This window comes from Dendrobium catenatum, unplaced genomic scaffold, assembly GCF_001605985.2.
Source record: "Dendrobium catenatum unplaced genomic scaffold, ASM160598v2 fragScaff_scaffold_266, whole genome shotgun sequence".
Classification (NCBI taxonomy): Eukaryota; Viridiplantae; Streptophyta; class Magnoliopsida; order Asparagales; family Orchidaceae; genus Dendrobium; species Dendrobium catenatum.
This window is the reverse complement of record NW_021318728.1, coordinates 379889-451977: the sequence shown is the minus strand read 5'-3', so window position 1 is coordinate 451977 and position 72089 is coordinate 379889. Positions and strand designations below refer to the sequence as shown.

At 33.7% G+C, this 72089-nt stretch overlaps 2 protein-coding genes across 4 annotated transcripts in view; one reads left to right on the top strand and one right to left on the bottom strand.

The window, feature by feature from the left end:
* LOC110103337 overlaps nt 1–5554 on the bottom strand; it is an 18353-nt gene extending 12799 nt beyond the window's left edge. Inside the window, exon 1 of the mRNA XM_028693398.1 lies at nt 5511–5554. The gene's annotated coding sequence lies outside the window, so the exon portion shown is untranslated. The remainder of the gene's footprint in view (nt 1–5510) is intronic.
* Nucleotides 5555–36821: 31267 nt separating this feature from the next.
* On the top strand, nt 36822–42633 carry LOC110103339 (protein TWIN LOV 1). 3 transcript variants are annotated; one of them, XM_020832008.2, is made up of 7 exons: nt 36822–37605; nt 37713–37923; nt 38017–38093; nt 38950–39029; nt 39124–39179; nt 39268–39331; nt 42283–42633. In XM_020832008.2, the coding sequence occupies exons 1-7, from the start codon at nt 36960–36962 to the stop codon at nt 42439–42441; spliced, it is 1293 nt and encodes a 430-aa protein (XP_020687667.1). In that variant the 5' UTR covers nt 36822–36959; the 3' UTR covers nt 42442–42633. The 3 variants fall into 3 exon arrangements, with proteins under 3 accessions (XP_020687667.1, XP_028549230.1, XP_020687668.1); XM_028693397.1 differs by having other exon boundaries at nt 39268–39326; nt 42283–42526; XM_020832009.2 differs by having other exon boundaries at nt 36823–37605; nt 38029–38093; nt 42283–42526.
* The last annotated feature ends 29456 nt before the right edge of the window (nt 42634–72089 follow it).

Genomic DNA, 72089 nt, shown 5'->3' with positions numbered 1-72089 from the left:
ATGCCCGGGTGAGGGGTCTAGGGTTATCTTATTACCTAAACATTTATCTCATATATCGAACTTATGGCTTCTATTAAAAGTTGCACGGAGATGGATCTTACAACCTAGTTCTTATAAACAAGGATACCCAAAGGTTTTAATTTGATCGTGTGTTTGTTGAGTTGACAATCCATTGTTTGACACCAAACTTTGGTTTTGACACTTACCGATGGTTTTAGTTGTTGTGAAGCTAGTGTTTTGCTACAGTACTTTGCTACACCAGTGTTTTTACTATAGTATTTTTTTATTACTCTTTGGTAGCTTCTTTTCAGTACCAGTAGTCTTGCTCTTTTTTCTGCTTTAGCATTTAATTTGATATTTATTTAATTGTGATGCTTAATGAATTTAATTTATTTATTGCAGGAGCTTGTGATACTTTGGAGCTTTGTCTAGGAATACTGAGTTTGTAAAGTTGAGTTGGAGTATTGTTTGGAGAGTTTTAAGAGTTAAGCTATTTGTACAGGATTGGGTTGTACATGTCAAATAGTGAAAAACATTCTTCCCATTCCATTTTATTTATTGTCTTTTTATTTTATTTAACAAAGAACTCTATTTTGATTAATTAATTTAATTAACCAAAAGTCTCAAATTTTTTAAATAACAGCTCTCGAATTTTAATTAACCAATTTCATTAATCAATTTTAATTAATTAATTTTGACTAATTAATTTTTTTTATTAATTAAATGACTTTTTTATCAATTTTAATTACGTAATTAATTTTTTAATTAACTAATTAATTCAGATTAATTAATTCTAATTGATAAATTATTTTTAATTAATTTCAACTAATTACTTAGTATTAATTAATCAACCTCAATTAATTAATTAGTTTTATTTAATTAATCTAAATTAATTAGTTAATTTTTATTAATTAATTTCAATTAATTAAAGGAAAATTATTTGCTTTTCCAATTGCCCCTAACAAAAACTTGTATTTTCTAAGGAAATTTCGACCAGCCTCCCGGCGTCCCCTCCCCATCGAGGGAGACAAATCGAGCACGGCGCTTGCCTAATATTCTTCCTACTCCGACATAAGTCAATTGCGCGTAGGTCTCGATTTCAGAACCCATCACCTGGCAGGATCTAAGATACGACGGCCCGTGGTCTTTATTTTAAAAATCATACTGCCCCAATATCACAAGGATCGTTATGGCGTGGGGTCTTCCATTTTCAAACCATCCCGAGCCATGAGAACTAAGGTCCGTTTGACGGCGCCTCTGAGGAAGTTCTTTGACACCTGTTTTAAAATACTTCTTATTCTTTCTAATTTTATTTTCTTTTATTTTCATTTCATTTCATATACATATATAATTTCTTATAATATTTATATAATATCATACAATTTTATAAGATATAATATACATTAAATATATAAGATATCATATAATAGAGAGGGAGAGAGGAGTCCAATAGGGCATGGTTGGGTTCGGCTAGGGTAGCCGTTGAAGGATCGAAATCGAAGTGCGACAAAGGAGCCGAAGAAAGACTCGTGAAGTCTCTATACCTCCTGTTAAGCAACAAAGTTGGACAGGAAAAGGGAGTCGAAAGAGAGAAATCGAACGGCAACAAAGGAGCTGAAGTCAGACAACCACGAAGGAACCGAAGAAGCAACGGTGCAATCTTTGCACCTCCTGCGAACTGAAGTCGAACAGTAATGAAGGATCGGAACAAGCGACTCGTGCAATCTCTGCACCTCTTGCGAAGTGACGAAACCAAACAGCACAGACGAAAAGAGAAGATGAAAGGTGAACCCTAGACGCCTCCTGCGAAGCAACGAAGTCGAACAGCGACGTTGAATTCGAAGGAGCGAGGATTGCGATCTCTGCGCCTCCTACGAAGCAACGAGGCCGAACAGCATGAAGGAGTCGAAGAAGCCACGCGATCCCTTTTTTTTTATCACTCCTACCGATCATTTTAAAGGAATAAACAGGCGGTTACCTCATTTTGAACGAAGGGTTGCTTCATTTGGAGGCAAGTCGTTCGAGGTGGGGCCGAAGACAGGTAAATTGCTTCATATTGCTTTGATTTTTTACTTCATTTTTTTTTATAGTCACCTAAGAGATCTGACACTTTAGGATTTAACTATTGCAAATGAAACCAATAGAATGATCCAAATAATGAAATCAAATAGAGGTTACACTTTAGTGTTAGACAGGTCCAAATGAAAATAATGGACATAAGCTCCAAGAGAACTAACACTTATCCTTATTGATCACTTTTTGGTATGACTGTTGCAAAAGCAATAGGACATAAGGTCTAGGAGAACCAACACTTTAGGGGTTTGGCTGTTGCAAATGAGATTAAAGGGAAGATCAAGTAATGGGATATAACAGAGCGTGAAACTTAGTGTTTGGCTGTATCAAAGCAATAGGACATAAGCTCTAAGAGAACTAACATTTTTAGGGTTTGACGGTTGCAAATAAAATTAAAGGGAAGATCAAGTAATGGGATATAACAGAGCTTACACCATAGTGTTCATTTTAGTTTTTGGTTGGTACAAAGGAAATTAAAGGAATGAATACAGCAAATGAAATTAAAGGGAAGATCAAGTAATGGGATATCACAATAGGACATAAGCTCTAAGTAATGGGATGAGCAAAAGCAATATGACATAAGTTTAATGAGAAAAAAAAAACTTTAGGGTTTGCCTGTTGCAAATGAAATTACAGGGAAGATCAAGTAATGAGATATAACAGAGCTTACATCTTAGAGTTCATTTTAGTGTTTGGCTGATTCAAAATTAAAGGAATGACTGTTGCAAATGAAATTAAAGAGGAGATCAAGCAATGGCGTATCACAATAGGGCATAAGCTCTGAGTAATGGTATGAGCAAAAGCAATAGGACATAAGCTCTAAGAGAACTAACACTTTAGGGTTTGACTGTTGCAAATGAAATTGAAGGGAAAATCAAGTAATAGGATATAACAAAGCTTACACCTTAGCGTTCATTTTAGTGTTTGGTTGTTTCAAAGGAAATTAAAAGAATGATCGAATAAAGTGATAGGATTTAAGAAAACTTGCACTTTTGAATTCAACTATCACAAAATGAAATTAATAGAATGGCAAAGTAAAATAATGAGATCTAAAAGAGCTCACCCATTAAGGTTTGACTACTGCAAATGAAACTATTTGAATGGTCTAGTAGTAAAGTAATGGGATTTTGAGAAAGAGAAATCATGCGAACGGCAATGTAGAAGGAAAGAGAGAGGGAGAAAAAGTGAAAGAAATGCAAGTTGAGCAAGTACAAGAAAATGAGTGAGAGACAAAGAGCGGGCAAGGGATCGAGCAGGAGTCATCTCATCATAAAAAGTTCCCCTTCAACAAAGGAAATGAGTGAGGGTATCAAGCAAGGTGAATGCGTTGGTCTCAGAGGTAAAATTAAACTAATATTTTTATCATCAAATCAAGAAATTATAAAATTAGTTTTAGTTTACAAAGAAATCTTGCTAGGGTTTTGGTAATTAGTTTGCAAAAGGAAAAGAATATATATATATATATATATTATTATAATATATAGAGAGAGAGAGAGAGAGAGAGAGAAAGAGAGAGGGAGGAATAATATTTTAATATTACTTGTGAATTAGAAAATCTGAAAATTTCACATTACGCACTTTGATATTTATTTGCAAAAAGAGTAGCAACACTTAATTTTTTAAATAGAATAAAATTAATAAAGTCAGTAATAATAAGAAAATATAAATTTCAGTTATGAAAGCTTTATGTTTTCATGTCACAAAACTTAAATAAAAAAAAGTTGATTGTTGTAAGATTTAAGAAAAATTCATAAAAGCAAAATAAAAGAAATTTAAATGTTATGCTGTGTATATTTGAAATAAATGTTTAAAGGTTAATAGTCTAATTGTAATAATATATTAAACATTAAATTAAATAGTTGCAAACCTTGAATAGGGCTGGGTATTTAAATAAAAGCAAAGATTAATCAAATTATATAAAAGATATGAGTTCATATTACACTATAGATTAGCATGAATATCACATGTGAATAATTATAGACATTAAACTAAAGGAGGTGGAGTTTAAGGATTAAAGGGCAAGACAACCCATAGTGATGATATCATTCCTCTAAATTAAATGCATCAATTAGTATTGACACTAGTTATTTCAAATTCAAATATGATTTATCTATATCATTGAAAATAATTCATCATGTTGAAATGAACGATATATATTTCATGACATGCTCCAATTTTTTATATTATAATATACAATGTGCATTATATAAAATTGTTCAATGATAAGAAAAATGCAAATAAAACGATCTATATGGAAATGTTTGTATGTGTATGTTGATCAATGGAGTTCATCCCTTATGGTACTAGTTAGAGACGCTTGCACTTGCATGTATAATGATTAACAATTTGTAGATTTTGAAAATGATATTGGTATATCTTAAAGGATACATTTAGATGGCATCGTGATGATTATCTTATATAAAAATGAAACAAATAATGCAAAATAAGATATGATCCTTTCCTATCCTTGTTATCACCATAGGAAGTAATGATCAAAGTCCTTTTTATATTTTCATATTTGAATAAAATAAAAATTTTCTATTAATTTATTATCATACATGGTGTTTCTCTCTTTTGAGTTATAATGATTTAGATCCATAATTTACCATTGAGTTGAGTTTACAACTCAACGTTATTATTTAATAAATATTTAGAAGAAATGATGTTAAGAATTAAATAAGTGAGAGAAGATAGTTTGTGCATTGTCGACATAAAGCAACAAGTGAAATGTTTTTATGTTTTATGAATATTGTGTAAACAATAGCATATTTGTGGTTATTTTGAAATAGAATGAAATTCAAGAATTAGTAGCTATTTATATGAATTAGAAATTGATTTTAGAAGGAAATTTATAAACGATTGTTTCAATATTATTTAATATTAATAGAAATATCTAAATTTTTGTCTGATAGCCAGTTCCCACCTTGATATTCCATGCACCCAGGTTGGCGCGTGACATTGGCTGCTCCAATCAAAATTAATGGAATGATTGAATCAAATAACATAATATAAAGAGAGTTTACACTTTAGGGTTTGAATGTTACGAATGAAATTAATAGAAATGGTTAAGTAATAGGATCCAAGAGAGCTTAGATGTTAGGGCTTGACTGTTACAAGTAAAATTAATGGAGCAATCGGGTTATGTAATTGCATCCAAGAAAGCTTACACATTCGGGTTTGACTGTAGTAAATGAAACTAATGCCAATGCAGGAGTAACGTAGTGGAATCTAAGAGCTTGCACGTTAGGGATTCATTGTTGCAAACGAATTTAAGAAAGCTAAAGTAAAGCACAGGGTCCTAAGAGAACACGCTGCAAATGAAATTTATGGGCATGATAAAGTTATAGGATCCAAGAGAGTTTACACTTTAGAATTTCAAAATTGCAAGAAAATTTAATTAATGATTGAGTTGAGGAATGCGATCTAAGAGAGCGTACATTTTAGGGTTTGGCAAACAAGTGCAAAAGTGGCCTTCTTGTTGATGTAACATTGAATTTCTTCAAATAAATAAAAAAAATATCATCTTCATCGCCCTTTTTTTTTAATATTATCTTCATCACCTTTTACTTAATTTTGTGTTAAAATAGTTCATCAAATATTTTTTTTTTTTTTCCTTTATAGGTTTTTATATTTGTTGATACTCAAACCTATCAATCCACTTTTCATAACAAAATTATATCACTAATTATGTACATCTTCTTTGTCATTGAGGGTAATGTAGATCCTACCAATCCCATGAATGACTTTTTTTTTTCTAGGGAGATCCTATCCATCTTCATCATATCTTTAATATTGATGATTTCGAGAGGGTTATTTACATGTCATTTACATCATTAATGTCCTTTCTCAATAAGATCCCATCACAACTTTAATTCATTGTATCTCATTTCAAGAACGTAAGAAATGATGTTGTGTGGCAAAGTGATGAAGAGATATTTTAGTAAAAAAAAAAATTGCATACATACCATTTTATTTCATGATATTTACATATTTAATATTCAAAACATTAATATTACAAGCATACCATCTATATACAACTTTAATATCAAATACATCACTCCTATAATTCATTTCTATCATTCATATCATCTTATAAACTTTAATATTTCATTCCATGCACCCAAATTTGTTCTATGAGTGGTAGGCATGTAATATTAATATTTTGAGTGTTAGATATGTAAATAGCATGAAATAAAGTGGTATGTATGTAAATCCCTCATAATAAAAATGTTAGATATGTAGATAGTATTGTTTTAAGTGCCGTGTATGTAAATCCATCTTTTGTTTTTAAAATCTTTCATTGAAGTGTAATGTATTTTGATATTGTATTATGATTTTTTCAATTTATAATTTGGACTTCAATGGCATCCTTATCATGTATCTAATTATGTTATAAATTCAACCTTAAGTTAAAATCTTTATAAAATTGGGTACATTCTGACGATAATAAGGACATGCCCTATTGGATGGCATGTTAAAATAGATTGGAAGATGTATACTACAGAAAATCATGCTATTTTCGTTGGATTTTTTTTCGGCGGGATATTTGTTGTCGGAATTATCGACAGTTTAGGTGTTGTCGGTTTTAAATATATTGGCAGCAATTTTCGATGGAAATTTTTGTTTGGAATGCTACCAGGAAAGGCCATATTTTCATTATTTCGTTCCTTCTTTCGTTATTTCACGTGAAAGTTGAAACACCTCTCTCTTAGTCGACTCACATGAAATAGATCTCGTACCATGCTCCTCCTTCCCCCAGCATTATCGTTCATATTGTTATTCCTCGGGCTTCGTCGTCAAGATCATTTTCGTTCATCGTAGCTCTGCTATGGATGTTCGCATCGCATTCCTCCACTCGATCCTCTCGGCAAGCCTCTACCGGTTTTAGTTTTTTGTGGGCATTTAGGATCAATGCAGATTATTATTTTGGTTTTATGATTTAAAGATTCACTATGGACATGATTTTTATGTTGAAATAATTAATGAAATTCCTATATAGAGCAAAAAAAAGGATTTTCATCCTATTTTATTGAGAAGACATTTGATTGGGTATGTGAAAATTGATTTGGCATACATTAAGGAAAAGTGTCTCAAAGTATATCGAAGTTATTAAAATTAGTATGATAGAATATTTAATAGTATTAAAAGTAGTTGTAGAGTAACCATAAAGTTCCCAATCATGTTTGGATTGCATCAAAGAAAATCCATGCTAGTATGTTTTTGCTTTAGTCATAAAGAGGCTTATAAAAAATATTTGAAGTTACAGGTTTTATTTTTAGCAAATGGTAAATCTAATCGATGAGATATTAGTGAAAATAAGTAGAAAATTAAAATAATAGAGAGAATATTTTGAAGTTAAAGGGCTCAGAATTAGTTGAATAAAGATTGGATATATGACATGTAATTTTAATAGGTGAGATATTAGAAACTATTAGCCAATATTACTATAAAATAAGGTTCAAGCACATGTGTGATGTGATGAAGTAAGTTGGATCTTTATATAGAAGAATGATGAAATAAATAAGGAGTTATCTTCGAAAATAAGAGCTTGGTCACTGAAATGGTGAAATATCTATTGTATAATAATAGAAGATCATGATAACTTTAAAGATAAATTTTAGAATATTGTGATTAGAGCAATAATGTATGGATTTGAATGTCATTGTTAGAGAAGGAAGTCATAAATAAATTTGAGTGTGACATAAATGAGAATTTCAATATGTATGTGTTGCAAAATTAGGAAAGTTAGAATGTAGATCTTTTTTTAAGCAACTCATTAACACACCTCATAAGATCAGCATGTTCTAGTAGATTAGGTATCAATGAAATATGAAACTGAAACATATACATATTATGAAGGGTTTCTTCACTTAGAGGTTCATATGAGACTAATAAGATTGTCATCATAGTAGTATGATTCATATCAAATGCACATTCATATTTATATAGGTCAAATTGATCAAGAAATTATGTAAGCCTGAGCTGGGGTAAGTTAACATGGAAGACATTATTTAACATTTGCCAAACTAAAAGTTGTGCAATGTATCAAGTCATCTAAAGTTGCATATCGACTAGTATTTGTGAAGTTTCTTTAGATATGGACACTTTAAGTACATTGTTGGTATTGTACAACAAAGTAGCAAACCTTCTTTTGTCATGTTGTTATTTGATATTAATTTTGACCCAATGTTTACATGTGGGATTTTATAGCTCAAGTTTTATATGGATATTCGAAATCAAATATATGTTTATATACATTAAGAGTCAGGCGAGAGACCGCTCTAAATTGGTGAGAAAGTATTGGCTGACCTGAATAGAGTTTTGGGCAGCCTAGATTATGTTAGTATGAGGGATCAGAATAGACAAAACAGAACTTCTGATTTCAGGGGCATGGGTAGCTCCCTCCATACTATGGGCTCAGTTCCACACATTGAGCACATGCGATGATTGGTAAGAAATTTAACATATAATTCATATCATCTAAGATTTTAGTGATTTGTTAAGTTATGAATAATAATCTAAGTATATTACAAAAAAAGATGTTGGGTAAAGAACCCACTACTGTTGAGTTGCACAATCGCACACACCAATGCTGGGAGGACTAATAGTGGGTGGACCATCGAACGAGAAAAGAATTTGTGAGTCTCTAAGTTATAAATATTAATACAAATGTTACAAAATGACACATATAATTATTAATGTTAGGCTATTTTTTCTAGGAGTATACACGATTTTGAGATATTTAGGTTGGAGCTGGTAAGAGATTCTCAGTGGGATCAACATATTATTCTGACAACCGCATATGGTCATAGGCAGGAGGTGAAATGTAGAATGGGAGAGTTTATGGACTAGGTTTATAGGCATACAAATTTTAGTTTAAAAAATGATTTACTATTAAAATTTAAGAACATTTTTGAAAAGAAGTTTCTTGTGTAGTATTCTCAGACTTTATATTTATTGGTTTAATGTATTTTGTTGGAGCACATGCAAAAATTTATGCAGTCACACATTGTTCTCATATATTATATTCAGGCATTTGATACACTTGTTAGAGCACATGTGGGCTTTTTAAATTCTTATTAAAGTAATGTACATGCTTATCGGGATAGTGACTTGCTTCTCATGGTGATAGCACTCTTCTCAGAGCAATCACTTACTTCCCAAAGTTGTTGCACGCATCTTAGAGGTGTCGGCATCCCATTCGATGCTTCATATTTAAATTCAGAGAATTATCTTTTAATGCAATAGGGGCATTTTAAAATATTTAAATATATCTTTTGCTCAAGTGATTGTCATTTGAAAGTGCACAAGCTTTCATTTTAAATTCAAGCAGCGCCTTCTGTCCGCTTGGATGAGTTTTGTGGATCCGGTGGCGTTTTAAGTTTATTGGAATTGGACTGAATTTGCAACATTGATGCACCTATTTCTTTAATGGGTTTCAATGATGTTGAGATAATATTTCCTCCTACATTCAATGCTTTTTTGGACGACATGTTGCCATATGTTTCTAAGCTTTTTTTAGTGGCTTTGTGAAGAAATTATGTAGCACCAAGCACTATACACTTCATCACAGTGTTCCAGCAATGAACTTCTGAAATAACTTTAGTTGGAATGTCTTTAAACATTCCAAGAAACTTAAAGCTAGCATGATTATGAATAGCAATAACCTCCATAATTGGAATATGAATATTTCCTGTAATCCAATACTTCAAGTTTTATTTTAGTATCAGCTGCAAATTTTCTATCTTGATTACATAGGAGGATCCTAAGTTCTTTAAAAAGAAATCCTTCCACAAAGCCAAATCATTAGTGGAGCAAGACAGTTGGTTTTGCATCTTTCTCTTAATCAAAATTACAAAGATATGACCCGTTTCAAAATTGAATTGGTTTCTTATCTTCATTTGTTCTCTCTCAAATTCTAACACTACAGAAAAATCATCTATTATCGACGGCATTTTCCAGTGAAAATTGATCATTTTATGACTGATTGTGAATTTACCACCGGCTTTCTGGCGGAAAATTTTCCGCCGGTAAAAACCATATAGGAAAATTTTTTCTGATGGCCTTCTTCTGACGAAAAATATTTCAGGCAGCTATTCGGCCACCGAAAAATTAAAAAAAAAAGCAGCTCGATCGCTACCCTCCCGTACATGCGAAATGCCTACCGTGGGATTCAAACTCCTCCTGTTGAAAATTCAATGACTCAACCGTTTTGTTGAGAAGGAAAATATGTTAAAAATTTTACTATTTTATATTTAAACTATAATTATATGAAATTTAAAATAAAAAATAATTAAACTAAAATATTAGAATAAATAATAAGTTATTAAATTAATACTTAATGAAACTAAAGTTTTAAACTATTAAAATAAGTAAAATTAACAATGAAGTTTAAAATGAGAATTAAAAGATATAATTAATTTAAAATTAAAATTAAAAATTAAAAATAAAGTATTAAATTTAAAAATTATTTAAAAACCGTCGGAAAATGATGGCGGCATTAAAAGCACCAAAAAAACAACTTGAAAAATCATTTCATCATATTTCATCGTAAAAACGCTGGAAATCCATTAGCCGGAATTCCACCTAAAAATTTCACGGGCAATGAATAATTTGGTTTACATGTCACAATTAGAACACATCCTCAGAAGAGAACTTAATAATGCGTCTCCCTGCTTCGCGTCTTTTACAAGATCAATGAAAGTAACAAAACCAGTTGGAGCTTTATTAAGTTTATGCACAACCACCTCTACTTTCTTCCAATTCATCCATTTTACTTTTATCCTGCTCCTCATCATTCTCCCAAATTTCATTCAGCACAAATAAGAACATTTTGAGCATTATCTCAGTCCAAAGACTACCTTGAAGTAACTCGAGTGTCTCCAAACGAGACATCTCCTTCTTAAGAGAGTCTAAGATATCTGCAACGACTTTTTTTTTTTTCATCAAAGTTGTTGGAAACACAAACCTACATTTTTAAGATCAAACTTCTTTGTCATTTCATATTTATAGATACGTACGTTGCATGAGGGGAGAGAATTGCGTGAGGTGCAAATGAGGAGAAGAGATGTGGAGCTGGGTTCGGTTCGGCTTTTGGAGCGTCGAGTGGCGGAGCTGCTATGCAGGCCGGAATGTGAGAGGAGCCGCTGGAGCAGATCATAAAGGGAGAGGACTGATTCGCCTCCGTGCACGTTCAAATTCCCCACAGAAATTTTTTTTTGTAGTGAGATTGTTTTATGTGGAATTCAAATGTATTAGGAGGCGAATCTGGACATGCCACATCATCGGATGCACTGGGCCCCGGTGATGTGGCATACCCGGATTCACCTCCGAACATGTTCGGATTCCGCCAAGGGCAGAACTCGCGGAGCCGCTTTGGGGCTAGGGGGGGAATTGCCCCCCTCAAAAAATATTTTTTAATATTTTTTTATTATACTCTTATTTAGATGAGTTTTAGTCTTTATTACAAGAGTTTTTAGGTAATTGACCCCCCCCCCTAAAAATATTAAAATGCAACTGTTTTTAGGCAATTGCCCCGTCTCAATATAATTAAATATATTATGTAGATGTGTTATTGTTAGGGAATGCTGAACCAAATAGAAAGAGAAATAGTAAATCAAAATTTATTTCGGGGGCGCTGCCCTCAGAAACCCCCGCAAGGGCGCTGCCCCTTGACCCCGCAATCTGATCAGGCAGGTCGAACCCCATCAGAGGGCGCTGCGCCCTTGGACCCCCGACATATATTCGAACAGTTGTTTATAAATTTGTCCCTCTTAAAAATTATGACTGATTCTGCCCCTGAATTATGCAGAGGAGGAGGTGGAAAGTTTGGGCTGCAGATCAGAGAGTGTATTTGCATGGAGGACACGTACATAAAAGAAATTCGGCAAAACGTACTTAAGGCGAGCACGTGGATTGAAAATGGGAGAGTGCTGTAGAAGAAAGCACGTTGCTTTGAGGCTCTAGATGGTGAGGAGAATAAGTTATATTTTATTGAGATTATGGATTTGTCAGAACACTGTGCCATTTGACACGACAAGAGTAATTTAAAGCATCTTAGACAATGAAATTTTAGGATTTTGAAGAGTAATTTAAATATATAACATTCATCCTAAGGTAAACAATGAAATTTGAAGCATCTTAGACACGACAAGATGTATCTCTTATCCTCTTGGGTGAGTGAAATTATTCTGTACGGATACGAATGTCATTCGGAGAAAAATCAGAATGTGTTACGTCACTCATTTGTTGTGTACTGAGTGATGTGGCGAGTTCTGATTCGCCTCGAGACGGTCCAGCGTCCACAAAAAATATTTTTTCCTTGATTGAGGTGATACTTTATAGTATCTCAAAATAAATAAGAGGCCGTTTCAAGATTTTTTAAAAATTATTTAAGGATTTGTAATACAAAACTTTATTTTAAATTTGATATCATTTCAAGTTAGGAAGTTTACCATTCTTTGTAAATTTAAGAGTTCATTAAAAATTTAGTTGATATTTTTCTAATTTATTAACTATTATTGAATTTTTAATTCTTAAGTCATTTTTTAATTAAATATAGAGTTTGTTTTATTTATTTTAGTTTTGCATAATCTCTAAGAAGTTATGAAATAATTCTTTAAGGTTGTTGCGTCCTGGAGTATTCGCGGTGGTAGAGAAATATAAAGTTTAATGTCTTAACGTTGTACGAAGATCCAGCACACACATAGATAATGAGAGAGAGTCTGACATTTATGAGACACCAATATTTTTATGTGGAAAACCCCTGAAAAAAGGGGAGAAAACCACGGGGCCTAGCCAAGTTTGAATGAATTTACTAGTATTGTAGTTAATTACAAATGAGGCCCTTCCTTGGGGGAAGGCCTTAGCTTGATGTACATCTTATAGAGTACATTACATAGTGAAAACACAAAGAATCATTATTGACGTGTTCGATTGGTCAGAATAACCATTATCTAGTGACGGAGGTCAGAAGAATCATAGTCGGCGGGTGCGGAGGTCATAAAAACCTTTGTCTTGCGACAGAGGTCGAAAATACTGTAGTCGGTGGGCGACGTAAGTCAAGAGGATCGTAGTCGATTGGTGACGGATGTCGGAATGACTGTAATCAGTGGACAACGTAAGTCAGGAGGACCATATATAGTCGGTGGGCGACGTAGGTTGGAAGGACTGTTGTATGGCGATGAAGGTTAGAAGGATGGTGTTAGCTAGAAATCCAACATCATATAGATGTCCGGCGAAAGTCCGACAACAGGAAGAAGTCCGGCATCGGGTAAAAACTTGTTGATGAGCGGAGGTCCTGCGTTGGGTAGAATTTCGACGTTAGTTGGCGGTTGAGGAGAACTCCAGCGTCACTTGTAGTTCAGGTGAAATTCTAGCGTCAATTGGAGGTCGGGAAGAATTTCGGCGTCACTTGGAGGTCGAGCGAAATTCCGGCGTTACTTGGAGTTGGGGTGAAACTCCGACGTCACTTGAAAGCTGGGCAGAATTCCGACGTCACTTGAAAGTCGGGCGGAACTCCGATATCACTTGGGCAGAATTTCGATGGCGGTGGTCGAGGAGGATTTTCTTCCCTCCTATCATCCTTCTCTTCTTTTCTCCTTATTCTCTTCTTCTTTTTGCTTCGATCCCCTCTCATGAGAAATGAGTGATCTATTTATAGATATTATGGAGTGGCATGACTTTTAAATAGGTGAGAGATGAGAGGTAAATAGGGAGTGGTCGGATAGATGGCCGATATTGAATCCCTTGATAGTGTACCTTTCGTTAGACATTTTAAGGTCGTAATGATGTTGGAATTCATAAATCTTGGGCTCGTTAGATTTGTCTCGTCGAGCCGCTCGATTCGACTATAAGCACGTTATGTTTGGAAACCGTTTGGTAACTCAAATTGTGGTTCGAACTTTCCAACAACACTTCAGGTCATTGATTTGGGCTCCTTTGAGCTCGGATCGAGTTGAATTTGATGTCGTTGGGTTTGTATTTCCGAGACACTCAGTTTGACTGAAAGTTTGATGAAATCGAAGTTCAGGGGATCCCAAATTTAATTTTTGAAGTTTTCAGCTTGTTTTGCCTCAAGATTCGTGCCTGATCATGATAATTTTTCGATGATATATCAAAGGTTTAGAGCAATCATAGGAATATCTCATAAAAAATTAAGAATTATTTTAATTTTTTATTTTTAAGATTATTTTTTATTATCTAATGTGTAATTGGTTTTTTTTCTAGAACCAAAATAGACTCTATAAAAAAGAATATGCTGCAAAAAATATCCATTAAATTTTTACTCCATGTTTTCGGTTGAATTTTAAAATTTGAATAAAAAATCATTATTATATTATATGAATAAAAATAATAATTTTAAAATTTTACTCCATTAAATTTTGAATTTATAGAATTATCTTCGTTCGCATAAGCTATCTAAAGGGCGAATATTAATCTCTTGTTTATGAAAGAATAAGATGCTATTTTCTTATACAGAATATCTCCATCAAATCTACATTGGAAAAATAATTTAAAAATTATTTGACACGTCGTCAGCCGTCGGGTGGCGAGTCGGTGTGAGAGTTGCTGTTTCCTGTTTGGAAATCAACAGCGGATGTACGATTTGATGAGTATGACATAGCGATGGATATATTGATAACATCTCCACGCAGGAACACGTAATCCACAAAAAAAGTCAACCGAGATCCGATTGGAGCTTCCGAACAGATGAATCATTTACTCCAGTTATTTATTGCCACGTGGAAAACTCGCCAGGAAGGAAACTGTGGGACCCACTTACCTTCGCTAGTTGCAACCTCACGTTGCTACTGCCTTGTCATAATGAGGTGCATAGAGCTCTCGAGGTGAGAATCCTTTCACTATTGATTCTGGGGCATCACATTAACATTGTACGAAGATCCAGCACACACACAGATAAGGAGAGAGGGTCTAACATTTATGAGACACCAATATTTTTATGTGAAAAACCCCTGAAAAAAGGGGGGAAAACCACGGGGCCTAGCCAAGTTTGAATGAATTTACTAGTATTGTAGTTAATTACAAATGAGGCCCTTCCTTGGGGGAAGGCCTTAGATTGATGTACATCTTATAGAGTACATTACATAGTGAGAACACAAAGAATCATTATTGACGTGTTTGATTGGTCAGAAGAACCATTATCTGGTGACGGAGGTCAGAAGAATCGTAGTCGGCGGGTGCGGAGGTCATAAAGACCTTTGTCTGACGACAGAGGTCGGAAATACTGTAGTCGGTGGGCGACGTAAGTCAAGAGGACCGTATTCGATTGGCAACGGAGGTCGGAAGGACTGTAATCAGTGGGCGACGTAAGTTAGGAGGATCATAGTCGGTGGGCGACGTAGGTCGGAAGGACTGTTGTCGGGCGATGAAGGTTAGAAGGATGGTGTTAGCTAGAAATTTAACATCATATAGATGTCCGGCGAAAGTCCGACAACAGGAAGAAGTCCGGCGTCGGGTAAAAACTTGTTGATGAGCGGAGGTCCTGCGTTGGGTAGAATTTCGACGTTAGTTGGCGGTCGAGGAGAACTCCAGCGTTACTTGGAGTTAAGGTGAAATTCTAGCGTCAATTGGAGGTCGGGCAGAATTTCGGCGTCACTTGGAGGTCGAGCAAAATTCCGGCGTTACTTGGAGTTGGGGTGAAACTCCGACGTCACTTGAAAGCTGGACAGAATTCCGACGTCACTTGAAAGTCGGGCGGAACTCCGATATCACTTGAGCAGAATTTCGATAGCGGTGGTCGAGGAGGATTTTCTTCCCTCCTATCATCCTTCTCTTCTTTTCTTCTTATTCTCTTCTTCTTCTTGCTTCGATCCCCTCTCATGAGAAATGAGTGGTCTATTTATAGATATTATGGAGTGGCATGACCTGTAAATATGTGAGAGATCAGAGGTAAATAGGGATTGGTCGGATAGACGACCGATATTGAATCATCCCTTGATCGTGTACCTTTCGTTAAGCATTTTAAGGTCGTAATGATATTGGAATTCAGAAATCTTGGGCTCGTTAGATTTGTCTCGTCGAGCCGCTTGATTCGACTATAAGCACGTTATGTTTGGAAACCGTTGGTAACTCAAATTGTGGTTCGAACTTTCCAACAACACTTCAGGTCCTTGATTTGGACTCCTTTGAGCTCGGATTGAGTTGAATTTGATGTCGTTGGGTTCGTATTTCCGAGACTCTCAATTTGACTGTAAGTTTGCTGAAATCAGAGTTCAGGAGATCCCAAATTTAATTTTTAAAGTTTTCAGCTTGATTTTGCCTCGAGATTCCTGTCCAATCAAGATAATTTTTTTATTATATATCAAAGGTTGAGAACAATCTTAGGAATATCTCATAAAAATTAATAATTATTTTAATTTTTTATTATCTAATGAGTAATTGCTTTTTTTTCTTGAACCAAAATAGTCTCTATGTAAAAAATATGTTATAAATAATATCCATTAAATTTTTAATCCAGTTTCGGTTGAATTTTAAAAATTTAAAAATTGAATAAAAAATCATTATTATATTATACGAATAAAAATAAAAATATTAAATTTTTACTCAATTAAATTTTGAATATATAAAATTATCTTTGTCACATAAGCTATCTAAAGGGCGCATATTAATCTCTTGTTTATAAAAGAATAGGATGCTATTTTGTTATACAGAATATCTTTATCAAATCTATACTGGAAAAATAATAATTTAAGAATTATTTGACACGTCGTCAGCCGTCGGGTGGCGAGTCGGTGTGAGAGTTGCTGTTTCCTGTTTGGAAATCAACAGCGGATGTACGATTTGAGGAGTATGACACAGCGATGGATATATTGATAACATCTCCACGCAGGAACACGTACTCCACAAAAAAAGTCAACCGAGATCCGATTGGAGCTTCCGAACAGATGAATCATTTACTCCAGTTATTTATTGCCACGTGGAAAACTCGCCAGGAAGGACACTGTGGGACCCACTTACCTTCGCTAGTTGCAACCTCACGTTGCTACTGCCTTGTCATAATGAGGTGCATAGAGCTCTCACCTCGACAACGACCTTAAGGATCGAGACAGTGAATAATTTTGGAGTTCATAAAATAACAGTTCGCTAATAAATATGAACTCCATAATAAACTAGATTATTCATAAATAAGACAATGAGCTAAGGGAATAAATTTGCTATAGTAAAAGATATTTTTTAATTAAATTATTTAGAAACTTTTTAATTTAAAAATAAACATTATTTATATTTCATCAAATTCTTCTCCTGTTCTTGTGCATGTTATCTAAAAAAATGAAGAAGCGGAACTCATAAATTCTACTAAGAAAATAGTCTTTGGCAGCACTTTTTTTTAACCTTACAACAGCGCTTAAAACCCCTACAATAGTTTTAACAACGGTTTATGAACCGCCACACATCCGCTGTATTTGCTAACGCTGCAAGCAGCTTTCGCAACGCTAATTAAATCGCTGCTGTAGCCCGTGATGTCGCATCGCTTTCAATAGAAGCAGTTTTAACCGCTACAAATTAGCTGGGCAATGAGCCTACAACAACAGTTCTAACATCTAGAAATTTTGAGGAAGTATATGTAGCAGGGGTTATAATCGTTGCAATGTTACATTTTGAAAGATTTGCAACGGTAAAAACCGCTGCCATATTGGTATTTAAAAAAATATATATTTTAAACATATGCAAACTTCATTACAAAGTACAATATTAACATTAAGTGTATAATACTAACTCAATATCCACAAATCTCAGCCATACAATTGAATTTATTCACAAATCTCATAAAATTTAAGATAGGAAAATCTTTCAAGGGAATACTTTTTGCAAAAGGGACAATAGATTGCATAAAATAAAAAAAAAAACTTAAAAATGAAATTATAACTATTTATACTCAAACAATTTTGAACTAAATAGTGCACTTGACCCATATATTCAACATTAATATGGATAAATGTCTTAATTGGCTTAAAACTCAAACCATATAAACTTTCTGCTACCATCTCAATGGCGGCAGTCCCTAAAAACAAGAGTAAAAGAAGGTAAACTATGTTTATAAGCTGAAAACAAAGTGAAAGTGCACTTCTATCACAATGTAGTGAATAGTATGATATGTAAGCTCTAAATAATAAAAATAGAAAGTTGCTTTTGGTTTATGCAATATTCATAACATGTTAAAACATGTACTTCTGTCATTGAAATAGAGTTATATGTAGAAAGAAAAGCTCAAAATATATTTATGAAATTTATTAGTTGTTTTTAGAATGCAAGCATCAGTGCCGACGTCCGCGTCGGCGCCCGCCTCATTGTTGGCCTCAGCGTCGGCAAAATTTTTTAGGGTTAGTGATTTGCAAAAGAGATTTTCATTGTTGTTTCCTTTCTTCCATTAAATTTCTAATTTTAGGAATTAATATAAAAAAACAAGAAGAAGATGAGAAGAAGAGGAAGAAGAATATGAAGAAGAAGAATGAGAAGAAGAAGAGGAAGAAGATGAAGAGACTCAACGTGATCACGAAGGACCGTCGATCTGGATTCGCCTATGAGATGCGACGTCGCTCGGCGGCTATCGAGCACGGAGCGTCTTTCAGAAAGGAGAGGGAATTAGGGATTCCGAATTGAGAGGGAACTAGGTATTTGGCTAAGTCATGGAATCTTGAAACCAGTGCGAAAGATAAGATTTGGCACGGCCAGTTTAATTTCCGCTGTAACAAAATCGATGCGAAAAGGGTTATTTTTTGGTAGTGAAAGTTCTCTAAGCTGAATTACATACATGGCCAATAGTCTTTTCTCCTTAAACAAATATTTGTTTTTAATTTATTTATTTTTTGACGTGCTGAGATGAGCGGTGGATAAAATGTGCAAACTTATGTTTCTATAACATATTTTTATTTGTCCATATTAGAGAGAAATTAAAAAATCAAAAAATTTCTGAAATGATTTAACGGACGACTTGCTACAGTACTTTTAAAACTTTTAATCCTTTTTTTAATGCTGACTGGCCTAGTAAGTCGCCAGTTAAACGGACGACTTTGCCTATTTTATACTTATTTTAAAATTTTCCCTAATAAGATTGACACGCATTGTCGGGGGGGGGCGGCCACAAAAACCCTAATGGAAATATAGTAAAATATGAATATGAAATTATTTTAATTTAAATTTGATCATTAAAATTCTTCTATTTGATGTAATATACTTGAAATGGTTTTGAGTTCTACGGATGGTTGTAAAATAAATTTTAGGGGCTATTTGTATTTTTTTGGGTACATAATATAAAAAAAATGTAATATATTTGAAATGATTTTGAGTTTTATGGACGTTTGTAAAATAAATTTTAGGGGCTATTTGGTTTGTTGGTGGTGGGGGAAATAAATCACTTACTCTCTTAATCTATGATACAACCCCTTGTCAGCTTTCATTTTATTTGTTACAAGTTTTTTACATTTCAAGTCTTCAATCCACCTTCTACTTGGACAATACAATGCTTTAGCTGTAGAGAGAGAAATATTAATGGGGTAAAATATTGAAAGAGAGAGGAAGGAATGACTTTCCATTGTGGAAGGAATGATGAAAAACTGATTGTTTTAGTGGCCTAACAGAGCAACAAGCTTGCCATCTAGGAAACTTGCTCTAATTTTTATAATTATTCATTTTAAAGTTATTTATTAATCCAAAGAAGCCACCAACATCTTTTTCTGGACACATGAAGAGCAACAATGGTTCATTTTCCCCTTTGCTCCTCTCTTGCAACTCACTACTCATGATCCCGAGCACGACTTTCATTTTCCCGCTCCTTTGTCTCCCCCAAATGAAGACCGCCCGTGGCAGATGTTTACGTCTTCTAAGCTCTAAGAGCTATGTAATTTGGATTCTTAATTTTGATCTTAAAGCTCCTCTTGGCTTTAGTAACGAGACAAAAAAATAAAACTATTTTAATGTATTCTAAACATCCAAATGAGATGATAAATATAATTATTTTAATTTAAGGCCCCACCCCCCCCCGAATAAAATTTATGGCTCCGCCCAACGACTCATTCAGTAGACACAATTACATGACCATCATTACAAATAAGGTTGATAAATGCCATCGTACCAGCATCAAATAATGCCATCATCAATAAGCTTAATGCACACCATTGACATCAATGTCAATGCATGTTATTACCAAAAGGATGATATACACCATTAACATGATTTTTTATGCACATAATCCCTAATAACATCTATGCACACTATTGACACTAATGCTGAAACACATCATTACCAATAAAGTTAATATATACCATTTACACCAATATTAATGCATGTGAACATCAATATTATTTACAGTAATGTCGCTGCTTTTCATTACAAATAAAGTTGATGCATGCCATCAACATAAATGTTAATGCTAACTAAAGCCAATAAGGTCAATGCACACTATCAACATAATAACTTTACCAATTATTTCCAATAAAGTCAATCCATGCCATCGACATTATAATACTAATGTTAATAAAATTGAATTATGTCATCAACTCCATGTTAATGCACAAATCATTATCACCAACATTTACATACATAATCACCATATGTCATTAACACTAATAATGATGCACACTATTGCTACTAATTTCAGTGCATGTCGTCGAAACTGACTCTGATGCTTACTATCACTACTAAGGCTAATACCACCCATTATTACCAACCCTCAACAATCTATATCACTAATAAGATTAATGTATACAATTAACACCAATGTCGATGCCTATCGATACCAACAAATTAATCGCCCATCATTGTCACTTGAAGGGTATATCATATCTAAGACTAAGAGTGTGAATTAGTGTGCTTTTAAAAATATTTTGAAATTTTGAAATCTTATTTTATTTTTCAAAAAAAAAAAAAATGTGAAGTGTGCCTAGCAAGAAGTAAACAAAATATACTTTTCTTTGGAGAAATCAAGACACATGTTTATATATAATAAGCTCCACACAAAAAATTAAAAATTATTTAACTTGCACTAATTTTAATTTTTAAATCATAGTGCGCGTATTGTGCATCATTACAAAGCATTCAAATTATAAAGAAAAGTGCAATTATAATAAAAGTATAGAACATAAAAGAAATACAAATTCATATATTGTGGTTCAACATAATAGCTTTTGTCCACTCCATCAGTCCTCCTCTTGAGAAGTCCACTCTCCTCTCTTTTTTCTATCACAAGGAAAAGAAACCTTTGTCCATAACAAGTAATGAAGAAATCATATATCCTCTTCTACTCCAAAGCAAGAAGAACTCTTCCACTCCCCAGCCAATCAGATAGTCACATTAAGTTTTCCCCAATGCTCTAAAAGATCTAAGATCTCTTAAAAACATAAAATCACTGCTCTCAAACCAATAAAATCTTTAAACATGATGAATATAAGGCATAAAAAGGAAGATGATAACCAATATGTGTTTTTCTCTCTTTCTCTTATTAGAAGTTCTCTTTCTCTCATGGTTATAAGTGGTAGCATAACGAGCTTATAGCATGAAGGACTCTCTCACAAATTTAGGGATTTAAAAATAACTTTTATATCAAATGCTTTAAGTAAATATCTCTAATTTCTATTGAAAAGGTGATGGAATATGGGAAGCTTTTAGACCAACTATAAGTAGTTAGAGCAAGAAACAAAGTTGACCCATCATAAGGAGCATGATGAAATTCATAAAATAAATGATCTACTTAGGTTTTGAGTTTTTAAATATATTAAATTTTATTTTATAAATTTTGATGTTGTGTCTTAATTATATAACCTAATGTGAGAAATTTTGGAAATTTAAATTTCATTGGAGTTTAAATTTTTTAATATTGGGGGCATATTCTATAATCATTAGAGAAATAATCAATTACATGGAATACATGAATTGATAATTTCTTCCCATATGTGTTATGATGGCCAAGGGGTGGAATGATTTCTTTCCCCCAATTAAAACTACCCCCAAACCCTCACCAACTCTTTCTTCTCCGTCATTTCCTTCTTTTTCCTTATTTACATTAGTGTTTGATATGAAACTTTATATTTACTAGAATGATAAATGAATGAATGTTTGTAGATTGAATAAAAAGTTGGAGTATATTCTAAGAAGTGGAGGCTTGGTGAGGAGTCGCACTGAAGGAGACACCATGATAACACTAACATTTGTGACCAACTAAATGGTTGTAAAAGGATAAATGTTATGATAGAAAATGATAACTAGTGACCTCTTATTCTAGCGTTCAGATTGTTGTAAAAATATTTATCATAAATATGATTAGCAACTAGATACGTCTTACATAATACCTAGAGAGATTGATCAGAGAAAATGAAATATGATGTAACAAAATTTTCACTTGCAAAGGGAGAGATAAATTCTATCACAAAATAATAATGTCTTTGTCCTATCCTGAATAGCCATCTCAAAATATGTTAAAATATTCTTAGAATGGGATTCAGTACCTCCCTCAATCTATCTCTTTGGTGAGTAATAGGATTGTCTTTATTTTATACAATCTTTTTATTTTTTTACTGTAAGATCATAGGTTTACTCATCCTCTATCTCTCCATAAAATTTTCTTCCCATTCCTTCCACAAAATCCAAATCCAAACCCCATGTTGGGCTATGGGCTAAGGCCAAGGCTAACAAAACATAGTTTTATTCTACTTACCATTTGACTAACCTAAACCTTTTAAAAATTTTATGAAAAAAAGTGTTTAATATACAAATATGCCCCTACCACTTGTAAGTGCTTTCATAATTTTCATAACCCTAAACCTATCAACTAAAGTCAAATATTTTTCCTAAAATTGGTTAAAAAAATAAAAAAAAAATTGAAAAAAAAAAAAAAATCTAAAATTGGCCTAGGTTCCTACATGTCCTAACCTTTTTTATAAAACCAAGAAAAAAAAATCAATAGTGATAAAAAATTCATGAAATTTCCAAAGCATTTCTAGCACACTTACCTAAAAATTTTATTTATTTTTAGTGGTGACCTAGGGTTAAGGCATAGGATTTTTTTTAAGAGGCTTGAGAAGGTATGAATAGAGGTGTGGAAGCTTTGAATGATGGTTTGGATGAGTGGGTCCAAGGGATCTTTCAAGAAAAAAGTTGGCCAATTGAAGGTGGAACCCAAACCTTAAAAAACCCTACATCTAACTTTAGGTTTTTTATTTGGGGATCTAGGCAACTCTAGGGCTTAAGAGTAAAATGGGAGATGAAGGATACCAAGAATTCAAAGAGGCGAGTTTTTAAGGGATTCATCCCAAGGCCCTTCTTGGGAAAATATGATTAAAGAAATGTAGAGAGAATCATATAATCTTGATGACAAAAATATTGTATTGAATCTTGAACATATCATTAGAGAGAAAGTTTCCCTCATTGAAAAAAATCAAGAATTGTGTAGAGAATGTTGATATGGCTGTTCTAATAACCTAGATGATAAATCAAACCCCTTTTGTTATATTTATTCCACTTAGAGTTTCTCATAAGATAATGCCATTTGAATCTCAGATGATTCTTATCCTAACGTACTCAACCCATTATTGTACTCCAATATATTCTACTCCACTACAACTAACTCTTGTATAGCTCATGTTAAATGTATTAAGACTTATGCACCTCCTATATTTATATTTCTAGATGTATCTATTAAAAATTCGTTCACATCACTTTTAATTTCACCTCTTTATTATTCACATGTTAGATCAATGGTTAAAAACCTACAATATAAATTCAATAAGGGAATTCTACTCTAAAGAAACGAATATCCTACCTTGAGAAGTATGAGTTAGTCCTTTATCCTAAAGGATTTGTTTCTCCACCCTTCAGTTCAATGGTAATGGCAATCCTTTCCAATGTATAGCTTAGTATAAATATGACACCTCTTGAATCAGTATATGGTTCTATATATTCTGACCCTACTTGATTTGAGGTAATCCACTATTTTTTTGCATTTAGAACTCTTTTGCATGTGTTTATATATATATATATATATTATATATATATATATATATATATATATATGATAAATGAATACTATTTTGCCTAAAGTTTTTTTTTTTGGTATACTCAAAGTTATTTTGTAGCTTTGTGCTCTAAGGGTTATTTGGTTTAAAGTTTAAGTGGATGAATAATTATGAATAATTTTCAAAACTTAGTTCATGAGATTGGCCTATTGCAAACCAACATGATATGATCTAACATGTTTATGGGTATTGGGTTGGGTTGTGATAATAAAGCTTTATATGTTGCAACATTATCAATATTGATGCTCTTCTTTTGCGTATATTCATGACATCTTTATCAAAGTTTTCTTTTAAATCATATGCAAACCTATAAATATTTCCTTTAAGATATTTAAAAAACTTAAATAAGTCTTCATCAAAAGTTTTGCTGGTGTGCATAGACATGTTATTATACATGACTTCGTGACTAGTCAATAAAAACTTTTCAAAACTCTAATTAATTTTATTTTAAGGTGATAAAATTTATCAATTAATTGTGAACATCTCCTCTAGAGCATATCATCATGCTATTCTTACACCGCACCTTATGACTTAATGCTTTAATATTTAAGTTTTATTGTGTTCACACTTTTGAAAAGTTGCTAGCCTTAATGGCAACGCGTTTTCTTTAAAATTGAAAGAAGAAACTGACCAATATAAGGCAAAGAAGAGGCTTACTCAACCTTCAACATTTAAGAAAGGTGGAGAAGAAACAATATTATCTACTTCCATCAAGAATGTTAAAGAGAAAAAGGCAATATTTACAACTAAGCTAACTAAATATGTGATTCCTTCTCCTAAAAAACCCCAACAAACTCTTCAAGAGAGGTTTAGTAAAGCTTACTTAAAAAAAAGTTGAAGTAAAAAATAATTTTAAAGTACTTATACAATCAAATATGATGCTCTCAGAAACCAAGCTCGACGGGGACAATAAAACAAATAAATAATAGTATTATCCTTATCATTAATTGTTGGGGCATACCATCAATGATTGTACTTGTTGGTATACGCAAGCCTGACATTATATTTTGATAATTATAGATATTATATTATATATTTTTCTAGTATATCACTAACTATTTTAGGTGCAACATATAATGAGCATCATTAAAGAATGAAGACTCAAGCATTGTAACATTAGTGTATAAGTTAGTCGGTGTTTTATAGAGTATGTACTTTTTGTTTTTTTAGTCATTTTTTTATCAGGAGTATGTTGGCTGATAACAATATATACAAATATAAGGAGTAAAATATAATATTTAAATTTTTCTGCTAATCTTACTACATAATTTAAATTTAATTATATGATATGTTCAAATAGAAATTAATTAAAATGCTTAATTAAATGAGATAATTAATATTGGGCTATAACAAATTGTACTGTATGATCACCACATCGTACATGACGATTAGCTATTTTGAAAAATCCCACCATTGGATTCTAATTACTTAAATCAGGAAGATTTAAAATTTGAAAATTGAATTGATCTTACTGTATGAATATTAATTAAAATTGACTAATTTAATCCTAAGAATTAATGAATCAAATCAAATTTTATCATCATTAATTATTATATTATACGATAAGACTATCATACAGTTCAATTCCCCCAAAACACTCATTGAACTAACTTTAGTTCATTCTGGATGATATGTGATTTGATATAACTACTTATACTAGAATACCATCCATTGTACTGTATGATCTTTGATAGAGATGAGCTAATCGTAATATATGATCAATGAATTATCCTATACGATCATAGTACTTAATATTAAAAATTAAGGTTTTTAAAAGCCCACTTTATAAACTCATGATATATCTTTAGTGACAGAGTTCTTGAAAAGTCAGAGATGTTTTCTTCTTGGGAGAGAGCTTTGAGAATCCACTTCACAAGGGAGAGCGAGGAGGTGAGGTTGAAATAATGAGTTTTCTTTGAGGGAGTAAAGGGGTGTGAAGGGATTCACAAAGTTTCTCCAACTAGCCTGCCCCTCGGGTCCTCCAATTGTGTTTTGGTAGAGCTATTATAGAGGAGCTCTATGAAGAAGAGTCTTTGGGGTGAAAGACTCACTAGCCAAGGAGGCTAGGCATCTACATTTTCATTGAGCTGGGAGGCGAAATGAAGAATTGGCATCTCCGTTGGAACGAGAAGTTAAAGGAGTGACAACATCTTCGCTGGGCTTGGAGATGAAATGAGGGATCGACATCTCCATAGAGTAAGGAGATAAAGGAGGGATGACAACATCTCCTCAAGCCACTATAAATCTAGTTTGTGTACTCTTTAGTTTCTTGCAATTTATTTTCTGCACTCTAGTTTGCTTTTGGTTTTCTTTGTGGAAGATTTTTTAGTTTACTTTTAATTATCTTTGTAAAAAAATCCATTAGTTTACTTTTGATAATCTTTGTGAAAAAATCTGTTAGTTTACTTTTGCTTATCTTTGTGAAAGAATTTTTTGATGATAAATCTCTGATTGAAGTTTTTTTTAGAAATTAAAAATAAAAATAAAAAATATTTAGTTTCTAAAAGTAAAAAAAAATCTTATTTGCTTTTGATTTTGATTTGAATATTTTATTCTCTTAAACGCTTTCGCATGTATGATGTTTGATCCTAAGAAAAAAAATTAAAAATATCAATTCACCCCTATCTTGGTGTGCCATAACACTTTCAGTACTATATTTAAAAATTGGCTTGAATGCCAGTATAAGGAAGGTAAGATTGAGAATATTGAATAATTTCTCAAAAAAGACTTCTAAATTTTTTTTCATATCAGTCAATTAATTTTCTTTGAGATCAATATATAACACAAGTTCCTCAGTTGTCTTGATGATGGTTAGTCTTATACCATATCTTTTTCTTATTGTATAGTTCTTATCAATATATCCAATGGTTATGATTGACATTTTCCATAAACCCATCATTCATGTCATCTTATTTTTTATAATTTTGGTTAGACATAGAACTTGTATGACTTAATGATAATGAAATGATATATCCATCATTTGAATATATTCATTCTATGGTCATTCATATGATTAATGTTTTTGATATTTAGAGTAATGATGAAGAAGAGAAAGAAAACCTTACTCTTAAAAATAGTATTTGTGATATTGACCTCAATATTGTTCTCTAACCATGAAAAATTTTTCAAGGTCCTAAGAATTTTCTGGATTTTTTCACTCTCAAAAATAATATTGTTCTAAAAAATAGTATTTCTCAAACCTAAATCTTTTTTAGTATATTTAATCTAATAAATATTAAAGGAGTGCTTCTTGTCAAGGATCCTTTTATGGTTACATTCACATATGATGATCCTTTTTTAAAAGAAATCATAGATTAGAACATTGAACGTAGCTTTATATGTTAATATCTTGATTTATGATAATACTTTGAATTGTATTTTGGTAAATCCTAGGTCCTAAGTCAATTTGTGATTGTTTGCACTGTTGAGTTCTTATCTTTGAATATAAAATAATTATGCTGAAACAAGCTAATGCAATGTGGCTTCAATTTGGAAGGTAAAAAAGTCCATTTGCTTCGTTACTCAACCCTTACAGTTTGGTGAGATCAAAATAAAGGCCAAATTAGATGTCATTGATGCCAATATGTTCTTTCCTCTTAAGACAACCATGGATACATGAATATTAAAATGTGCCAATCACCTTACATAAAAGTGTATGAAATGCACTCATAGTGGTTAAGAGTTCTATATCTTGGGTGATTTACAACCTTTATTTGTAAATGAAATCAATATTTATGATCACACCAAATATTTGATGTAGGAAAAAGATAATTCATTCAATCTCTCCTCCTTCAAATTTTGATTATATGAAAATTCCTCTACTTTCAGTTATACCCTTTTCAAAAAGAGGAGGCAAAATGGAAATAAGAGGAAGAGGTCAAGTTTTAACACCTTTGAAATTATAACTAGATGAAGATAGATTTCAAACACTTCATTTTGACATGGTTCTTTTAGTGATATTGATAAGGAGACTCATTAAGTTATAAATGAGGACTACTTCTCTTAGGATGCTTAAAAATTTTAAGATATGCAATTTGGAAGAAGATCATATGACGACATACTTCCAAATTTTGATACATTGCCTAGCTATATTTCAACCTCCTTAATTTAACTAATGACATATATCAAATGAAGTTCCTAAACCAAAAAAAAATTAGTGCATGATTGCTTATATTCTCTTATATCATCATTGTTTACAATAAAAACCCAAAAAATATCCTCAAGATAGTTTTAATATGGTTTACAGTGTGCTAGTGTGACGCATTAAGTCGCTCTAGACTATGAATCCTTTTTTCAGAGGAAGTGGAAGCTATTTCTAATTCTTATTTTTCTTCACCCTTACTCAATAATTTGTTGACATCAAAGATTGTTAAAAAATCAAGCTAAGTTAGGTTTAAAGGTGCAACATTAAAACCATCTATAAATATAGGGGATTAGGTTTTTGTAGGAAACTAAAGTTTCCTAGAATTAGGAGATCTAATTCTTCCAAATTAGCAAAGGTGTTGATGAAACATATGAAATTTCTCCTGAAGATGTCAATATATCCTTGGATATGGGAGAGGATACTTAAGATAAATCTAGATACAAGGGGTGATCCCAGAAGCCAATTCATGATGGGGCCCCGCGTCACGTGCCCCCATTGTATCTACATAGTTAGTTACTTAATACATGAATTAAAAAAATTGGCATCTAAACCTAAAATTTTTAGCAATTCGTACCTCCTCCGCATCTGCGAGTCCACTCTCCATGTACCTTCCATATAAATTTTTTTTTCTTCCCAACTTCAATCCTATTGCTAGCACTTGAAATTTTCCTCTGGCAAAGCCTCAATCTTCCTCTATCCTCTATAGAGTGTGATTAGCCGCTCGATCTTCCTCCACACTCCACATTTGCAAGGTTTATTTTATCTCTCTCTCTCTCTCTCTCTCTCTCTCTCTCTCTCTCACGCAATAGCTCTAGCTAAGAAGATTAAAAGGTTAAAAAGTGAAAATGGTGGAATGATTTTAAAAAAAAGTACAATGAAACTTTTTTCACTATATCATGTTGAAAAGTGAATTTGTTTCAAATCATGATTTTACATTTAATAAATTAGGAAGAGAGAGTAGAACACATTTCGAGATTTTTTTTTTAATCTTCATTTTCACATTTAACCTGACCCGATATGTGGAGCTGGGACAACATAGAGCACGGGTTGAGCATGGTTGGATGGGACGTGGGTGTGGTGGTCATGTTATCAGTAGAGGATACGGGTGCGATACATGTAGCTGGTGGGAGAGAGATGCAGCATGCGGTACATGAAGGAGGAAGACATGCAAAATGCACGATGTGTTGTGGAGTAGGGTCTGTGAGCGCATCGCATGGGGGTCTGGAAGTGAGGAAGCTGTGCTGGAGGGAGGTGTGCTAGTGCGTGTTGGAGTACACATGTCATTTTTGGGTTAGCAAGTTGACTTGGACTTGTCCTCGTTTTTCAAATGGGTCAAAAATTAGAACATGAATTCGACCTGTTTGTTATACGGGGTAACCCAAAACCAGATTTTTTAGGTTGGGTCGTAAGTTGACACACATACAGTACAGTGACACTATTTTATAATTTATTTCAAAATAGTATAACACCTTTTAAATTAAAATAAGGGATCTTGAATTAACCTGATTATTACATTTCAAAAAAAAAATTTGTTCATAAATAGTTTATAAAAGTGATACTAATATATTAGAGTCGTGGACTATGCTAGGAGGATTGCAATCTTTGATTTAAGTATGTTCTTATTTTTTAACTATCATTTTTGGATATGATGAAATCAAATATATATATTTGTATGAATTTCATTAAATAGTTTTTTTATATTAGATATGGAGAGATTTTTTAAAAGAAAAAGTGAATCCGTGTTGACAATATTTGCAACAATAATAATATAAAATCCAAACAAATTCATTTGGAACTCATTATTGATGAAATCCGTTTAGATCTGAGAACAAGAAAAAAAAATTGATTGTCATACAAATGAGAGGGATATGGTGCAAAGATATTATTTGTAAAATGGACCTTATTAGCTTCAAGACCATGTTTCCACAAACATTAATTAGAATAAATTATGAAGATACTATATTGCACTAAATTTCCAAATACATTTGAAACATTAAACGGACCTTATTAGCCTCACATCCAATCTATTTAGTAGATGTCAACCATTCATGGTGTTGGCTAAGAAAAATTTTCAAATACATTGGTACAAGTTTTTCCAAGATGCATTCGATAACATTAAGAAATGCTTACTAAACCCTCCAATATTAACATCTCCAATACTAGGGAAACACCTTATATTATATATATTAACCCTTGATAAATTAGTAGGGGTTTTCTTGCATAAGTTAATGAACAAGGTAATCAAAATGTCATGTTCTATCTCAATTAAAGGTTCATACTCACTAAAATGAAATATCTTTCTATTGGGAAATACTATATTGCACTAAATTTTGTACTTCAAAAGTTAAGGCCTTATATGTTGATTTATAAGATTAGCTAAATCTTGTGTGTCAATTCCCTATAATAATTAATAATTGGATTGACTCTTTCAAGTCAACTAACTAGGTGGGTAATGTTACTACTTCAATTTGACATTACATATGTACCCTAGAAAGCTATCAAGTGAAATAATTGGCTTATTTTCTTGTGGTATTATCACATACCAGCTGATTCTCATTCAAATGACATCTTACTCAATGAGCAAACCTTTTATATTGAGAATCAAGAATATGAATAAATTTTGGTGGCACTTCTTTTGTGGAAGTTAATAATTTAGATGAAATTATTCAAATCAAAGCAAGAATTAGACTGAAATTCATATCTTCAAATAGAGGAAGTATATCATATTCTTATGCTTTAATAGTTCCTTATATTAATAATAAGGCATGATACAAAGCCCTCATTACATGCTTAGAATTGGCCATTTTATGAACGAATATTAGTATAATCAACGTTTATGATGATTCTCAATTAATCATTAACCATGTATTTAAATTTACTAAGTGTCAATATTCAACCTTTATGCTTACAATCAAAAGGTTTTACTTCTTCTTAAAGGTATTCCTAGTGTTACTATGAGCTTAAAAAATGCCTATGGCACAATAGTTTATGACTGCTTGTAGTTGATTAATATGCTTTGTAAGCCCACAAACATCAATATAAGGAAACTTAAGTGTAATATATCTCAGATATTCTTGCTATAAGGATCCAAATATAATTTATTTTAATTTTTGGGGTTGAGATTTCCTAAAAGAGCAAGCTCCTAAGGTTAATTACATCTTGAGTATGTCCGAGAATACTCTTGATTATGAAGTTAATGCTTGTGTTTAAATCATGCATATTTAATATAGGTTTAGTCAAGTTAAAGTTAGAATTGGTCTTATAGGGCTCTCTATAAAGGATCAAGGAAGGATGTTCTTATCAATCAAGAAATGTAGACTCAAAATTTTTGAAAAGGATTCAAAAGGGTGACTTTTAACTTTATATTGAATATAAGGATGTGTCTAAGATTGATGTGTAGTGTCATGTGGTAGCACTTATCTAGAGTAAAAGAAATTATTAGATTTAGGAAAGTGAGGACTAACCTACTAAGTGGGTATGATGCCCTCGATCAAAATTTTTTGATTCCATTATTTTGGGTTCATTAGTATCCTTAATATAATTAATCATGTGGTGGCCTAGGGATCATTATTAACAATCATTGGTTACCTTATTCAAAGGATCTAATAAACTAAGCAGGTGGGCCTAGTCTTACGTTAAGAGATAGAAATTACACTTCGTTATGATATGTGGGAGAAACCTAAGTTGGACTTTGTGTGATGGTATATGCCAAGGCTGATAATACTACCTAGGCTCTAAGGTTAATGGATAAGAAAGGAAGGTATCTCTCTATATGGCGGAGACAACAACCTAAATTGGTCTTATAACTCAATTTTGTGGGGTTTAAAATGTCTGAATATCTCCTTAATATAATAGAGAAGATGAGATGGATATGGAAGATCCAGACATCTCTTCACTGTAGTAGAGAAAACATCTAAGAAACGTGACTTACAATTTGGTCATGTGGGACAAATCTCCTTAGTGTGATAGAGGTGATGTCAAAATATGGCTTATAATTTATTAGCATATAACTAAACAAGCTCATGCACTTTCTCAATATTTTAAAGGAGATATCAAAAATTGGACCTACAACTTGTCATGTGTAACCAATAAAAGCCTAAATATATTTTCAATGTGGTTAATAAGACATCAAATTATGATGAGAATCATGAATATCTCATCAATATAGTGGATCAGACATCCAAGGAATTTGAATTACAATTCGATTGAGTGGGATTAAGCAAGCCTAACCATATATATCCTCAATATGATAAAGTAGATATTAAAATGGTACTTATAACTTGGTCATGTGTGACCATAAAAGCCCAACTATCTTCTCAATATAGTAGAGAAGATAGAAGCTTAGACATACATCTTCCATGAGTAAGGAATGCCATCTAATTCGCCCTATCAGTGTAAAGGGCACCATTCCTTAAGGAAAAAGAGATGGATATATCCTAAACTTACAACAAAAAGAAGAGGCCTATATACAACCTATGTTTAAGATATAAATCCTATGGTGCATGGATCATAGTGCATGTGAACTCAAAAGGGTATGACATGATGAGTGTCAAAAAGGCTAGATATTGCATGATATATAAAATTGATGTAATAATTTTTTAATTAAGAATATTAACAATAACTTTCAAAAAAATTATTAAATAAATTACTTACAAATTCTTTATTAATTAAATTAAAAAATGCACCCTCCCACAATGTATTGTTGACTAGGCAAAACATGATTGATATTTAAGGAATATGTGATGATTTACTTTTTCTTATACTTCCTTTGCATAATTAAAAAAAAAAAGTTATAATATATTTTATTATTCATTTAAAAAAGTGAATTATTTTTTTGACATCCTCAATTTGCATGTTGCAAGTTATTTATTTGGATACTATCATTTGAATTGGCTTTCCTTTATTATTTAATTTTCTTTGAATATCTCAATGTACTTTTCTTTATTTATTTATAAAAACTTTAGAAGAAAGTATTCTAATTATAATATCATTATTAGAAATTTTAAAACATATAAACTTATTCTTAGATGAATAGAATATATATATTAATTAATTATTTATATATTATATTCCTATTAAAATAAATTTAAGAACTTAAAAACTCATCAAAAATAAAAAAAAAATAATATTTATAGCAATTAATAATTTAAACAAAATATACATAATTTAGTAAATATAAAGATATAGTAAATCTTCTACAACGTGAAAAAATTCATTACATGTTAAATGTATTCAACTCACTAGAGGCTAATCTGGACGTGCATTCATCTAATTCACAATACATTGGGATTGACATGGCAATCGAATAGCTTTCGATGTCATTTGAACACCGCACAAAATAATCTCTCTCAATAATGGAAGTTTGTTTCCCTAATAATTTATTAGTTTGAAATTCAATTAAAAAAAAGTTATAAGTCTTTACGTTCTTATCTATTGACCTAAGTGTAAAAAAAAACTATAAAATATATTTAAAATTATAGAAATATATGATACGGTCTTCAACACGTAGCTCGAATTAATCTGACTTGTAATTTATTTTTAATTATTTTTCTCAGAAGTTTGGACAGGAACAAAAGCTTTAGTTACGTTAAGGTATGAATTACTATGATAAGATTTAGCCTAAGCTAAGGGTCGGTTTTGTCTTTTTTATATTTTATGAAGATATTTGTTTCTTATATTATTATTTTTTAATTTTGAAAAAATCAAATTATTTTAAGAATAAATAATATTTAGTATTTTTAATTATTTAAAAATAAAAAATAATATGAGGCGGCTACAAACGACCTGCCCCCACTATTGTTGTTGCTGGCAGCTCTCATCACCATCAATAGTCATCATCGCCAGTATTTTTTTAACTGGAACTCGTTGCCAACGCGTTGTTATTGAGTATTGTTGCGTGCGAGAATATACGCGGCGGTAGAGTTTGTAAATTCGCGTCCTACGTTTGCACGAGTAATTTCACACACAACAAAAAGAGAAAGTGAACACAATGTTTTTACGTGGAAAGCGAAAAAAAGGGAAAAACCACGGGCCTCGCCCAGTTGTAAAGTTCCACTAGTGATTTTGCAGATTATAGATTGCTGATTCGTCCCACATTTGGGATAATCATAATAACAATTTTGTTTCTCCCAGGAAGTTTACAAAATTCTGCGAATTCCTGCGTTTCCTGAAAATCCGGCAGAGTTCGCGCGTCTTCAGGCGGCAGGAAAACTCCGCGTTGGTGGTGAAGAGTGAGGAATCTCATAATTCCCCTTTCTCCTTCTCCTTCTCTTCTTCTTCTCTCTTTACTGGTCCTTTGTGTAGAATGAGGGCTCTATTTTAAGTTTTTTTTTGGAGTGGCAGCCCGTAAATTATGCTGTGAGATCAAGGGCAAACAGGGAGTGTTTGAATGGACGGCCGATATCGATCCTTTTGATCATGCACGTTGTTGGATATTGAAGCCGTTATGATGTCGGAATTCGATGTGATCTTAGGCCTGTTGGGATTCGTCTCGTCGAGCCGTTCGATTCAGAGTTGCCTCGTCAAAATCGGAAGACCGTTTTGGTACTTCAAATTCGGTTTGACCTTCTCACAGCGCTTTGAACCTTAATTCGGACTATTTGGGCTCGGATTGGGTTTGATCTTGTTGTCTTGGTTTGTTCTTCGAGACGCTTCGTTTGTGTAGATCGCTGCATCGGCAGTTCATCATGCTCCCGAATTAATTTTTAGTTCCCAACTAGCTTTTACCTCAGATTCTGCCGCATCAGCTAATTTTTGGAGTACGATCGTATTCATTGTATCTTCCTGGGTTAACCATGAATTCTTGATTGAGCTCGATTCACTTTTGACTTAAGTTTAATAATTTGATTAACTTAATCAGTCTTAGCTTGTAGCTCGAGCTTTATTCAATGAGTTGAGCCGCTCAGGAGTTCAGCCTCGATTCTTAATAAGACTACAATAACACAAGCATATCAGCATTATCCACATGCTGGTTAGTTATACTAAATCTTTTTTTTTTCTCCATTTGTGTTCATTTTAAGAGTTAACATTTCATTCTAATATGCAATAATAATAAAAAATCATTTCTAATACTTTTTATTTCCAAATAAACTCTTTACGTATGTCTCTACCTTTTTTAACATAGGTCAAATCCAATACCATATGCTCATCCTAACTGAGCAATCGAATGGCCGATCATAATTATTGTGAACAAAACCATCTAAGTGACTCTCTTTTTCTTATATGCCATTGGAGCTAGGGGTGTAATGGTTTGATTCAAGTTCAAGTACTCTGCTCAATTTGGATATGCTTGTTCATTCTTACTCAAGCTCGAGTTGCTCTACTCAAGGCTCATTTAACGAAGCTTCGATTTTTATTTTTTTTTAATACTACAATTGTTTAAAAATGTTAAAAGTATTTTAACAATACTTATTTAAAATTAATTTTGAATTATGTTTTAATTAATCGAGTGGCTCAACAAAACTTTCGAACCGCTAAGCTAGCTGAAGGCTCGTTTAAATAGAAGAGCTTTGAATGCTTGATTATATGCTCGTTGCTCCGAACTCGAGAGCTCGATAAGCATCGACTGTGAAACTCATTAACAGTTGAGAGCAAGCAATCCGTGCGAAACTGGTTCAGCTCACGTAATCCCTAACTCGCAAGCTACTCCAACTTTTTTACGTCTATACATGTTACATTTGTCTCTAAGAGTAAAACCATCTACCGCTGAGTATCCTCATCTTTGCATATTACTAATTTTAGCTTCTATTTTAACTTTTATGAAAGATAAGAATACTATTATGATTCAAGCGATTCATATTATAAATGATAAATAAAATTATAAGAAGAAAACTAAGTAAACAAACTATATAAAAAATAGAATATAATATTTAAATATTTTTTAACAACCTTGTAGTTAAAACCTTGAATGCTAATATATTTTATTTAAATATTTTTTAAAAGAGCTCTCTTGCGAGCTAATGAGTCAAATCAACGTTGGCTCAAGCTTGGATTATTAATTTATCAAGCTTGACTAACGAGCCATTTATTTAGCCTAACTAACTCATAAATGACTTGACTCTCTTACACTCTGCCTCTTTGCTAATAGTCATTGTAATCATCATTGGAATCACTATCGGCCCCATCATCGACAATGCCATTGTTCCTGACACCGGATTTCAAGCATCATATAAGATATTCAATAAAATAAAAATAATATTATTTTATATATTTAATTTTTTTATTATATCTAAAAAAAAAATAATTGAGAGTAATCCTACATGACGCCTAATTATTGATATGACTGATAAGACTATATTAAAAATGAATAATATTACTTTTGAATAAAATCTTAATAACTGGATGGAGAAAAATGAATTGAAATATTCTTATTAAAATTTAATTATAAATATAATATATAGATAGTAAAATAAATAAATTCTTAAGAAAATTTATTTATTAAATTTTAATTAAAATATCCGCTCAAAATTTGTTTCTAATTGGATGAGCATGAAGCGTCAGGTGGCTTTGTCCAACCAATTAAACAGTGAACAGACTGCTCTAATGCACATAAATAAATAGATTTATGAATTTTCGGATAAACCGCCTCGAAACGGTCGGCTTATTTCTTTAATCAGATCCTTAAACCGATTGAGCAGCTTCGAAGTAAGCCCTCGCGCTCTCGTTCTTCTTCTATTGGAGATTTCCTCACCAATCTCAGTGCTCCCTACGAGCATATGGTTGCATTTTGCTGCCTTCCGATCGGCGGTGTTGACGAGTGTTGTGCTGGGCGGGGCAAGAGCAGTTTGCCATCGCCGTTGGCGGCGGCGGTAGCGGCGATGGGAAGCAACGAGACGCATCTTCTTGAATCCCTCACTTCCCGCTATTCGGAATGGATTATGGAGGCCCTCGACGATCTGCCGCATGATCTCAGCTTCCTCATCACCGATCCGTACATAGCAGGCCACCCAATCGTCTTTGCGAGCCGCGGGTTTCTTTCGGTATCGGGTTTTTCACGCGAGGAGGTCGTGGGCCTGAATGGGAGGATATTTCAGGGCCCAGATACTGACCGGAGGTCGGTGATGGAGATTAGGGAGGCGATTCGGGAGGAGAGGGCGATGCAGATTAGTATATTGAACTATCGGAAGGATGGGACGTCGTACTGGATTCTATTCCAGCTTTGTCCGGTTTTTGGAAGAGACGATGGCAGGCTAGTTCACTTTGTGTCTGTGCAAGTACCGATCCCTCGGCGGGTTTTGAGCTGCACGCGACTTGCGGTGAGGGGAGGACTATTGTTCGGGGCGTGTAGGAATGAGGTGCGCTCTGATCTAGAGTTCCGGTGTAGTCTTCCCTTCGATTCATATGACGATTCGGATAATAGAGGTACACGGTGTTTTAGCGAAGGATCCGTTGGAATGCTGTCCGTTTAGTTACCTGACTGCATTGAGCTGATTTTGTTGAGGAATTTTATCTCATCTAGTCGATTGCAGGCTTGGAGGGGGAAGAGCGGAGGGAGGCTGGTGATCGAGAGAAGCAGAAAGCAGTAGATGGCGTTACAGAGATACTATCGAAGCTGGCGCAGTATAGTAAGCTTACGGGCAGAGTTGTCTGTGGAAATAGATGTAGTCCCAAGGCTGGCACAGCTTCTCTGTCTTCATCCTTGTGCACTTCTCTCGGTAGAATCAAACAGAGCTTTGTATTGTGAGTTTTGCAAAAACGTGTTTGTTGTAGGGCTAGGATATATCAATATACAACTGTCTTTTTCCATTGTTTGAAATGTTGAAGGATATATAGTTTGTCTTACAGGACTGATCCTCTTTTACCTGATATGCCAATCGTCTATGCTAGTGACACCTTCTTAAGTCTGACAGGTGCTTCCCTCTTCCCTTTCACGCTTTATTTTCTGGTTTGTGTAAAGAAAATGATATTATGGCTTCTTTGGGATAGCTTTTTTTACTTCTTTTTAAAGCAATTTTTTTGTAAAAAAATTCTTGAACATAAAATTTTTATACTAAAATGCTGCTTTCAAAAACAATAAAAAAGCTGTCCCAAAATAAGCCTAATAATCTCTATGGTAATCATATATTGTCATCAATTCTTATTATTGCATTGTTATCCACTTCATTTTAAAGCTGTTTGGTTATTCTGTGTGCCGCGAACATGCATGCATCCTGCATCCTTGGGAAAAAAATATATGGACTGTGACAATAAAATTCAGATTTCTCCCTTTGTTTAAATTAGAAATATTGGTAAATTTATGCCATGAAACGTGAGTTTTATATTAATAACTCTAGATTATGTTCTTGGATTGATGAACCTATTGCACATGTACTCCAAGTGAAGGGTAGGGTCAATTGGCCTTGAAAATCAAATTACGATCAATGTTTTTTGATGCTCATGATGAGATACTAATCTCAAATTGTTAGTCGTAAACTAAATGGATATCTTCTATTATTGCAATGTAATAGTACAAACTCTTTCTTTTGCACCTTTTGTGTGTGAATTAATAGTTGACTGGGTTTTTCTTGGAAGAAATCATGGCTAGTGTTGCTTGGTCAACCTTTTTACCTGTTCTATTCTCACAGCACCGGGTTGAAAGAAGAATGGGTGGTGTGATGTTATAGAACAAGGAATTCTCTATTGCGACAAAAGTAAATTTTATGTGATAGCTTCAAGATAAATTTAAGAATAATTAGGCTTAGTCAACAACTATTCTTACATCTGCAGGTTACACTAGAGATGAAGTTTTAGGAAGGAATTGCAGGTTCTTAGGCGGACCTAACACAGCTGTTGAGGCCTTGCAACAGGTATTATTGGCAGAAAAACAGGTCATCCATTTAGTGGATTTGTATTTCTTGGTATTCTTTTTATCTGATATAATATATTTATTCCATTTTGCAGATAAAAGAAAGTATTCTTGCCGAAAAAGCTTGCACAGTCCGGATTCTGAATTACAGGTGCATGACCTAGTCAATTTTCTCAGCTTGAAAAGTATTAACTCTTTTTGGGTCCTTAATCATGTTTTTTTTTTAAATTAAAATCCAGGAAAGATGGAACTTCTTTCTGGAATCTTCTACATATATCACCTGTTCGAAATTCATCTGGCAAGGTCCCATCCTTGAACTTAAACTCCTATCATCTTTTGATAACTTTAGTTTGGTTTAATTTGATATACTCTTCTGTATAAGCGCTGCTGAGAGTGTTTTGTTCACTTATTTACGCTCTTAAAACAACAAAGATCCGTCAACTGTATAATTTTTGGAAAGCTGAAAGCATACATCATTTTCTTCCTAGAAGTAAAAGTATGGATGCTTATTGAGTTCAACAATTTTAAACCGCTGCAATTTGTAGGATTCCTCTGGACAATAATTTTTAAAGGAGATTCCTTGCTGTAAGGAATGGTGAATCATCGCTTATCACAGATAGAAATCCCTGTGAATGACATGGTGTCATGCGCCAAATGTCTAATGGAATAATTGTGCCTAATTTTATTTATCTCATTATCAAAATTTGCATACACTATAGTCACTAAACATCCAAAATTTTAGAAAGTAAGATATAACTTGCATTCATATTTCACTCCAAAAGAATTATATACATTAATCCAATACATTTCAGTGCATCCAAAATATGTAACTAATTGATTGGATTAATCAAAATAAATACTTTTAACTTTGAACTTGTCCCGAACTGGACCCTGATTTCAACCCATTCTAATCTACTTAGCTTCTGCTTTCTCTTTTCCCTTTCTTGAAATAACATGTAAATAACAAAATGAGCAAACTTTTTGCTCAGTAGGCTATCCAAGTCCTATTGAAGGAATCAAAGTTTACAATTGTATTTAGATAAATACACAAAATAATAAAAGATTTCACAATTTACATTGGATAATATTTATGGGTGGAAAAGAAGATGACTTTAACATTCATAAAATATTAACATGTGATTTACTTATACTTATACACTTAATTTTATCAAAATGGTACATATAGATTACTTGGGCTTGAACATATATTTGAAATGCATTATCCCAGAATATTTCTGAACTTAAACATTACTTGAATTTGAAAAATTGCATCAGAAATATAAACCATAATGTAACTTAAGAATCACTTGAACTTGAATGTTAACATCAGAAACTTTATCTTTTGTATAACTTGACTTTGAATATAGGTGTCAATATACATTACTTGATAAACTTGTAATTCAATATATGAAATATGATATGCACATATCCCGATGCCTGTTTATAACTCTAATTTCACTTATACTTTGACTTGGTCAACTCACACTTGCACAAGGCCGATTGAGCAAAAAGAATAGATACAAAAACATATACATGTAAGGGCCCTTATAGTATTACTTGTAGTGTACTTGATCATCTCTCAGATCATCACTTCCGTCGTATGAACATGATATGCACATGCATATATTAACATGTCTAATACACATATACAACATTTAACATGAACCTGGACATACATGAATTGCCACATGTACGACATTTCAGGAGAGAATATATGTAAAATTTGCATGCATACTCAAACATTTTCCATTCAGAGCTATTCATAGAGGTTATTTAAAATATTATTTTAAAGTAATGATTGCACTGTAGTCGATGCTAGAAGTGTTAGGGATGTTGAAACAGGTTGATGAGTCTGGTTCTGGTCCAATCTGAAATTAACTTAATTCAAATTCAGTCAACCCGAACCAGACCTGTTTAATAAATGAGTCAAAAATACCAACATGAATTCGACCTGTTAGCAACCTAAATGACCCAACTTGACCTGTTAACCCATTTTATTTATTTTTTTAATAACCTATTGACTATAAATTTTAGAACATTTGATTAAAAACAAGAAGATTATACTTACAAGTAAAAAATAATATTAAGCATGTCATTTTTGGGTCAAAAAATGGGCTTGCTGGTCAACCTGAATCTGAACTGTTTATAAATGGGTTAAAAAATCTAACCCGAAACTTACCCATTTATTAACGGGTCAACCTGAACCTAAAATTTTTGGCTCGGATTTGGATCGGATTGGCAAGTCGTGTGATTTTTTGATACCTTCAAAAATGCCACATACTTTATAAAATACTCAATATTTTACATACACAAAGTCAACTGGTATAAATTTACTTTTTTACTATAAAATGATCAGAAAGAAGTATTGTACAATTTACCAAAAACTACATGATAGAAAGTTTCTTAAACTTAATAAAACCACATTTTTTTTCAAATCTACCCATACAAACTTCAAAATTGAAATCAGAAATAGGGTATTAGGAGCCTATCTTAATACAAGCAATTCCCAAAACTGGCCTAACATACGAATCCCACTCTGTGCCATCCAAATCCTAAATTTATCTTTTCTCTCTCCTCTTTTTCTCTTATCCTCTCTCTCGACCTCTCTCCCAATTTTTTTGGTGAGTGGCAATTGGAATGGGTTAAATGAAATGCTTTTAGATATTTATTTAAAAATATAAGTTTCGATTCGGCATTGTGGCGCTCCTTCCCACAGCGCCACAGCGCTCGGTGCAAAATTTTTAGATGTTGTAGATGGAGAGCTTGACGCTGCAGCACCTACTTCCAGCATCGCTGCCGAAGTACCTTCCCCTCCATACAATTTTCAGATGCTGTAGATGGAGGGCTTGACGCTGCAGCACCTACTTCCAGCATCGCTGCCGAAGTACCTTCCCCTCCATACAGAGAGGGCAACGCCATAGCAATGCCAAGCATAGCACCGCAACACTCTCAATAAACTTTTTCATTGAACATTTTCTATTCTTTCTAATTCAATTCCAAATCTTTTAGACTTAATTAAACATTTAACAATCCAAACATCACAAATATTTATCTTTTATGTGGGCAAACACAAAATTCTTACCGGGTTGGTTCTAGTAGACTAGTTTTTATAGTAGTAATTACGAATGGACTGTGATTTATTATTCAGTAGGTAAATTCCCTATAAATATTTTATCTGATTCCACTGTTGCGCACATGAAGTTGGTGAGTTGAGAGTGAAGCATCCTTTTAACTTTTCTATGTTCCATGGGCAGATTGCATTTTATGTTGGAGTTCAGATAGATGAGGGATTGAAGAATGATGAGCATGGGCTGAGCCCATCGATCAGGCAGCTTGGTGCTGTGGGTGCAGTCAAGGTAGCTGTGAGGAGCTTATCTTCAAGTGCAGGGCCATCTTCAAGGTCCACTTCATAGTATATACTGTAATTGTAAGATAGAGCAGGTAAATTCATGGCCTAGCTGCCAAATTGTACTCTCTTCGAGACAAAAAAAAAAAAAAGTCACCTGGTGCTCAAGCGCTCAATTCCAAGATCTTCTTCAGTTGTAACATGTTACATTAATAAATGAGGTTAGTTTCAATGAAAGTTGAAGCCCATCAGTTCTGAATATGTTTTTCACTACCTGCAAGCCCTTCTTTGGTTTCCACAGCTCCATTAAAAATCTCAACTCGGTTTTGTACATTCCATACAAAATAACTGACCATCATGATAAACTTTATTCTTTCGTTTTCCAAATATGAATCCGTTTATAAGATTTTGTCTGAATTAATCAAATAGTAGCTGTAATGAGAGGTCATTGCAACACACATTTCTGTTTTTGTTACGCCATTGCAATACGCAGTACAGTTTGGCTTATCCAAGTTAAGATTTTGTTAGCCTGCTTTTGAGTTAACCCATGTGATATTCAAAGATGTCCTTTTCATATATTATATAAACATTGTATGAGAATTTTTTATGTAATAATTTTGATGCAAATTTAACATTGCTGGTGATGAATTCTTCCTGATCATCATCCGCTTGTTGCCCTTGATATTAGCTTGGTTTCCCTCTTTAGAGTTTAAGTGAAGAGTTTGTGAAAATAAAGGAGAGGATTGGACCTGTTGCAATAGTGCGGGCTTTATTGCGTGAATGCTGTAGAAGATTGGAATTTCAGGGAGGGTAAGATAGTGATTGGAATCCACTTTTCATATGAATTTAGTGAGGGAGAGGAGAGATAGGGGAGATAGAATAAAGGGGAAGTCTTTGGAATCTCCTCTTATGAAGTGTTTTGAATTCCTTAATACGTGCATGCTTCCCCAAAGGGGGAGCTTTCAGTCCCTGAACTTCTCTAGCTTTCCATATCCTTCTGATTAGGAGTTCGAGCGACCTCCGGTGAGCTGTGCATGATGAGAAGTGAACTGTTGATCCAGTGCATCCCAGAGCTCGAGTTCTTTAGCAAATTTATTCACCAAGGGCTGGTGAACTGTCAGCCATCAAAACCCATATAAAATATAACGTAGATCCAAACTAGGTTGACCAGAAACCTATTCATATTTGGTAACTGCAGGGTTATCATGGATTATATTTGGAAAATGGTAAGTGAACATCATTGATGAGAGAATATAGAAGATTGTTATCATCAGATGGAATCGAAGGAATATTTCTTTTCAATTGTATATGTCATCCCAAATCATTGAAGTATTGTGTGCTCACCAAGGAAGAAGAATGCCATGCAACATCAAAAAGCTGCTCTTTCATTTCTATTGATAAAGAGCAGCCCTCAATCCAATTATCTAATCAATATTTGATGCCCATAAAAAAAAAAGATCAACCATCAAAGCTCAAGGTAAGAAGGAATCTAAGAAGATGCAAGGACTAAGGATAAGGAGCAAAGCAATTTAATATAATTTTAATTTTATGTTTATGTGTGTGTTAAATATTTTAAGAAACTTTATTATGATGATTTTGAATAGTACTACCAATTACAAAGTGAAAATGTAAAATTCAAAATTTTGATGAATTGAATTTTGGATTTTTAAATCTTGGAGGGAATGTGATGATAATTTATGTACACATATTTATTTGAATGAATTAATTCAAAATAAATATGAACCTCTACTTCATTGGCCGGCCAAGACAAGGAGATGGTAGTTATTGAAAGTTACAACACACTCTCTCTTACACTTGTGTGGCCACCTCCCCTCTCTTCTTTTCCTTCCTTTTATATAATTCAAATGTAATATGTGAAATTATTTAAGCCTGATGGAATGAAGAGAAAAATAACTTCATTGTGCTTGCAAAATTTGGAGTTTCTCTTGAGAAGAGGAGGTTTGGTGGCCGGCCTTCAAACTTAAGGAGGTTTGGTGATCTTTTTAACCTTGCTATATTGGTGAGTAGGAATTGCTTGTACTTTTTAATTAAAATTTTTTCTTTGTTGTAGAACTCTTATACAGTTACCACTTACCACCTCACTATCCCACATTGATTCCCCAACATTCTCCCCATAAAATCCCATCATAAATCCTACTTAAATCTCTTAGCCAACCTTGGACAAAATTTGACCGAGTTAGATTCTAGCCCTCATCTGACAAATCAAAACTCCTTGAAAATTAATAAGAATCTACAGGATTTTTCTTAAGGTACTCTTCTTCCATTTTCAAGTATTTTCAAGTTTTGGAGTTCCCACCATTTGAAGCCTTTAAAACAGTCATATTGTCAAAATTCATCCAGATTCCAAAACCCTTACATTGCACCTTCCTTTGTATGGAACATCAACACCACCAAATTTCCAACCTTCCGAAGGCTTATACATCATTCCTAACATATTTTGGAAGATTCACAAGCTAAAACATAACAACCCAAGTAGCCTAAACCCAATTGGGGCCACACTAAAGTTATTATCAGAGCCTAGGGTGGAGAGCTATGATGCACAGACACGGACACGACGACACGGGACACGTCAATTATTGAAAATATTGGACATGGACACGGGTTAGACACAGTATTATAGATATTATATTTTAAAAACAGTGTATAAAAATGAATAAGTATAATTTTAAAAATAATTTAGAAATAATAAGTCATTTAATTAGAATTTGTGCTTAAAATGATTAATATTAGGATGTCGAGAGTCGGGCGTTGATGTCGTTTATCAGTCATCGAGAGAGGAGATGACAATTTTGTCGAGAGTTGGGCATTGATGTTATGCAGCAAATATTAGATGCCAATGTTAATAGGGCATTTATCCTCGATGTTGAGAGGACGTTGGTCGTCGATGTTGAGAAGGCTTTGGACAAAGATGAGATGTCAAGTTGTGGGTGTAGAAATTGCTAGCATCGAGTATTAATGTAAAGACGATGTCAGACTTTGATATGGAGATTATTTTGAAAAGTTGATGTTGTAACAATGTCAGACGTCGATGTTGAGATGACATCGGGCATTGTTGTGAATTCAAAGTTGTAGCCGCTAAAGAGAAATGAAAATGAGAATATTCAATAAATGAGACATTAAGTGCGGGTGATTGATTTGGTGTTGTGGATAGGAAATAATAAATTTAGATTTTATATTTTAAATTTTAAATAAGTAAAAATTTTATATGTGCCAATATAATTACGATTTTAACTTATCTTACCTTTATGTTGTTAGGATAAAATCATATTAGAAAGGGAGTGATTCACTTACCTAGGTTCTTATCAATAGTAGACGTACACATTGCAAGCTTAGGTTTTATTGAAAATTTTTTCAAGCAATCTTATGTTACTCAAATTTAATTGTTCCTTACATTAAAGTGAAGGATTTAAAAATTTTAAAACAACATTTTAAGCATATTTTCGAAATTTACAGCAAGCTTTGATTTCATGTTTTAATAAAAATATAATTTTTTTCCTCCCCATGTATTACATTTATAGTATATTCACCGTACATACAACATGTCATTAAAATTTACTAGCATTAATCATGTGAAAAATTTATCTACAAGGCCAGAGGTTACCTTTACTAAATCAAGAAACCTTCCAAAAATTACAAGAGATAATTATGAGTTTAACTACACACTTGTAAGCCCTGAGCAGCACCAACTTACATGTCCAACCATTTGTCCCATGAAGAAGGACAATGTAGAAGCACAAAACCTATGATGGTGTGTTTAATCCTAATAGATTTCTTGAAATATCACTATAGGAAAATGCGATATTACCGGCGGATACCTGGTAACAACAAAAAAATGCTGGAAATAATACCTTTCCGGTACATTTCCGACGCAAATTTTTCTGACGGTAATTCGCGCGTAGGAAAGAAAACACCGGCGAAATTTTACGCCAGAAACATTTCTAGTGGTTTTTCCGACGAAATGCCGACAAAAAAAAAAAAAAATCAGTCGACGCCTTTTTCGTTGCTGTATTCCGAAAAAAGATACGCCTGTATTTCCGGCGGAAAGTATACATTGGAATTACTGGAGCATAATACGCCGGCTAATAGACGTCGTTCCGTTGGCTTACGTTATCGTCGCAAATTCTGCCGAAAATCTGTAGCATAAACAAAATAAAAACAACATTCCTTTTAAAACTGATTTTCACAATTAAACCTGCAAAGAAAATAAAACAACAACACTATATACATTCATACAACCACTTCAAATCAAGAACATCACCAATTACATTATCAAACATAAACATTTAAGCAATAATATAAACAAGAAGAGTATCATCAACAAATATCAAATAATACAAAAAAAAAACAAGATGTCCAATGAACAAATAACTAAACATGTCCAAAAACACATAAATATAGATGTCCACATCAGTAAAATAAATAACATCTACTCTGATTCAGTCTCCTCATGATGCTGTACTCCGACTACTCATCTGCTCTCGCATCTTTCGCATTTCCTCTAACATTTGAGCTTGTTGTATCTGCATATGTTGCTGCATCTCCAGCCACCTCTGATATACTCACCCAAATGAATGAGTTTTTTAATTGATATTAAATGGATGACTATCAAAGAACTGCCTTTGTTAAGATAAAATTAATAGGTCATGCCAAAATTTATTGGAATATCATCTTAGCTAAAGAGGCAAGGCTTAGTAGAACCTTTTTAAAATGGATGAAAAAAAAATACCGAGGGCTAAATACTGTGCTGGGAGTCATGAAAAAAAAACTGCATGAGCTGCTCAAGGGAACATGTAGGTAGTGGACTACATAAACACATGTGAGGACCTTGTGGCTATGACCAATTACCTTGATCAAGATTGACAACTAGCCAATAAATTCATAGTTTGTTTTAGGAGTGATATAAAAAATGAGGTTGAGCTTCAAGGTTTCCATACCCTTGAAGATGCTTTTCACAATGCTTTACTTCTTGAAAAATATAAGAAAACATCATCTGCATTTAGATCTCGGTGTCAAACATCCACATACCCAGGTTCCTCATTTCAAATCCAAAGGTTTACTGCTAGAGTTGGCTCTTCATTTTCTAATTCCCCCACCCAAGAAGATCACCAATGAACTACTTCTAAGAGAACAAAAGAGGTTGTTTATTTTGCTACCAAAAAGGACACGCGCAAAATCATTATAAAGCATAAATTATGCTATTAGAGGAGGAAGATGAAAAAGTGAAATAAGTTGAGGATATCCATGATGACACTCTTTTGCCAGCCTGTTGAAGATCAAGTCAGTACTAGGATGGGTATGATGGTGGTTAGGGATGAAGATTAGAGGAGAAATATTTTCTCCGTATTTATTATGTGTAAGGATAAAAGATGCAAATTAGTTATTAATAAGGGTAGTGGCAAGTATCTACCATCAATACTCAACTTTCAAAAGCCAACTTAAGCCATAACCCCATCCTGATTCATCACTGTGTGTTAGGTGAACCACACTTCATTATCCATCACATCTAGGTGCCTAGTACCTATTAAGTTAGGTATCTATGAGTACCATATATGGTGTGAGATGCTTTAAATGAAATAGCACATATACTCTTAGGGAGACCATAATTATTTGATAGGGATATCAAATATTTTGGAAGGGAGAACATTTATGCATTACAATTCAATGGAAAAATGTTAGGAAATACTTGACTTCGCAAGTAATCCAAGAGGAAATACTTGAGTTCGCAAGCAACTCTAACAATAATTGATAAAAACAGCGGGAATAATGCCAAAATCTTGAGGAAATCAATCCAAAATGATAAATTGTAATAAATGAATCAAAGTAAAAGCAAACACAAAGTAAGATACAATTGATCCTCAATTCGAGAGGAGGATCGTTCTCTCCCAATCTCTAGACAATGAATCTAGAGCCCAAGACGTCAAAGAAAAACTCCAAAAGAACAACTCAAAGCATCTTTAAATACATATCTTCCTAATAAAAAGTCAATAAAAAGCTTCCTAAAATAAACCAATTCAAAATAGTTTCCTATGTGTTAGCTGCCCCCTTCCTTCTCTCTAATTTCTGTCCTAGGGGGGGCCTACAAGCTTGGGCGCCTGATTTAAGGAGGCGGCTTAGCCCGCCTTCTATAAATCTGAACCTTCCCATTTGGACGGTTCAGGAAGAATCGTATCAATACCCCTTTTCCAAAGAATTACCTTGTCCTCAAGGTGAGAATTAGGAAACTGATATTTCATCATCTCATAAGGTTCCCACATAGCCTCGTAGTCCGGAAGGCTTTTTCACTTGATCAACACTTCTTTAGCTCCATCTCCCCTCTGGCGAACCCCCATCATGTCTAAGGGTTCCAAAATCACCTCTAAGTCCTCTATGAGTGCCACTAGTAACTCTGAGCTAGCTGCATAATCTCCAATTGCCATTCTTAAATGGGATACATGGAAAACCGGATGTTTAGTTGTCGTTGGTGGTAATTTTAGCCAATATGCTACCACTCTGATCTTCTCCAATACTTCATAAGGTCCAAAATACCTTGGAGCAAGCTTCTCATTCCTCTTATTGGCGACTGTCTTCTGTCTGTATGGTCGGAGCTTCAAGAACATCCTCTCCCCTACTTCGAACTGGATGTTCTTCCTATATCCATCAGCTTGTTTCTTCATAATCTGTTGTGCTCTCAATAGATGTCTCTTCAACTCCTCTAACACTTTGTCCCTCTCCTCCAAGTACTCCTCCACTGTAAAAACTATAATATTGTTACTCCCAAAGTGCACCAAGTGAGGAAGGATCCCTTCCGTACAACACCTTGAATGAGGTCATTTGAGAAGCAGAATGATAAGAGGTGTTGTATCAGTACTTGGCCCATGATAGCCACTTGGCCCATAGCATGGGTGTCTCCAATACAAAACATCTCAGGTAGGTCTCCAAGCTCCTATTAACCACTTTTTTTTGGCCATCCGTAAGTGGGTGGTAGGCGGTGTTCCTCTTCAGAAATGTCCCATGTAATTTGAACAGCTCCCTCCAAAAGTGGTTGAGGAACATCTCTTCTCTATTTGATACTATCGCTTTTGGTATTCCATGCAATATGACCACCTCTCTTATAAAGGCTAAAGCCACTGTCACCGTGGTGTATGGATGTTAGAGGGGAATGAAATTAGCATACTTGCTCAATCTGTCCACCACCACCAGAATTACCGTGAAACCTTTTGAACGGGATAGCCCATCTATGAAGTCTATGGATATATCCTCCCATACTCGTCCCGATAAGGCCAACGACTGTAGTAATCCTTATGATGACATAGCCAGGTATTTGTTCCTCTGATAGACCTCACACCTGGCCACCATCTCCTCCACATCTCTGTGCGTCCCCTTTCAGTACAGCTCCGAGGTAACCTCCTGTATGTCTTCTGTACCCCTGAATGACCCCCAACAATGCTCTCATGAAATTCCTGGATTAAGTTTGGAATGTGGATTGAGGTTCGGGACATCACAAACCTCCCCTGATACAGCAGTCTGTCCCCTTCCAATGAGTACCATGGGTGATTACCCCCTTCCCTTAGTAAATCTTTCCTGATATTTCCCATCTCCTCATCCCTAGCACTCTCCTCCTTGATGGCCTCTGAATCTAGCATCAAAGGAATCGATACTGTCACTGTCTGCAGCTCCCCCATATATCTGGACAAGGAATCTGCTGACTTGTTCTTCACTCCTGGCTTGTACTGGATTTCGAAATCATATCTCAACAATTTGGACAACCACCACTGATGCTCCTCAGTCACCATTCATTGCTCCAACAAGTACTTCAGGCTCCTTTGATCGGTTCTGATAATGAAATGTCTGCCTAATAGGTAGGGTCGCCACTTTTGGATGGCTAAGAAGATGGCGATCAACTCTCTCATAGACTGATTTCAGCCTAGCTCTGGCTCTTAACACCTGGCTGAAGTTGGCAATGGGTTGATAATTTTGAATGAGTGATGCCCTCAGTCTGTACCATGAAGCATCTGTCTCCACTAGGAAGGCTTGAGTGAAGTTTGGTAAAGTTAAGACTGGTATCCGACACGTATCAATGGCGTGTCGGAGGCGTATCCGTGTATCGATATATCAGATACAATACGCCTTCATAAATAGGTGTATCGGTGCAACGTAGATCCGAGTCTTCTTGAAGGGAGTTTACCTGGTATAGCAGAAGGCCAAAGTTGAAATTGAAGGGTTGACCCCCAACCAGGCTTCGGATGACTCTCCTTTAGATTTTGATGTTGATGAGATAGAGAGTGAACTGCAAAGGCCTTTGCCCATGAGGCAGATGATAAGATTGTAAATTGAATAGTTTTTATTTTCCACAAATTGTATCACTTTATCTTTCTTAGTGAGTGTTTTGTATTAGGCGTTTGTATTTACATGTGTTATCTTCTATGATTTAGTGAAGAATTGCTGATGCTTTTACTTGACTAGTGAAATATATTTCAGTACTCTTATTCAACTCGAGTGGATTTCATTCATGCTCTTTTAAGTCATTCGACTTATCTGAGGTTGTTAGTTACAACATTATACGATGCATTCTAACCCGTGTGGAGAAACTTGGATTGGATCCCCTTTGGGATCGAACATCCAGTGATTGAGATTCAGGCTTCTCGAATCAAGGATTTCAAGATCTAAATGACACTCATCATGGATGTTTGACCTTCTCGATGTTGTTCATTATAGCATTATATAATGCTATTTAACTTGTATGGAAGAGGCTGGATCGAATCCCCCTGGACTGATCATCCAGTGATTGAGATGCAACAAAGAGTGCGTGTGTCTCGAATCAAGGATATTAAAATTAAGTGACACCCACCTAGAATTTTTGACCTATCCAAGTTTGTTAATTAAATCATTATTTGATGCTTTTTAACCTGTATGGAAGAGGTCGGATCGAATTCCCCTGGGGTTGATCGTCTAATGATTGAGTTGCAATAATAATTGCGTATTATTCGAATCAAGAAATTCAAGATGGAAGTTCACATCATATATGAAATTATCATTGTGATCTTACTTGAAGAATGTGATAATGTAACTAAATGAAGGAACAGAGTTTTTCTGTATTAAATAATGTCATACTTCCCTGATATAACTCAGGGATAAAGAAGTTACAAACATCATAGATAACACAGGAGATAAACGACATTCAACACTGAAAACATACAACACTTAAAACAAGTAGTACTACTATTCTCTACTGATAGTACTTGTAGAGATTCTCTACATTCCAGGTCCGAGGGAGCATCCTTATCTCAACATTCTTCAATTTGAAAGTTTCGAGTTTCACCACAGCTGCCACCAAGTATGGACCCTCCCAGAGGTGGAAAAGTTTATTATGTTGGGGGCTTTTTTCTGCCACCTCGACGCTGCGTAGAACTAAATCTCCAATCGATATACGTCGTGGTTTCATCCTTCGATTATAGTGAAGGGCAATTCTTTGGTGATATGCAGCAACCTTGAGCATCACCTCGTCTCTTGCTTATGAAAGGAAGTTTAGGTTATATCTAAGCTTTTTCTCATTGTCGTTGAAATCAAAAGTTTGAACTCTATGACTTGGGACTCTCATGTCAACAGGAATAACAACTTCTATACCAAAATAGAGGTTGTACGGGGTTTCTCCTATTGGAGTTCTGACAGTGGTACGATATGCCCATATGACATTCAGGAGTTCATCAACCCATGGCCCCAGCCTTCTCCAGCCGTGTCTTCAATCCTTTTAGTATAGTCCGATTGGTGACTTCCATTTGCTTGTTTATCTGATGATAGGCTACGACCGTATATACCAGTTGAATATGAAGATCTTTACAAAATGCTGTAATGATCTTTCCAGTGAACTGAGTCCCATTATCAGTGATATTTTTTGCTGGAATGCCAAAACGACATATTATATTCTTCCATAAGAATTGTTTGGCATTGACTTCAGTGATCTTTGCCAGAGGTTCTGCCTCCGCTCATTTGGTGAAATAATCTATAGCCTGGATGATAAACTTTTGCTGTCCGATGGCCATAGGGAAAGGTCCCATTATGTCCATCCCCCATTGGGCAAAAGGCCAGGGACTCTGTAATGCTGAGATCTCTACAGCAGATAAATTGATGAGGTTGGCATGTAACTGACAACTGTTGCATTTTTGTACAAAACTCTAGTGCATCCTGCTTCATTGGCCAGTAAAACCCCTGTCTCATAATCTTATGGGCTAATGCCCTTCCATCCAGATGCTCTATGTAGATGCCCAAATATAACTCTCGAAGTGCATAATTGACCTCTTAAAGAGGAAGGCACCTGAGATATTGTCCTGTGAATGTTCGTTTGTATAATTCTCCACCAATAACAGCGAAGTTTGTTGTCTGCCTCCGAAGTCATATTGCTACCATTGAATCTTCGGGAAGAACATCATCTTGTAAGAAGGATAAAATGTGATCGATCCAAGAAGCTTCTCTTGACTCATCGATTGATTGTATGACCCATGGGCCTTGGATGCTCGGAAAGTGGATCTTTTCTATACACTTCCTCTTGTAGACATCTCCCGTTGTTGATGTTGTAAGTTTAGAAAGAGCATCCGCTCATGCATTTTGCTCTCGTAAGGGCCTCATTGTAAATCTTTAAAAGTACTGGCATAGGAATTTGCCGGCCTCAGTAGAAAATATTTGAAAGTGTTCCTTGAGGGACTCATTTTTATTCTGGCGAATTCCTGAAAGGTGAGAAGAGTCTCTGATCATTCTCTGATTGGCAACAAATTTTTCGACAAATACTTTGGCCAATTTGACGAATGTTGGAATGGTTCCGGCGGGGAGTGAATACAACCATGTTCGAGCTTGCCCTTTGAGGGTAGCTGGAAAGATCTGGCATAGGAGTGTGCCAGAGGCTTGCTAGATGTGCATGATTGTCCTAAAGTGATCGATATGTTCTTATGGGTCAGATGTATCGTCGTAGGAATCGATGCTCGGTAGTTTGAATCCTGTCGGAATGGAATGTTGAAGGATGGTTTCAGTCAGAGGTGATGACTCTTGGAAGTCCCGCTGATAAAGAGATGTCCAGCTGATAAAGAGATTGTCTTATACTTTCTACGGGAAACTCCTCTCGAACTAGTCTTCGTAGTTCATGCCGTAGAGCATTATAGGGGAGTTCAGCAATGTGTTGTCGGGCTAAATCCTTGGGGACATCCGGAGGAATGCGAGGTTGGCGGCCTGCACACGAAGAATGGGTAGAGCTTGTTGTGTCAGCAAGCTCGTTGTCTTGATGTGTTTGAGGGTGTATCCTTGGCGGTGGAATGGGAATCTCCGAGCCCTGGTGGATCTCGCGAGAGAAGAATCTCTTCTTGTGGTATTAGCACCGGCCCTCAAGTCTCTCGCAGGAGTTGAAGGATCTCATTTTGAGATTCCTCTATCTTTATGATATGATCTTCCAAGGAGGGTCTTGATGTCCCTTCCTCAGTAGGGTTTCGCTCACTGGTGTGAGAAGAGGCAGATGTCTGACGTCCATGTTTCATGGAAGGATTCCTAGATTGATGTGAGTTGGAGTGGGAGGCTCCCAAGATGCGATGACTATGCTTGTTAGCCATTGAAGTAGTACGTAGGATATTGGGATTGAAGTTTTCCCACATATAACATCAAACTGTTGTGAGCTAGAATATACGTGACGATAGAGTTGTAATCGACTAATCGTACGTCTTAGCGTTGTATGGATATCCAGCTCACACACAAAGAACGCAAGATTTTTTACATAGAAAACCCTGAAAAGGGAAAAACCACAGGGCCTAGCCTAGTTGAAAATAATTCCACTAGAATTTGAGTAGATTATAGTGGGCTGACTCATCCCTGAGGGCGATCAAATTGCAAATGTCAACCGTATAGTTGAAATCTAGTGGTAAACGAGGATGAAAATCTGGCGTCACTTGGTGGTCCGTCGAAAGTCCGGAGTTACTTGGAAAATTCGGGCATCGGTTGGTAGTCTAATGGTGGTTTGGCAGAACTTCGGCGTTAGGCGGTGGTCTGACAGAATTCTAGTGCTGGGAAGTGATCTGATATAACTCCGGCTTCAGGTAGTGGTCTAGCAGAACTTCGGGCGTCGGGTGGTGGTCTGGCAAAACACCGGGTGTCAGGTGGTGGTCTGACAGAACTTCGGGTGTCAGGTGGTGGTCTGGTAGAACTCCGGACGTCAGGTGGTGGTTCGGTGGAACTCTGGGCATCAGGTGGTGGTCCTGCGGAACTTCGGGCATCAGGTGGTGGTCCTGTGGAGCTCAGGGGAGTCAGGTGGTGGTCTTGCGGAACTCCGGGTGTCAGGTGGTGGTTTAACGGAACTCTGGCGGTGGTCGAGGAGGCAAGGAGGTATGAGCGATCTCCGATCTCTCTCTTTTCTCCTTAGGCTTAGGGGTGCCTTTTCAAGAGAAATGGGGGTCTATTTATAGATTTCCTAGAGTGACATGACCCGTAAATAGGAGGATCAAGGGCAAATGAGGAGTGGTTTGGATGGACGGCCGATATTGAATCCCTTGATCGTGGACCTTTTGCTAGACATTTGAAGGTCTTAATGATGTCGGAATTCTGTGATCCTTGGCTTGTTGGATTCGTCTCGTCGAGCCGCTCGATTCGACTATAAGCTTGTCACGTTTGGAAACCGTTTGGTAATCCAAATTATGGTTCAAACCCTCCAGCACCGCTTCGGGCCCTTGATTTGGACCCATTTGGACTCGGATTGAGTCGAATTTTGTGTCGTTGGGTTCGTATTTCCGAGACATTCAGTTCAACTATAATTTTGCTGAAATTGGAGTTTGGATGGTCCCAATGTTAATTTCAGAAGTTTCCAACTTGATTTTTCCTCAAGATTCGTGCCTAATTAAGATAATTTTTTGAGGATGTATCAGAAGTAATCATTTAACTCTTTTAGAATATGAATACTAGACGTTATAAATTATAAGTTGTTTACTATATTATATATAATATTATACTTTTTTGGATAATTATTGATAAATTGTTTTTTTAAAACTGACTATGTCGGTCCCAAGTCCGGATGAAAAAAATTGAGGGAAAATTTTAATAAATAATTTAGACTTCCCTCGATAAATTTTCTGGCTCCGCCCCTGGATATAACAAATCTATCTTAAATGAATAGAATGAATTAATATCATGATCAACATAATTGAAATACCTAGAAACGTAAGCAGATCATTTTCATTAGATGGCGGATTATGTCTGACTGAGCATAATAACATTGTGGTTATGATGGAATCCTAAAAATTGTTGGAGAGTCTCCATTAGGTGGAGACTGAAGTTCATTAATTTCACAGTTAGTTGGCTGTCGATCAACAGCTTTTACTTTTTCTTATTTATGAGTAAAATCATTTATTTGTCAATCAAGGATTTGTTTGCTATTGAGAGCAAGGCAGTCTATTTTGATTTTGAAAATTCCTTTTAAGTGGGGTTTTTGACATTTTCAATTATACAACGGTTATTATTTTTATCATTCATATTAGTCAAATCATTGAAATTAAATGCAATTAAGTTTCTGTCTATTTCAGCTGTTATCGATCAATCTTAATACTTTTGATCTGGCCATGGTGGTGAATTCAAATTGGATAGAAAAAACATTATTTTCTTATATGTAAGTTTTGTTTCTAGATCATTTTTCTGTCAGTGTTTGGTTTATATTTATCAATTTTGATGGTTCAGTCAAAAAACTAAGTAAATTTACAACTTTGAGAGGCCGCAATACCCTCATGTTTCCTCTAAGTGTGGGTGGGCATTCTCTCTCAAGCTTATTATTTGGTCTCCCTTGCTCTCATGAATCCAATGATAGTATTCTGGAGAATCTTTGTTAATTCTGGAATGATGGATATACTTGTGGAACTGTTAGAGCTATGCTCTTTCTGTTAAATCTTCATTTGTGTGTTAATGTACAAGAAAAAAAAAAATTTCAGACTGTTTGCCCTTCCTATTTCTTGATTGAATAAGACATTGTTCCATCTCGTGTGATGTTTAAGCATTGTTACTAGGAACTTAATCCAGTTGTTCATGAGATTATCAAACTTTTTGTGGATAGCTTCACGGCTCTGGGAATTATCTAATTTCTCTGAAGTTTCAGTTCATGTCATTTGCAGATGAATAATGCTAGTTCTATGACACTTCCTGCAACTAAGTTTGTTTATTTACCTGCAAACTTGCTCTTTTATGTTTGTTTTGATGTTTTTGTGTGCTTTTTTTGCCATACCAACTTTACAAAATAGCTACATTTATATATTAAAAATAGTTGCATCTCATTATTCATAGTTGGCACCTTCAAGTAGAGTTATGCTAACAAAAAAGCCCCTGTGTAAGCACTTGTACATTAGCAACTTTTACAGGACTTGTAGTGCGGAAACCTCGAATTGCATCTAGGTGCAATTTATGATTTTAGTGAGTTTTTTCTAAAAGACTTGTTCTCGCTTTTTGCGATTAATGTTTTTCCTGAAAAAACTGGATACTAGATTGAAATTTTAAGATAAACTTTGCTTAAATGTTAACCAGATCTCAGACTAGGCCTTAGCATGTATTTAACATGATAGGTTTTAATGGAATATGTATTTGGCTGATGTAGGTGAATTCATATTTGGTTATTTCTTTCTGTTTTTGAGAAAATATGCATGCCAAATTCACTGTTATTTGTATCCTTCTTTAGAAGAAAAATTGATTGAGCAACTACTGATAGTGAACTTCATTTAACATAGATGATAGATATAAGTTGAAAATTTTCTCACTTTATTACACTAATTATTTTTTAGATATGTTAAGGATTGTAATAAATCATTTCCTGTTAACTGATTATGGCCTTTTCTTCATAGACGAATTGGATATATAACTTCTAAATTCTTTCCTATAGAAACTAAGGCTTCGTTTGGGACGACCTTCTTACTATTTCTTAAAACGGCTTTCTAGTACAAAAATTATAATTTTTATACTAAAAAGCTGCTTTAAGAAGCGGTAAGAAAACAATCCCAAATGAAGCTTAAGAATACATGAAACCCGCTGCCTCAAAACTTAGAACAGTGAAATTTGTATCTATTACATCTGTGGCTGATATATTCTTTAAATTGTACATGGCTAGTGGTGTCTAATTGGCTTTATTTTGTCAACATTTGAAATGAATGATTTTTTGGTATAGCCAAGTTTCTGATTTTTTGCTTTCCATTAATTGAATATAGTGTGGTCAAATTGTGAACCGTTGCAGATGTTATGCTGAGGCCACCTGCCTGAATCTTATACATTAATCCTTGGCTGAAAATGAGGGGCTGCTTCATGTTGGCAGTCGATTTCATCAAAGTGCTTGTCCTTTTTGGGTGAAGCGTGAAGGGAAATCTCAGGTTAGTTATCCATATTCATTGAATCCCTAATTGCTGTCATTATGACTTGCCAAATTGATTGTTTTCGTGGACTTTTGTTGCTGTCATTGTGATTTTTTATGATTCGTGGGTTCCCATAGAAAAGTAAGTTTTGATATGGTGCTTGCCTTTGTTACACTATCTTTACTGTTTAGAATGATGGAATAATTTCTTGACTTAGGTTGTTTTGACATTCAGATCAAATACTGCACTGTGCTGTTCAAAATTTTTTGGTTCTTTTCAATTATCTGATACGATTTGGAAGTGAAAACAGCACAGTAAATAAGAAGAACGGTAAGAACATAAAGATAGGGGTTGATTTTTTTGTTAATACTTTAACAATAATAAAAGATGCAAGTGATCTACTATTCGAGAGGTAGTTTGGCTCTCCCAATCAACTTAGACGCCTCTGGGAAGCCCTCAAGAAGAAAACTACAACAAACAAACAAAACACCCATAACCTTCATAACAAAATAACGAGCCTTAAATAAGCTCTTCCTATTTCCCTCCCAAATAGCTTTGCTGCCTTAACTAATTCAATCTTTTATTTTGAATTCAAATTGGAATTAAAACAACAATTAATTCCCTTATTGACTTAATTAATTTTCATATCCTATTTCAATTCAAAATTAGAATTCTTTCCTTCAATTTTAATTAAAACTTCCCTAAATAGCTTCCCCTTAATTCCTCATTTCATAATGATTTATAGCTTTGTTCGGCTGCACAAGGTGGGGCCGAAATCCCTCTTGGTTCTGTTGAGTTTTGCCTGGCCAAGGTCTAATTCGGTCTTAGCTATCATGTTGGGTTGGACCAGCCTCTCTGCTCCCCTTCTCCCGCCGAACCATTATCATCATAGTTATGCAATTAAGTTCATTTTGGATTGTCAAACCAATGTGATTTAAAAAAAAAAAAAAAACCAAAACTTTATTAATATCATAAAAAAAAAAAAAAAAAAAAAAACTATAAAGCTATTTTAGAAATCATGCACTCTCTTATTGGGGAGTAGAGCAAGAAATCCACCACAATAAAAATTACAATGAACACGCAAGCTAAGCTACTGTCAAACTAGCATAGCGCATTACTCCATATATCCTTACTCTCTTAAAAATATCAATATCACTTTAGTCAAGTATTTCTAATTCATCATAAGCACACAATTTAGAACATGCTTGCTTATGTTATACACTCATTGACTTAACATAACTGGTTAGTTGCTCGCTGATATTTCTTGCGTGTACGATTATTTTGCGATTTAATAGTTTACATCAAGCTGTCACTTTAGTGACTTAGTGAAGAACCGCTAAGCTCCAACTAAAAATTTGAAGCTTACTATAACTTAGGGGTTGTTTAGTTGGCTAAACAAGGAATCTAATGTAAAATAAATATTTTGGAGTTGTTTGGATGAGTTTAAAGTAAATTCAGGTGAATATTTTTTTTATTTGGTTTGAAGTAAAATGAATATAGTATAAAGTTTAAAGATGGCGGCGTCTATGGCTGGTAGCGAATGGCGGGTGGCGGCTGGAGGTGGTGGTAGTGACCGGTGGTAGACTAAGGTTGGTGGCCGATGACGGCGGTGGTGCTGGTAGTCAGCAATGGCGATGGTGGCCGGCGTGGGTTGGTGGCGGCCAATGATGGGGTTGGTGGCTGGCGGGTGGCAGTGGTGGTAGCCAGCTGTCGGCGATGGTGGTTGATGGTGATCAAGCGAACTTGCTTGTGGTGTAAACCATTCTCGCTCACAATTAGGAGAGTTTGATTTATCTTGAAAATGAACTAGTATGGTTTATGCTATATTTACTTTACTTTGTATTTCTTTTTCATCCAATCAAGCACAAAAATTTTCAAAACCTCTGCACTTGGATATTTTGGAATATCTTACACCCATTTGAAATTCAATCAAACAACCCCTTAGTGTAATCACTTTTTGGCGAGTGGGTACTTAGTAGTGACTTGTGAAGGGTTTATCAACTAGTCACAAAATGCAATAGATATTTTAAAGAAATTTTAAATATTTTCTCTAAAAATAACCTTTGTAGAATTTAGTTACAGATTCAAAATATGCCTTAGCATAAACATGGATAATAACTAAATAAATTAAAATAAAATTTAATTAATTCTTCCTATATTAGATTTTAGAATCTCTTAGGAGCTTAACTTGAGCAGACTTAAGCTCAGGTTAAATGCCCTTTAACATTTGAAGTTAAACAAATTTTTTCTAAGTCTAAAAGCAATTTCACATATAAGATCTTGCCCATCTTCAATACTTTCATTAAGCTTAAACAAATCATTAAACATTATGTTTGTAATCATCAATATCAATGAGCTTTATGGGTAAAAAAAAAAAAGAGCTTTATGTGTTTCATTAGATAGCTTTTTAAAACAACTTTTTAGCACAAATTTCATAAAAAATTTCTTGAATTAAAAATTTTTGCAATAAAAAATAGCTTTAGAAAGAAAGGAGTAAAAAAATTGTCTCAAATGAAATTTTAAAGAGAGATTATGATGACAATGTCGAGGGAATGTAGGGTGTCTTATCTTAGCTGTCGATACTCTTTTTGGACCTTAATAGATTATCATAATTAGGGCCCGTTTGATTTATCGTAATTTCTCCATTTTCAGTTTGGATCGGTGAAAAACTTATCATTTAACTGTTTGTTTACGTGACGTTTTAAAACTACAGTTTGCCACACCGTCCTATTTTCGCCGATTTGAGAAGAATAAAAAATATGCTTCTCCTTTCTTACACCTACGTATAAAACCGAAAAAAAAGTCGGTGGGAATCAAACGGGCCTTAGTGACCTCCCCACAAGGAGGTAGAGTGGGATTGGTAGGCTATGGAGAGGGGTTTAGAAGTAAATAATTATTAGCTAAAAAAGAAGTCATTAAAAATTATTCTTTAAGCACATAATAATATAATATAATATTGTAAATTCTATGATTTATAAATAGTTAATTCCAGTAATTTTGCATCGATTGTACTGAGCAGTTGTAATTTTCATAATAATTGACTATTTCCTCAGTGAGCAATATGTTAACTTGTTTAGGTAGACATATGCATCAAGCATCAATTTTCAATTCTTATCTTCCAGTACAAGTTACTTAATAACATAATTTAGCAGCTTATCATTTGATTTGTTCACATAATTATAATTATCTAGGAAATGATCAATTAACATCAAAATTATTTTAATCATGTAAACTGACAATGCAAAATTTGTGAAGAATCAGAAAGTCTTCGCTCACAAATATCTTTGAATAGATCAAATTCTTAATCATTGAGATATTGTTTGCTTTGACTTAATGACTACACAATTTTATCTTTTGTGTTAATAATGGGGCGTTCGCTAGAAGTGACGCGCTGTATGGCCTGAGTATAGCGTGAAGCGTGCAGGGGTTGCTGCATCTGCGACTGGGTGCAATGTTAAACAGGTAAGGATTCTCATATCATGGACAGATGTGGGCAAAGAAGATTGTCCATGAAACTATAATTAAAATTAGATCTTGGAATGTAGGTTCTCTTACCAGCAAATTAATGGGATTAATTGATATTATGATTCATAAGAAGATAAATATTTTATGCATTCATAAAACTAAATGGTTTGAAGAGAAGACTAAAGATATTGATAGTTTATGATTTAAATTTCGGTATTCTGGTAGAAGCTTTACTAGAAATGGTGTATGTGTGATTATAAATAAGAGTTTGAAGAATAATGTTATAAAAATTGATAGAATTTGAGACAGAATTATTACTTTGAAGATTATTGCTGACGCTAAGATTATTAATATCATATGTGCTTATGCTCCTTAAATAGATTTGGATGTGTGTTTAAAATTAAAATTTTGAAGATTATTGCTAACGCTAAGATTATTTATCTTATATGTGCTTATGATTATGCTCCTCAAGTATATTCCTCTTGAAGAAAAAATTTTTATTAGAGAAGATTTAAATGGATATGTTGGTAAAGCGTAAAGGATTTTAAAATATTTATGGTGGCTATGAGTTTGGAGTGACTAATGAAGGTGGTAAGATTATATTAGATTTTGTTCTAGCTTATGATTTTATAATTAGTAATACCTTATTTAAAGAAAGAGATGAGCATCTCACCACTTATAAAAATAGATATAATAAAACTCTGATTTATTATTTTCTTATAAGAAAAATAGATCTTTTAGATTATAAAGATTATAAAGTTATTCCGAACGAAAGTTTATGTACCCAATATAGCTTATTACTTTTGAATTTTAAGATGAATGGGCAGAATATGAAAACTTTTCTAAGATTAGATGCGGGGTTTTAAAAAACACTTACAAAAATATTTTTGAGAGTAAGATTCGATATCTTAAGATTTTATCTGTGCATGAGAAAGTAAATGTTATATAAAATACAATTCAATTGAAGTGCATTAAGGATGAAGATCAAAAAGTGCTTTTTTTATACGATTTTACTAAGCTTTTCAATAAAGATTGTGATAATACGATTGACTTTAACGACATTAGCACTTTAAGTGAAAATAATTTTTTTTATTGGCATATTAGTAAAACTGAAGTTAGAGAAGCTTTAAATAAAATGAAGTGTGAAAAAACTAGTGAATATAGTTATATTCCAATATAGGAGAAGTAAGGATTCAATTCAATTGAAGTGCATTAAGGATGAAGATAAAAAAGTGCTTTTTTTATAAGAGAATATTCAATAAAGATGGATGAGATATTTTGCTAAGCTTTTCAATAAAGATTGTGATAATACGATTGACTTTAATGACATTAGCACTTTAAGTGAAAATACTTTTTTTATATTGGCATATTAGTAAAACTGAAGTTAGAGAAGCTTTAAAGAAAATGAAGTGTTGAAAAACTAGTGAATATAGTGATATTCCAATATAGGTGTGGAAATGCTTAGGAGATGAATTTATTGGCATACTAAACTTTTTAATATTATTTTGAAGACCAAACAGATGTCAGATGAGTGGAGAATGAGTGTGTTGATTCCTATTTTTAAGAATAAAACATAAGATTGTGCAAATTATAGAGAAATTAAGTAGATATGTCATACTTTAAAACTTTGGGAGAGAGTTATGGAGTATAGGTTTCAATGTGATACTAATGTTTCTCAAAATCAATTTGGATTCATGCCAGGTAGGTCTACTATGGAAGCTATTCATTTATTGAGAGGGTTGATGGAGAAGTTTGGAGAGACTAAGAAGGATCTACATATGATTTTTATTGATTTAGAGAAAGCGTATGATAAATTTTCAAGAGAAGTGCTATGGAGGGTTCTAGAAAAGAAAGGGGTTAATAATAAGGTTGTCAGTGCTGGGTTACGGGTGGGGTTCGAGTCCAACCCGAAATTGACCCGACACCATATGGGTCAACCTGAACCCAACCCATGTTTAGAAATGGGTCATTATATCGGACCCGAACTTGACCCACTTCGGGTTCGGGTCAACCCAACACGACCTGTATAACATGGAATTCATTGAAATCATTTTTTTTTTTTTTGGGAAAGAAATTTGATTTTTAATGCATCAATTCAGCAAACCGTGAAAGTGTGAAACAATTTAAAAATATATAATAGAAAGAATTTATAATTTCATAGGGTAGAGTATAAAATAAAATAATATTACATATCATTTCCTAATTTATAAATACATAATCACAGATTGAACTGCAAGATAAACAATTACAGCAGGTTGATTTACAATTTACAATGAATAAATCATTTTACAAATCAGTGAAATCACAATATTACATATCAATTGCTTACAAAATATTTACAAATCAATTGCTCTTTTAGACATTTACAAATCAATTTTGCTCAAATGCTCCTCTAGAATCTGTCTTCAAGCACGACATAGATTTAACTGTAACAAATCAAATTAGATTTGTATAAAACTTTAATACATTGCTCGGATTAAACTCTCCAAATCTTTAATCACCGAACGAGGTGTAATTTCAATCAACATTAGCATATTACCATCCAAGGAGACAGTTTGCACTTTGTATTAACTTAGTATCCGTTCATTTAAATATATAGTATCTGCTCATTCTAAAAGAATACAAAATTACAAATGCTCCTGATTGTGCTATACCATCATGTAATATTGAAAAGTTTAGATTCTATTTTTCATTAAAAAAAGAGAGAGTGCTATACCATCATGGGGTGGTGGCATAAAATAAAAACTAATGATTTGTTTTATGTAAATACCATTCATTATCAATATAATATACGGGCAAACAAATAAATCCATCAATGTTTATGGATGTCCATAGGTCAGATGTAACACAAACTCTGCGAGTGCACTTACATAACTGTGATCGAATATTAGAAAGGTCTTTGGTGAATAATTTCCTGCAATCATAGAAAACAGGTGAACATCCCGACAAAGATATGATAGAAGTGCTCGAACACCCAACCATTCAACACATTGGAAAGGTAAATTATGCATAATTATGCAAGCAATAAATAAATCACAAAACATTGATTAGTTATAAAGAATATTATCTCTGAAAATTTGTTTTTCACTGTATAAAAAGCAAAGGAATTTGCCTCTCTCTTTCGCAGTTATGTCATTATAAGTGACGATACGGTTAACCCTTTTGCAAGCTTTGTTATACTATCTTATTAACGCTAAGTATTGTACGGATGGCCACTGGTCTTTAGCTTTCATCGTTATCTTGTGTTGATTTAAACAGAGTCGTGCTGCGATCGCCGTCCTCGTCGCCGGACGCAAACAAGCGACAACCCTCTTCTTCTTTTTTTATTTAATTAATTCACTTAATTAATTAAAATTATGCAATTTAATAAAATCTTTTATTTTTAACCAAATTGAGCTGACCCATTTAATAAATAGGTTGAATTCAAGTCGTGCATTCCAATTCATTTATTAAATAGGTTTGATTAGATTGACTCGTTAACCTGATTTTGATCCTGAAATTATCTGTTTAATATTTTTCCTTAAATTTTTTTATTTGTTAGCATAATCTTCTTATTTTTAATCAATTAATTTAAAATATATGGTTAACAAGTTAATAAAAATATTTTTTAATGCAAAATGGGTTATTGGATAAAGTTTAGGTTGCTAGTGGGTCGGGTTCGGGTTCACTTTATTTACCTGTTTATTAAATTGATTAGGTTCGGGTTGAACATATTATGGTCAGGATAATTGAGTAAGACTGGAACTCGACATATTGTTATGTTTTGACACCCCTAGATGAAATAAATAGTTTTTTGAATAAAAGTGAATTTTTAATTTTTGGAGGGTTATAGCGAATAATAAATTTTTACAGATCAATTTGTTCATTTTTTATATAAAAATATGATTTATTTTAGTTAATTGGCTACTTATTTCAATGGTTGATGGCTTTGATTAAATTTAGGGTTTGTTTCGGACAACTTTTTTAATATATATTTTTTTTTATCAAAATCACAATTTCATTTGACTATCCTTTTCTTCCTTCTTTCTCATTATTTTCTACAAATTTATGTGATATATATTACCTGCAGCACCTTTAAAAATTTCACTTTTTCATAATAACTTTTTAAAACCACCTTTACAAGATGATGTGGCAGTTCAAATAGGAACAATTATTAGGTCAGGTGATCGGACGTAGCTCTAGTCGGTCACCATTGAGATCGCGCCACGTGCTCTTACTCTTTACCGTGCGGCCTGACGACTTGACCCGGACCGGAACCCGGGAATGCTATGTTCGCGTATTGCTAGGTATTACTTGGTATTTGATTGGTATTGCTCGATATTGCTTGGCAATAACGAAAAATACTGCTATGTGAAGACCAATACAGAGCAATACCAAGTAATACCGAGTTTTTCTTGAAAAACTTGGTGTTGCTCGGTATTTGTCTTCACATAATTGTATTTCTCGTTATTGCCGAGCAAAATCGACAAATACATAGCAATACCTAGCAATACCGGTTTGTCATGGATTTAAAAAACGCACGTGTGACAGACCCACTATTCGCTGGGTCGGGTCCGCGATTTTGTGCCTGCTACGTGGCGCGATCTTAATGCCGGTCGAACGTTGCTCTACGTCCGTTCACCGGACCAAATAAAAGTTGTTCAAATAGACCCTAAAAGTCAAATAAGTAGCTAACTAAATTGAATCGAATCAAATCGAATGAAGTTACTGAAAAATTGGTTGATTTGACTTAATTTGAATTTATAATGAATTTTGATAGTTAGGATATTCAGATAAACTAAATAGGAATTGATTGATTTGATAAATTTGGTGAAGAACCACATCATTCAGCCTTAATTTCATCATTTTCTTTTAAAAAGACTTCTCTAGTCTATCTTTAACTGTAAGGATTGCAACCTTATCAAGTTCTTTGTTCCCATGAACTAATAAACTTTTATCATTAATTTCATATTTGTATCATTAAAAATAATAAAGAAATTTTGTTTTTTGCCCCAATAAAATAAAAAAAACAAATCCAACTAGAGCAATAAAAATTAAAAAAAAAAAATTATTACAATGATTCATTGAGATTGATTTGTATACACAGTGTTTGAATTTATATTTGAGATATTTTTTTTAATGTTTATTTTTCAAATTACGATCATAGTTCTATTTGATTATTTTTTTCTCAATGTTTTAAAAAAATTGTGCTAAAAAGTTGTTTTTTATGGTAGCTTTCCAAAAAAATTATTTTCCCCATTATTTTTACATCCTTTATAAAAAGTTGGAACTATTCCAAAATCCAAACAAATCCTTAGGTTACATTTTTGACAGATTTCTTAATGCTTTCTAAAATGACTTTTTAATACGAATGTTTTTTAAAAGTAACGAAAAAGTAATGGTTACAAGTTGTCTTAAGGCTTCATTTGGGATAGCTTTCTAACTACTTTTTAAAACAATTTTCTAGTAAAAAAATTTTAAATAAAATTTTTTTTTATTAAAAATTGTTTTAAAAAACAACAAGATAATTGTACCAAATAAACCTAAATCTTTTGATTTTTGCTTTTAAAAGCACCTCTTTTTCAAAAAGAGTTTTTTAAAGGGGAAAAAATAAAATAACAGTGAAAAAAACATTTTTCAAACACGTTATTTTTTTTATTAAAATTTTTTATCATAAAAGTAATAAAAAAAACTGTTCCAAAGAAAACCTTAATTGATCAAAATAATAATAATAATAATAATAAAAGCCTAAAAGGTTTGAAAACGTATATAATAATAAGGGAAATTTACATACATATCACTTTATTTCATGTTATTTATATATCTAACACCCAAAGCATTAATATTACATGCATACCACTCATATGCAACTTTAATATCAAATATACTTATATATACAACTTCTATAATTCATTTTCTACCATTCATACCATCCTATAAACTTTAATATTTCATTACATGCACCTAAATTTGTTCTATGGGTGGTAGTCATGTAATATGTTTTGGGTGTTAGATATGCAAATAGCATAAAATAAAGTGGTATGTATGTAAAACCCCCTAATAATAAACCTAACTTACAGTAGCAAGAAGTTGCAAACACGTGATTAAAATGAAGAAATTTCAAAAACGTCCACATCGCCGTCGTCCTCCGCATGCTTTAGTATGGTATGAGTTGAACTCCACCTCTCATATCGCTTAAAGCCTAAGATTTGCTATTTTACATCTTTAGCATGTTCTCATAAAAAAGTTTGCATGATTATAAATTTTATATTTACATACATACCCCCCGAATCCATCTAGAGGCAGCAGCTTGGCATCACGATTATTTGATCCTCCATTTTTTTGGTGTAGTCTCCCCTAATAGATGAAAATATGTCATACCCATTAAGCGCCAAAACTACCTAATTTTGATGGTTAGTATAATTACTACTCTATTTCAAGATGACGAGTCTTATCTCATTGAAGAATGTACAACTTAGGGTTCATTTGGGACGGCTTTTTTTATTGATTTCTAGGTTTAGTATAAATTTTTTTATTTTTGTACTAAAATTCCGTTTTAGAAAGCAATAAAAAAGCCGTCCCAAACGAAGTCTTAGGTTGCGTTTGGGATGACTTTTTTACTGTTTCATAAAGTAGCTTTCTAGTATAAAAATTAAATTTTTATACTAGAAGCTGCTTTAAGAAGCAGAAAGAAAGCCTTCACAAACGAAGCCTTAGATTTCTCTTCACTGCCATCATACAAAAGATGAGGCTTAAGCAATCAATATTTTTTCAATCAAGATTATGGAGGTTCGTTAACTACTAAAGTTCAAGAAGATGGCGTTGGCCTAATACAAAGGGAAGTCAGATTCAACTTTAAGTAAACAACTTATCTTCTCATTATCAACAATGCAACGAAATATCATATGCTCTTTACGATCTTTAATGAGGCTCCATTATGATTTTCTCCCACTTTCCTCTAGGAAGAATAATTTCATTCATTATTTTCCCTACAAATAATTGAACAACTCCCAAGTTCTCTTAATTATAAGACTATTGTTGGGGGAAGTTCCTTTAAAGTTTAACCAATCAATTCCATTAAGAAATGTTGGATGTAAAATAGTTGAATCTTATTGTGCTCAGGCAATGTCGACTTAATTCCTTTGCTAGGGTTCTCTTAACTAAGCTCTTAGCTCACAGTAGTTGAATATATTGGTCAAATTATTAGTTGACTATTTTTGCATCAATGCAAAAGAGTACAATCACATGACTTTTAACATTAAATTCCTTACATTCTTTTCCTCATACGATTCTTCTTGAATTTACAAGGATCAATAAATTAAGTTGTATTGTCACTATGAAAGATTAGGTGAGAAGCTACAACAACATTAATGATAATATTTCCTCATAAGTGATATAAGGGCACAACAACTTATGATATTGTAAGTTGATGAAAGGCAACTTATAAGCAAAGATATACTATCTATACTCTATTTCTGAGTGTCACTAAACAATACATTAGACTCTATTCATGACAAGGAGTATTTTCACCATCGAGAACAATGCACACAACATCATATGCATATGACCTATCCAAATACTGCATGTTCCATAATGAGCATGATCATATCATAATATAAAGGATTATTGCAAACTATAGAATCTAATTGGAGAACTGATTCACACTAATACATGCAAAGAATTCATCATTGATGGCGCATGATGACATTTAGATAAGGTGTCAATTATTGAGAATAATAATTATGTGTCATAGTATAAGTCACTATAGTAACTTTTGAAGGAGGTAGTCATGAGGCCTAATTGCAAGCCTCAAGTGACTTAAGTCTTAATATTGGATCAACTTCATCAACTTCTTTGAAGTTGTTGATCACCTTATTCTTATTCATTAATCAAAAAAATGGAAAGCCTATAGAAATCCTATCATTGTTACTACATTGATTTTTCAACTTTTGGATTTGAAGTATCATATTGATGTTAGGAATTTATTAAATATTATCGTTAAATATATTTCTAATTTAATGAGCATTGATCATTCAAAAATTTCACTTATTGTCGAGCCCCTCTATGATTTCTCTAGTGAGCTTCAAGAAACTGAAGGCCAAATTGCACTAGCAATCTTTTAGGGGAAGGTGATCGACAGTATACTTCAATGATTAACTTCATTATAGCTAAGTTCCAAACGTCGTACAACATCATCTTTGATTGAATTTTGATGAACACTATTAAACTCATCCTTTAAGTATACCATATAATAGTAAAGTTGTTTGCATAAGGTCAAACTCATACTATTTAGGGAGACATGTTGCAATTTGAGGCCTACTGACTAAAGTCAATTGGTTGCATTCAATAAGTAGTACTCCAACTCAAGTTTCATTAGGAGCATAGCTCAATACCATAAAAGATATTAAGAGCCATTATCTTAAATAACAACCCAAATTGCATTTTATCAGTACTTCGCTTCCTTCGTTTTGAAGCACCAAGTTCAACTCATAAAATGCCTATAATTGGACATTGATATTTTAACCAGGCCTATAAAATTTTAAGAGTCAATATTAAGATTAATTATTGGTTAGTTATCAAATCAATGGTAACAAGGTTGTAAGTGTATGTGGACCATTCCTTGGCGCTTATGAAGATGCAACATATTTCATTTCTTCACACCTTTATCGTTAAAGTCAAGTCACAACCCCCTTCATAAGTTTCCTTCCCTCGGAGATTAGATTTTTTTTCTTTGAAGAAAAGTAAAAGGATTAAAAAACTAAGACGTAAAACGTTGAAAGCAAGCACCATTTGTAAGCAAAAAATGCAGAACTCTAATTAATATATCACATAAAATATTTTGATTTATTTGTACGCACAATATTGTGTATTTACCAAATATTTTATTTGTTTGTACATGTACATAAATATTTCAAATATTACTTAAATCTATTTCATAATAACTAATAAAAAATAATGAAAAAACTATCAAAACAAACAATTACATGTTACATTCTAGAAGTTTTGACATCAATAAATAATAAACATAAGAGAATAAGAAAATTTCAAAGAATCCTTATAGAATGTTTGTAGAACTCATAACATTCATTATAAAAATCTTCAATTATTCTTGGATAATAACATAATAGAGACATTAATAAATTTTTAAGGAGAAACTCATCATAGAATAAGTCTTTTTTAGGAACAATTTTTTTTTTGTGCTTTCTAAAACAACTTTTTAGTACAAAAATTTCTAATTCAAGAAATTTTTTTACCAAAAAATCGCTTTAAAAAGTAATAAGAAAGTTGTCCCAAACAAAGCCTATATAAGTTTCATGCTTTATTGCTTTCACTTCATTATTGACATCAAAATTAATCTCAACATCAAAATTAGTATGATTTGAAGTAAAAGGAGTATCATTTCTCACGAATGGCTCTGCTAGGGTTTCCGATCTTTCTTCTCAGCCGCCGTCTCTGCTCCTTTTTCGTCTGGTGAGAGTCCTTTTTTTCTCATCTTTGCTCTTATGGCGGCTTCTCGTATTCGCGATCCTGGTTTCCTGAGCGGAATAGCGGCTCCTATTTCGTTCAAAGATGTGGTTTCTGGTATTTCGATTCTTTCTTACTAGAATATAATAGAAAAAAATGATGGGATTTTTACATACATACCACTTTATTTCTTATATATTACATATTTAACATCTAATTCTTAAATATTACACTCCTACCACCTATTCTCTATTTTTACAACAAAATTACCACTCCGTTAACAGCAACCTCACTCTTTTTTTTTTTCCTTCCCGCCTGTGATTTTCGCGGGAGAACAGAGGTTTTAGCGAAACCTTCTGTATCCCGGCTTCAGCTCTTCCAACTTTGCTGCTCGCAAACTTTATTCCCGCCTCTGCTCTTCACGGAGAATCGATGTGCTTTTCCCGGTGTGCTTTTCCTGCCATCTTAATCTTTTTCTGCATTCTTATTCCCGCCTGTGCTTTTCACAGAAAACTTTTATGGTTTTATTGAAGGGATCCCTTTATTGAAATAACCGTAGCAATGGTTTTATGGGTTTATTTTTCTGTGTGAGTTTTGTGGTTTTATTGAAGTAATGAGTTCAACCTAAAACATTTTATGTTCTCCTTACAATATTTATGGTTTAATGGATTTTGTTTTGTCATCTTATTTCAGCTTGAAGTTAATGAAAAATGTCAACCTCGTGACATAATTCGACAATGCATGATTGTTGTGACGAAGTAATAGATGATTTATGTGGAGATAAAAAAGAGCATTTGTTTATTGCATTTAAATTTGGAGGAATTTGGGTTGACACAAAGGACTAATCTAGAAAGAGATATATTGGCGACAAACAAAGGAATGTGAAACTTGAGAAAAGACATATAAATATTTTCAAGATTAGAACAGAAATTGCTAGAATATGTACTTGGTTGAATGGACATCAATAGAACATGCATTATCACATTAATGGAACATCTCCCAAGGAGTACAAAGTAATCAATTATGATGATGACGTGAGCATGTTGGTAAACTAAATGAATGAATATTCATGTGCCGAAATAGTTATCTCATTGTACGAAGTTGATGAAGATCAATCAAACTCACAGATTATGGGGACTGAGAATTTTGAGCAAATAATAGATGGGTTCATTTCTCAGAACGATGGTGCTTCGAGATTTAAAAAATCTAGTGTTACAGATATCACTATAGGTACATTTTTTAATGATGCTACAAGTTTCAAAAATGCACTCCGATCATTTACTATTAGGGAGAACTTTGGGGTGAGAATAAAAGCCAGTGATAAGAAACGAGTTATTGCAACTTGTTCCTATCAAGGTTGTCAATGACGAATTCAGGCATCCCTATGTGAAGACACTCAATCTTTTCAAGTTAGGAGAGTTGATGGAGAACACACATGCCCTGGGATAAATCATGCTGG

Excerpts from the sequence above, each read along its gene's own strand:
- LOC110103339 (XM_020832008.2), top strand. The coding sequence starts at position 36,960 with ATGGTTGCATTTTGCTGCCTTCCGATCGGCGGTGTTGACGAGTGTTGT. Across the intron at positions 37,606-37,712 it reads TGACGATTCGGATAATAGAG|GCTTGGAGGGGGAAGAGCGG; the intron begins GTACACGGTGTT and ends AGTCGATTGCAG. Across the intron at positions 39,180-39,267 it reads GTCCGGATTCTGAATTACAG|GAAAGATGGAACTTCTTTCT; the intron begins GTGCATGACCTA and ends ATTAAAATCCAG.